Genomic DNA, 60,511 nt, shown 5'->3' with positions numbered 1-60,511 from the left:
AAATTTAACATTGCTCTCCTAACCAGTTTTCAATGAGAGTAAAAGAAAAAAAAACAAAAAAGCGAAAAGAAAAATGCGTTAGTTGGAGTTTTTTGATATTACTAACCAAATATGCGCGTGTTTGTTTTGTGTTTAACAAACATATAGTACATAAATGCATCTGATGTCTGCCCCAAAAGTGAGGGCAGCGATTGCTTGACTCTTGTATCCGTTAGTTTTATTTTTCTTTTCTTTTTCTTTGTGTGAGTATGTACATGTATGTGTATATGTATGTGTTCGTTTTTTTTTTTTTTGTGTTTTGTTATGCGTTTATGATTACGCGCGTATGCATATGTATGGGTAGATATATATATATATAAACGTATGTTTATGTTAGGTAGTGTTTCCTTCCTTATGTCATAAATTCCGCTATAGTAAATCAATTTATTTGCTCCCTTTATTTTTTGTTGTATTGTAACGTTTGGCTCTCAAACTCGCTCTCTATGTCTCCCCGGTTTTTGAAACAAATTAAAGACTTAGTGTTTCACTGTTGTTGTGACTGGTTTTTTTTTTTGTATTTTTTTTTACTTCGTTAGCCTCCGACGGGCATAAAATTGTATTTTGCAATATTAACTAGATTTTATTTTTTTTTTTTATTGTTTCAATTTTTTTTTTTTTTTCTGATATCCATAAACGAAGGATTGGGCATATATTGATTTTAATATTTCGTTCGTAACACTTAATAATATCTATTATTAAGGAATCGAAACCAATTTATCTTTAGATTTTTTTTGATTTCTGATCTGTCCGTCCATTTAGATGAAAATATTGACATTTTTTTCGTAATCCATTTACAAACACAGATCTTATTAATTGAAATTTTGAAAACCGCAATAAGTTTGTCATATAGAGTTTAGAATCGAAAATGCCTCGATTGGGGCGCAGCTGGTGGGAAATCGAGCCTTTGTAATGAATGGGTATTCAAAATTCGCCCAGTGGTGAACATATTATTTATAGTTTTCTTGTTTGATATTTATTTTTCGTTTATTTATTTATATATTTTTTCAACATTTATTTATTCGAGCACATATACACGTAACCGAAACCAATAACTATACACGACCAAATCAAGGTTTATATCTACCGTTCCAACATTGTTGGACCATCTGCTTTTACGTGCTTTGCTTTATATATTTTGTATATATACATACATATATACATATATATATATATATATATATATATATATATATATATATTTATATACATATTTTGTATATATATATATATATATATATATATTTATATACATATATTGTATATATATATATATATATATACATACATATATATATACATATATATATACATATATATACTTATATACAAGTATATATATATATATATATATTTATATTTATATGTTATCATATTGTATTGTGCTGTATTGTGCTGCGTATCATTGTGTGTTTTAATGTTAATTTTATACTGTGAGTGAAATCTTTTGTCATAGTACTCGGATGTTCACATGGTTGTGCGTGCGTTTGTATGCGATTCCATTTGTAAAGCATTCTTTTTTTTCAAACTTTCCGTTAAAGGTTTCGTAACAATTTTCATGGTACGCATTGAATTTTGAAAGCTCGTTTTTTTCATCGTGAACCCTGCTTGTGAAGGTGTAGACGATGAGGTCAGATCACTTCACTTTTATACTCACTGCTATTGTACGATTTAAATATAGTTTAATTCGCAAAACTTATTGTTAAAAATAGGATAAGGCATAAGGCTATCTACAGATGTACATCCCACAATCTAACGGCCAGAGCTTAGGAATCTGTTATGGTTACAACAAAGTTTTCTTTTTCAAAATAATTGACGACAGTTATTAGAGTTTTCCAAATAGTTCACTCTATGCTCAAAATCTATTTAGATCGTAGATAATAGCTAAAAAGACTGTAGATAATGCAATATGTAATCGATAATACGTAGATAATAGGTAAATTGATAGATGATACGTAGAAGATAGTGGATAAAATATCGAAAACAATCGATAGATAATCTTTTTCATTTTACCGCTTCGTACTCGTTACCCATTTTGTCCTTGCTAAAGTACGTGGGTAAGTAAATAATGCGCATCCCCCTTTTTTTACAATTGCACTGCACATACAGCCGAAGCATATAAAAAGCACCGATTTAAATTAAAAATTTAATAAAAATTTCTTGTAATTATATTATATTACGCTCAGTCAGCTAAAGAGATTCTCCACTTCCAATATACAGAAAATGAATGTTCCATATGAAAAGTTCATGTGATCATCTTATTGTTTTTTTTTTTTTTTTAACATGTATTGTAAAAGAAAGAATTTTGTTGTAATGCCTTTTAGAGGAGAGAGAACTATTGCTTCCATTTTCATAGATGTCGTCATTGCCATCGCAAAAGCTAACGATATCGGATAGATATAGACTAACACAAAAGCATAGACTAACCAAGCCACAGTTTGTTGGGGCGAATGAGCAAAACCTGCGTATTCATGAGCCCCTGTCATTTGACAAAGATCAGCATCAGTTCAATTAGATGACAGAACCGTTTTTGCGATCCGTGGGCAAAATGTCAAGTGCACAATGTTAAATATGCTTAGAAATTTATTAAACACGCCGGGGATTATATTATATAAAAGTAAGTTCTCTTTTTTCCTTGTATAGAATATAGTTCACATTAGGCTCCAAATAGTACAGATTTCAAAAAAAAAAAAAAAAAACATATGAAAATTACATCGACGTCTGATTCAATTCCTATGCCTATATCAAATCAACGAAAAGACTTTTGAGTTCAAATTTTAATTCAAATGTTGCATGAATCGCTCCTACCTTCGACGGGCGTTGACTAGGGTGCAATCTTAGATAATGTCTATGTTACCTGAATTATTCCTTTAGTGTTTCATAAGCGAAATTGAAAAAGCATTAACGTTTCAAATTTTTCAACTTTTGAAATTTTGAAAAGTTCTCTTAAATACTCCTTAACGCACACTAGTACTAGTACTTCCTTAGTCAACTCTTGAATTTTCAAATTAATCAATTTCTTTATTGCTTATTAACTTTTTTAATCTATTATTAATAATGCATTAATAATAGTTACTTGCATCCCTGGAATCACCTTTCGTTCTTAACTTAGGCAAAGAAAGTGAATAAAGATAACAATAATTGCTGAATTCTTTCATAACGTGCAATCTGTCCATTGAATTCAAAACAAGTTCAAATAATTCATCTCTCATTATCAAGGCTGATCTCTATTAAATTGAATAAATAACTTAATGTTAAGTTTTTGTAATATTTGGTTTGCGTTTATCATGGACGGAAAGACTGTTGGGCGAGCTGAGAACCCCAATGTTCACGAATTGAATGTAAAAGATAATGAATTTCATATTACTCGGCTTTTTTTCAAACCTTAATACGGCCAGATACACGCATTCATTAGTTATACTTTCCCTTTGAACTACAAAATGCGTTAAACTTTATAAAACCAATCATTCAAAATAATAAAGATTTGAATCGAAATGAAGTGATTTTTTATAAAAAAAAAAAAAATACTTACATAAAAATTCATAAAAATAAAAAAATTATAGGAAGCATGTTAAAACAATAACACACGAATGCCTGCAAATGTACGTATATATATATATATATATATATATATACATATCTATCTACCTACAAATGGACGCAAAAGTGAAACGAGACCAAAACAGCAGCAGTAGCAAAGACACCTAAATCATAAAACGATGTCATGAACAAATGCAACAAATATGAAGAGAAAAATAGCAAAAAAGAAAAAAAAATAAATGAAACCTATGAAACCGCGAGAAAAAGTCAAAAATGAAAACGTCATCATGTGAAGAAAAAAAATTCCTTTAAGAAAAAAAAAAAAAAAAAACAAACAACCAGAAGAATTACAAAACATTTAAAAGAAATCATCAATAATGGTGATAAACCAGAGCATTTACTGAAAGCAAAAAAAAAAAAAAAGTATTACAGAAACTAAGACGATCTACAATATATAGAATAAAACGAATAAGCATAACCTACACAAACGCAATGCTGGGTTAGTAGAGCGCACAGTAATTAAGAAAAACACACAGAGACAGAGAGTGAGAGAGAGTGAGAGTGAATAACAAGAGAACAGATGAGCTCTTTCGTCAAATAATATTGCATAAATTTTTGTTAACTACAAAAGAGAGCTTTACTTTCCCTTTCAATAAAATGCGATTGAAAGAGTGAATAAATTAAAAGAGAAATAAATACACAGAGGGAGCCAGTAAATAAAAGCTTTAACTAGTAAAAATTTTAACGCATACTAAGAATAAATGAAAAAGAGATGCATCTAAGCAAATGTTCTCTCGTTTTTTTTATATAGTGATGAGTAAGCAAGCCATCGTTTCGTTCATGCTTTTGTTATTTATTTTTTTTTTTTTCTTTTCAATGAAAGTGAATTTTCTGTTGTATTTACATGATAACATTAAAAGAGAATCTTTTTGGTTTTTTTTTTTTTTTTAATTTGCTTTTGATTATGTTACGCTAGGTTATGGGAGTCTGACGGTATTGCTTTGCTTCTTCTACTATAGTACTAAAGGTATTATAGTACTTTATAAAATATGTTATCTCAATAACTATACAGTTTGTTAGGTTGACTGACGACGCTAATGTAGACATTAGCTTAAACGCCTCGTGTGTTTGGCTGACTGCTAACTATACACTATTGAACAAAAAAAAAAAAGAAGAAAAAAAATAGAGTAGTAGTGTACTGCGGGTATCCTCGCACACACATTTGTCTTACATTTCAGTCAATCGAGATACGTGGTTGATGTTGGTCGTGTTTTCGGCAGCAACATATATATATATATACATATATATGTATATATATGTATATATGTATATAAATATGTATATACATACACATATTTAATAAAAACAATCAAAAAATATATAAAATACAAACACAAGCGTAAAGCTGAATAACAATAAAATTTGATTATAATTTTTTTCAACACAACAATTATAAGCAAAACTGTTATGATAAAAATTTGTTTAAAAAATAAATAAAAGTATTATACCGAAAATAACTTTTAAAAATTAAGAGACCCAAAAAGAAAACAAAAAATTTTTAAATAAAAAATAAAGTGGCCTTTGTTTATACAATAACAACCCAAGGATTATGTTCATTGTATAAACTTGACACTTTTTCTGTTTTGTTTTTTTTTTTTTTTACCTGTTAAAAGAAATGTATAAATTTTAATAAATAATTTAAAAAAAAATATAAATAAATAAAAAAAAAGATTAAAAATAAAATTTGAAAAATTCTTGTGATTCTCTTAATAAATGAAAAAAAAAAAAAAAATTATTATTAATATTAATAAGCTAAGAATCTATACAGAAAAAACGTTGTGGAATATTATTTAAAGAAATGAACGAGTCTTAATTATTAAAAAAAAAAAAGAAAAAAATAATAATAATAATAATAATAATACTAATAATACTAATAATAATAATAAAAAAGAATACCACCTTATAATTATTTCCCATTTGCGGTTTAGAACATGAACTTAAAGATAAAATTTTAAATGGAATTTATTTTAATTAATAAAAAAATTAGGACATTAATTAAACAAAAAAAAAATTTTTTTCATATATTATAAAATTAATTATAAAACATACAACAAAACCTCATTATAATAAATAAATCGAGATAAAAAATCCAAACAATTTTATTAAATTTCTAACAAAAATCCTTAAACAAGAATTTGTGTTGTTTTGTGGTAAATTTTTACAAAATTTAACTAAATATGAAAAAAAGCTTCCCTGGCAGTTAAATTTTCTTTAATAAATCAATTAAGAATGTATTACAATAATTAATTAATTAATTAATAATAGTAATCAAATATAAAATTTCTTTTGCTTTTAATTTCCAAATAAAATTACAAATAAAATCAAGCTTTGTAAACATAGGAATAATTAAATCGGCGTGACCTAAATCTTCCAATTCCTCAGCTCTAATTTATATGAGAGAATAATCTAAAAAAAATAAATAAAATAATTAAAAAATACCACCCAAGTACCTGCCCGTGTAATACAAATTTTGTTTTTTTTTTATTATAATAAAAATCATTTGAAAAGATGTTCTGTTGATTTTGCGTTAGGACCACCAAAAATGTTTAACAAAAAAAAAAAAAAAACAAAATAATGCGTAAAAATTAATTGCAAACATTTCAAGTAAAAAGATGTTAAACAATATTGTGAAATATTAAAAAAAAAAAAAAAAAAAAGAAAGCGAAAAAAAAATTTGAAAACCGTCCCTCTCCTTTAGTAAACATACACATGCATAAACAAAATCCCACCTCACACAGACAAAGAAAAAATTCTGCAAATCTCTTGAAAGTAAATGATAAAAAAATGAAAAGTTGAAACCAAAAAAAAAAAACAAAAATTAAAAAACAAATAACAACTTTACAAACAACAAAAAAAAAAAAAAAAAAAAAAATTTGTTAATTAATAAATTAAAGTAAAAGTTAACCTAAAAAAATTTTGAAAAAATTCCAAAATTATTTAATTAAAAATGCTTTTAAAAATGGAACAACAGCAAGCGACGGCGTCGTTTATCTCGTCGCTAAATATGTCACCATTTTCTTTGCAATTGGATCAAGAGCAGCAACCTTCAAGTCCGGCATTGGCAACGGCAACGGGCAATTCCAATCAATCGTCAACGAATCAACTGCTGAGCGCTGCTGCCAATGCTGCTAACAATAATGAGAATAATGATAATTTCAATAACGCCGGCGATACCAATGATTATTCGTATACTTTGCATATAACTCCTTCGTCGCAAGCGGCAGTGGCAGGTCATCAGCAGCAACAACAACAGCAACAGCAGCATCAACAACATCAACAACATCAGCAACAACAACAGCAACATTATCAACAGCAACAATCCCATTATCAACAACAACAGCAACAAACTCAACAGCAACAGCAACAACAACAACAACAAAATATTGCCAATAATCCAAATTTTCAATATTCCTATATCTACAATATCGACTCTCAATATATATTTCCCACAGGTTATCAGGACACAACATCCTCGCATTCACAACACAGTAACAATGGCGGTGGCGGCGGCGGTGGTGGTGCACCGCCCGGTCCGAATCCCACCACCTCGCAAACAAATGCCGGCGGGGCTGGTGGCAGCGGTATATCACTTATTAACGGTGTGGTTACATTAAACAATCAAACATCGGCCGGTGGTCCGAGCGGTAACAGTTCCGTGGCCCCTACTGCCACGGGAGCTTCTTATATGTCATTACTGCCACCGGCTGTAGGGGCGACCAGTTCGTCAGGATCACATTTGGCTGTTAATTCTTTGGGTGGCACTAGTGCCACAACTTCCGGTTCAACAGCAGATGTTATTGATTTCAAACATCTCTTCGAAGAATTATGTCCGGTGTGTGGTGATAAAGTTAGTGGTTACCATTACGGTCTATTAACCTGCGAATCGTGTAAAGGTTTCTTTAAACGTACCGTTCAAAATAAAAAGGTATACACCTGCGTTGCGGAACGTTCTTGTCACATAGACAAAACCCAACGGAAACGTTGTCCGTATTGTCGTTTTCAGAAATGTCTCGAAGTTGGCATGAAATTGGAAGGTAAGTCTATTAATTTCCATTTCCATTGTTTTTTCCATAAAAAAAAATTTTTTTCAACGAAAACATAACTATCCGAATCCAGCGTTTGCGCTTTTAATTAATTAAAAAAATGTTTCTCTATCTTTAACGGAATTCTTTGAAAATTTTTATTAAATTATTATTGCATTTTTTCCATTTTAAGTGCAAATCTTTCCTCTCTGCTAGCACGTGGACCAATTTTTGTCGCCTAAGTATAATCGACTTATAATCGACACTTAAATAAATAATATCTGGAATCTTGTACAATTTCTTAAATTCTCGTTCACTTCATTTAGCAGTCAGTCACGCACTCCATTGAATTAATAGGCGATTGTTACAGATTACCTTTTAAGAGAGTATTGCAAAAGAATACCGTTAATTGGCAGCTTACTTTCGGAATTCGGATGCGATTTACTTTTCTTCACAGAATGCACAATAAATTTCAGTTTATTTTTCTAAAGAAAAAAAAAAGAAAATTTCGAAATGATAGGAGAGCGACACATTCTATATTCGATATTTTCCTTGATCTAGATCTATATGAGGTTTTCTTTACCTATTCTTATATATATCTTGTGTTAATGATCTGGCCTAGTCCGCGCAATAGATCATTAATTAATTAATGGCTTGTAATCAATTAACTGTGAATACCTTGGAGTGTACGGTTCCAATTTCACCTTAGACTCACTCATCTTGCGGAATATTGGCGAAATAAACAATTTTACCGTACTATTGTATATCCGATTATCGTTTATTGATTTTACCGTTTTTACTTATCATGACAAAATATTACGGTCTTGCCTGACCAATCATTTTTCGTATGTATCCTCACAACTTGGAATTGTAAAATGAAAAGTTGAAAAGAATAAAACTAAATTTATTAAGTCTGACTATAAATATTCATATATATAGGAGTATAGGGAAACACAAATAAACATAACCCTAAGGAGATCGTTGGATTAGTGGGAGGTCAACATACCCATATGCCGGCCGTAGACAATTAAAGCCTTGATATCATCATTTTCACACTTAGTCTATTTAGTCCAAATTTTGAAAGGAAGATAACAAATATGAAGCTTTTGATCGATCATTGCTTCTTGCCCGATATGTTTTTCAGTTTCACTTGCTGAAAATTGCTTCAATTATTATTCTTCGCTTTTAAAATGCAATTAATTATGTTTCGTATACGCCTGCGTGAACGCGTGCAGAAATTTCAACTTTCAAACGTACTCGCTAACGGAGAGCGATAAAAAAGGGATGAATAAGAAATACTATAACTGGACGATAATTTCTATTATGAAACTGTGAATAGATCCAGACTATGTATGTAGTCTTTACACGTCTTTAATTATGTTTCGCAGAATTTACAAAGCCACAAAAATTAAGATGGAAAAAAAGCTAAAAATCAGTTGCATAAATGTTAATGATCCGTTGCTTACAAAGATTAGGAAAGAGGTCCAATCATTTACTATATGGGTCCCCTTTAGTTAGCGAGTGTTCATTGGAGCGATTTAAACATTTTGAACTGAAATGATTAGTGTACGAAATTTGACTCGAAGGCGAGTATAGAGCTTTCCTTTATGCTTAATAATTTAAATTTGTACCACGATGGGGTTGCTGGATCTTTTGGCATCACTTAATGTCACTTTGAGCACAAAAATGATTTCCGGCCCCATATAATTAAGAAAATTCTTATTTAATTTTTATGCAAATATAAAAATGTATTCACTTTGAACATTTTTCATTTTCTTATTTGGTTTTTTTCGAAAAATTTTTGATTCGAAGCCGATTGCTCCCCAAGAATATTGAAAAATTTAATTCAATTAAAGTAAAAAAAAAATTTGACTAAGGGAATTAATTGAACGTCTAAAATTTCACAAGAAACACTTTAGATCAAAATCTATAACGATTATATTGCAACTTTATTATCCCTTTAAAACACGCCTATATTCCTATCCCGTGCCCTGTTGCCCGACCGGCCTGTGTTGCCTTCTAGCCACTAACTAGGATTATATATTATTGCTCTTACATTTTGTTTTTTTTTTTTTTTTCCTAAGTCCATGCAGGATGCTTGGCACCAGATTATCGGATTATAGTCTCCGTCAAGGAACAGATGCTCAGCATTTTCTGTCATCTTTCAAATACTATAAATATATGTCCAGATTCAAATTTAAACCAAATCGGTGCAAATCTATAAAAATAAATCTCAAGTCTTTATGCTTGGAACTATCCGTGACCAATAAGTAGTTGGGGCACGTAGAAATATGCGTTGCCATAATGCCTATGAATTCATTGGCTTATGTTACGGATGAGCTCGTGCGTCTATCTCCCTCTCACAGGTCGCACTTTGCCAGCCTTGCCCTCTGCCATACCTGCTGCTTCCTTAGCCAATGCATTGGCTAACGTCATGCCTTTAATGATCATAACCGCATCGTTCGAGATATTGTGAAACGCTGCAATTATTCGCACTACGCATGAGCGACATGCTGCTTGCATGCCACTTTTGTATGAGGGGATATTCAACGCTGCCGACAATAGATTTTGTTAAGTTGCCTACTTTTCTCCTTATGCGCCGACTGATGAGCGAAATAAGCGCCCGTTTGCTTACTACTCGAATACAGGTCTTCTTGGTTCATTACGCTGCGCACACAGCTCAGCTATACCATCTATCCATCAACATATTGGCATCTATTTTTTAGCGAGCTTTCACTTTGCCATCGGTCCATCACATGCTTGCTCAATGCGCCTCGTGATTAGGCCGTATCAGCATTATGGTATGGAAAACTATGACACAATTGGAATTTATACCATAATATAAACTTGGGTGTCTTCAATGCGCTCACTATTTAATATAGACTCACCTTTTATTCTACCAATCAATTCGGAATCATTTTCTAATGCTAATTTAGCTTCTCCGTCCGTCTTCCCATTTGATGCCCTCTCCATGTAGCTTTAAATTCAACCATCATGGGTCCGATAATTTTTAGTCCAAAAACCACTAAGCAACAATGTTTAAAATTTTGGAATTTAGATTACCCAAATGTTTGAGCTTTTCCCATATAACCCATACCACACGAAATATCCAGTCATATGGTAAATGTATCTAACCTTTCATATTCTTTTAAGCAAATTGATCGACAACAGTAATCTGATATAAAAATCGACTGTACCGAATCAGGTAGGACCAGATTGATCTATTTTTTCCATTTTATCGCATATAAGGATTATTAAGGATTATTATTGGTCGGCCTTGCTCCCCTTCTCTTCACTTTTTTTTGGAAATAAAATAATTCGAAATTCTTTTAACCTGCATTCTAGGATAAAATTGTTTTAACTACCAATGCCGAGTTTGATTTTTCTATCATAATGCGTGTAACGTCCAAAAGGAAGCTTCATAGACGTTATAAAGAATATGCATTCTTAATCGGCGCGCAAATCTGAATGGATTTAGCCATGTCTGTCCGTGTGATGTTTTTTGATTGGCACCTCTTTTTGGTCACAAAAATGAAGATATTAACCGTCAAATTTGGTAGAAACTTTAGAAGTTTTTATACGTACGTTGGTATTTGAAAATGGGCCAAATTAGTCAGAGCATAAGCCTGCAGTGAAATGCAAACTGAACGCAACTCTCTTTTTCTTAATAAAATTTTTTGGATTTTTTTTTTTTTTTTTTTTGCTCGTTACTCGGAAATTATTAAAGTTATAAGACTGAAATTTTACGCAATTACTTTGCGAAGCCCTCTACTTTTTAAGATATATTATCTGCCTAAAAATGGATTAATTCCAAAATGAATATGATAGACACAGCGAGCTGGTGGATTAATTTTTTCTTAAAAATACCAGCGATATGGGTATCAAATGAAACAACTTGGAGAGTGGAATGCGAAAAGGATAGTGGTCGATATGCGAAATTCGGCCTCTATCGTACATAAATTTTTTACTTGTTCGTATTCTTTCTGTTTTGATTTTTTCAGTTTTTTTTTTTTATTTATTTTTTTTTTTTCTTGTTCGCATTTTGAAAACATTTTTCATATGTTGTTTTTCATGAACATATTTTAATTTTATTAACACTTACCTGCAGATTTCACCCATACTTACAAATGCGCTAAATTGTTGTTTTCTTCTTCTTTTTTTTTTTTTCTCTTTCTATTTTTCTCTTTCTAGTCGATAATTTTATCATCCATCTATTATTTAAAATGAATGGATTTGAAACTGAATTGTCTTAAATTTTTTTATTTTTTAGTTTAATAACATGCATTAATAAAAGAAGCACTTAGAAGGGTAGAAAGACGTAAAGTCGCATTTAAGCATTTGTGTTGAAGCTAAAAATTTGTCCGTTAGCATCTCTAATTTTATGGAGGTGTGAAGTATTTTTTTCCCTTTTTTTTTTCTATTGTGATTTTCAAATTCAAAATTGCGTTCTTCTTAGTTCAGAGAAAAATCATTTCTTTTGTATTAAGGTAACTAACTATACATCGATTCTCATCATTCACAACAGCTATTTGATGCTGTCTTACCTGCTGGCAAATTGTCATCTTAAATATTGTTAATATATATATATATATATATATATATATAGACCCTTAGTTTAGTACAAGTGCTGTACATAAATGTCCTTTCAATTACATACTTGTGTAGCGAGACAATATACGTTACCTACTACCAGCGAGCACCGAGTACAGAACGTACACAAAGTACATAAATATTAAAGCAAACTATTCGTAATTTTTTTTTTTTTTTTTTCCTTTTACTTAGTATTTATCTTGCCTGCCTGTATCGACATTAAAATGAACATTGAGGCGACCTTTACTCTTAATGGTACTTCGTCCAAACCCATACGAAAGATGATGTTCTTTTCGTTAAGAGTCATTGATAATTTGCTGATTGGACACTTCGACTTGTATAAAATAATGATACAACCCCGATTTATGCTCATTTTTAGGCTTCCCATTCTTACTGATCCTCCAGTTCTTGCTTTTTTTTTTATTAGCATTACATCTCACATCCAAAGCACTGATCCATTGATTTTCTTCGTCAATCATTTAGGGAAGTTCTTCTTAAATTCAATCTGCAGGTGAAGTTGTTGTTGTTGTTGTTGTTGTTGTTGTTGTGCGGTTATCGTTTATTCTTAAAATTGCTGTTTTTCAAAGATGGCGAAATCCATGTTGCGTCGCCTTCACGTATTATGTACGTGGATAAATAAGTAACAAAAATCGAGTAAAGTTCAAATTCAAAATTTATAGTAAGCATCCGTTAATACCCTGAAAAGTGGATGACTTGTTAATGTTAATAGTACTATGTTCAATCTTTACAAGTGACAGCAGGCACCGAGATGTAACTTGATTGAAACATTGATTTTATCATATAGACATGGAATTAATATTAGCCAATCTACTGCCTGCAATGCCTTTGTTACGAAGTCGCCTTATTAACATGGATTTGTTTCCTCATCATTACTAACTAGAGTTGTAATTAAGTTTACCTTTATATATATGATCTCGAGAAGAAATCGGTATAGCGATTGCCACAACAGAAATGTGTGTGTTTATACAAGCAATATTTTTTTAATTCCGTAAATATCTACCGAAAGGCATATTGGGTATACATATTGCTTAAAGTATTTCATAACCGTCCGTCTGTCCATCCATCCGTCCATTCGCAAGAAAGCACATAAGATATTCTTTCAAATATTTCATATCCGTCCGTACGTCTGTTCGCACATAAGCACTTAAGATATAAATATTTCTTAGATGATTTCATATCCGTTCGCCCTTTCGTTTGGCAACCTATTATGGAATTTCTGAAAAATTCAAAAAGCAATTGAAAATCAAAGAGTAAATCTTATAAAATGAATGCGCAAAGTACTCTAAATCGAACTTTGGGCAAAAAAGAAAAAAAAAATATATTTCAGAAAAAGTTCTTCTAGAACTCTTCGAATTAGAATTCGAGCTCGAGTTCGAACATTTCTATCACTACATGATGTGACGTGTACGGTGGAACTCTTTCAAAGTAAACCTCCCTCCTTACCTGAGTCAATCTGTTTAACGCAAATGTTAAACAAATGGGATAATATAATTACGGACTACAGACTCTCGCTTCCACTATCACCACCTCATTGTCTATAATACGCTTTCGTTCGTGTTTGTTATAAATTACCTGCGTATATAGTTTTATATGCCGTTATAAACGTGCATAATACACTTACATATTTTTTTCTATGTATTTCGTTTTTGTACGCATTAATATTCTTGTCGAACATAAAATAGGGTCAAGATTTTCTATGCATCTGCTTGTAATAAATTTTATAGATTTTAACGGAGTATTCCAGCGCGTAAAGAATTTCCCCGTAATCGGAACTTTAATTTTCTTAGTAAATTCGAAAGACAAAAAAAAAAAAAAAAAAACAGCAAAATTCTTTCGAGTTTTGAAGGCGCAAAACGCTGAATATGTCAAATTTTTTTGATATTTTTACAACCAGCGTGTTTCTCTGAAAAGCAATCACTGAACGAACCTACACTATATTCAATATTCATTTAACTTATCAAGCATAATGCAGATATATAAAATAAAAATTTCGTTAAAATAATGGGAAGCGAAGAGAAGGGGGAAAAAAATGAAGAATTGTATAGAGGCGTAGTAATTTATTTTATCGAAAGAGTGGGGCGGCGCCAATGCCTAGCTTAAAAAGAGTCGTCATATACATATAATAACCAAACATTTTCAACTTCAATCTTTATGTTGTGATCAACGTATACGAATAATTTTGATTTGATAGGTACTATCAAAAGACCTACTGTGTATAGCATGTGCAAAATTAAATTTGAAAGATCTTGCAAAAAATGAATTTAAACCGCATTAGTTCTAGACCTTTACGAGGTCGATTAGTGTATTGGCTAAATGTCCGCCGCAGATTTTGAAAAGTCGACTATATCCATCAATACTTTTAGTTTAAGTCAGTTAACGAAGTAAGCATGGAGTTGAACTTCGGTTGTGGGAGGGGAAACAGCTGTTATAGCCTAAAAAAATATTTCTTAATTTATTTTTTTCCTCTTTTTTTTTTTTTTTGCATAAATAAGCCAAGCTTAGAACAGGTGCAAATCCGATTAAAAATACAAAAAAAAAAAACTGTTAGAATTAATGTGTGTGCTTAAATAAAAATGTTCAATTTTCAACATTACAAAAAAATGAAATTCTTCGATAATCATAGATTTATTAAAACTGTTAGGCAAACTTTTCCTTGGGGGACTGAAGAATATATTAGAGTTACCTTTCTTCAATGTTCAATTTCGGAATTAATCTCGGAACGACTTGTCGAGCTTATCGTCGCGTTGCTTATCTGACACAAAATGGTCTTGGTCCGCCTTCAGGGCATGTCCATAATACACAAAATCCCCTCTATCGAACAAAATATTCTATTAACCCAATTTCTTAGCTCTTTGAGATTATCGGTCGATATCAAATGTACAGTCCGAAGTGAATCTTGGCAAATTTTTTTTGTTATCACCTTTTCAGCGGAATCCCTTAAGCGTTCCGAATGAAAGTCATTTTTCCTCGAAAAATGCTCAGAGATGCCTGTATCTTCATCTGTATTGATATCTTTGCACATATATATTTGTATCTGTAGCAGAATATCTAGCGGTATCTATATGCTGCGTACCTGCGTATATCTCTTTGTTTCTAATATATGTTTATATATATGTCAGTATATATACATAATAAATATATATAGATACGTCTGTATCTGTATTTGCATTTGAATTTTATAATACATGTGTTGTTTTTTTTTTTTTTTTTTTTTTTGTACCTACATTTTAGGGTCTACTTGTATCAGTATCTGTATCGCTGTTAGTATAATACTTTTATTTGAGCCTATCTATCTGGCGGCATCGACATCTTTATTTGTATTTCAGTTTACATTTCATATTTGTATCTATAACTATATCCGCATGTGTCTATGTATTTATATTTATTTGTTTGTGTCGTTAGTTATATATGTATTTTCTTTTTTTTTTTTTTTTGTATGGGAATAGATCTGTATACGAATTTATATCTATATCTATATTTCTATTTTTATCTCTATCTTGCTATATCCGTCGATATCGGCACCTATATCTGTGTTTCAATTTATACTTATCTTCGCCATATTTGTGACTACGACTGTATCTCTATCTGCATTTACGGATGTACGGTTCTATGTTGTTTTTTTTTTTTTTATTATCATTTTCTCTGTCTGCATTTAAATATGATTCTGGAAGTCTTTATCTGTCTTATTCAGTTTTACCCGACCATTGAAATATCAACGATAATTGGACGAGGGGGAGGACAAACAGATGGAAGTGAGAGATTGAGAGATCATGTCGAACAAAGTATAGTTAAATGAAGAAGCTATCAGTCATATTGGAAGTTGTTGAAATGTGCTCTTGTAACCTCTAAATGCGAAACACTAAAGTTAATGAATCCTACTGGCTTCCACAAGGAAGCATGTTTCTTTCGTTTATCGCCCAAATCTCAAATATCGAAAGGACGACCGAAAGGCAATTCTATTATGTATTTTGCATGAATGCACGGCCGTCTCGAAAATCAAACTCCATGTGATTGGGGAACATTTCATAAATTCAGTTAGCATGAGGAGAGTCAAAGAAAGTATTTAGTTAGTTTTCATAAAAATCGCTAAGCTGAAGTGTTAGAAGCTTCAAAGTTTATAATAAATCTTTCAAAACGCTATACGAATTGCTCATATACAATAATTTCATTACCAAATCTATCGTCATATTCGCGTGGCTATATAAAAAACTTGTACACTTTCGTAGGTAGAAAAGTTGTTTTATATTAAAATTATTCCATGTTTCCATGGTTTCAATTATCAGAAACGAACAAAATTGCTGTTAAACTCTTCACATTTTCTCGTCCCTCCCTTTTACAAAATCGAAGATGAAAAATTGTCTTTCAAGGATAGATAATAATTTTTCTCCTACCCACATATACATATATATTATATATATATATATATATATATATATACATAAATACATACATATATACAAACAAAAGGTTTTAATATCTATATAAAGTATTTTAAGGAAATTGATAAATTTTTTAACCTAACTTGATATCTCATGCTGTTATTTCTTACTTAAACTTCTACGGTTAACTTTTACTGTTAAAAAAATATTTACCTTACCGTTCATTTTTTGTATGTAATCGTTACGTATATATGTTTGTATATACAACACTCGCTTATATTTACATATAAATATTTGTCTACGTACGTGCGTACTATACATATAAAGTGACCTATCCCAAGACTCAGAATATTGGAAAAAAAAAAAAAAAACAAAAAAAACAACAACTTTACTCTTATTTTTATTTCGATTTTCATTTTCTTTGTTCTTTTTTGTTTTTTTTTTGTTTTTATTACATTTATTTTTAAACTGTTTCATTTTTGCTTACTTTGCTTTTTTTAATTGTTGCTATTGTTGTCGTTGTCGCTATAATTGTGTTTATTGTATTTAATATGTGTGTCAATGTGTTTTGGGTTTATTTTGGTTTTGTTTTACTCTGCGCTTAGTGTATAATGTTGCTTTCGGTGTTTTCATTATTGTTGTTGCTGTTTTGTTGGATTAACACAAATACTTATTCTTATAGCGATCAACATATTAAAAAAAAAAGAAAAAAAACGCTTTTTTTGCATATTTAACGACGAGATCTTTGCAAAAACAATTTCGAGATATGAAATGAAGTTTTCATAAACTGCTTGAGCCTAAAATTTTGTCGTTGTTCATCAGCAGCATCCCGCTCTCGTGTATGAGGAATGAAATAATCATGGAATAGAAATCTTGATGAAATTTCAAAACAAATGAAAAACAAGCATAAAAACATAATTGACCAACGTCCACCATTATTAAATGTTCTTCCACTACTTCTTTTAATACAGTTATCTGATCCGATGGAGCGAAACATGGCAGGACAAATGAAAAGAATCGCTTTATGAATCGATCGAAATAATGAAAGATGGACCCATCACAACTTCTTCTGAATATATATATATATATATATATATATATATATATATATATATACGTATATATATTGTACGCATTCGCATTAGCTTAATATACTCTTACGGACTATGAACACTTGTTGGGAGTTGAATAAGCAAAATTTATCCAGGCATTGATTTGCCTTAAAAGTTACGAGACTTTGTAGTGCCAGCGATGAACCAATAGCCCATAATGAATTTATCCAAATCTCAGAATGCGAAAAAGTCCTATTAACCGATTCTATTGCAAGAGGTTTCTTTTCTTTTTTTTTTTTCTTTTGCAAATAATTTGAAGAGATTCATTCGGTCCAGTTTGGACCGCAATCAAAAGATCGGAAACGTATTCAATATTGAAAGTGCTTGCGTTCCGATGTAAAAGTATAAACACATGAGCCGACTTCATAAATTTGTTGGCGAACCGGTCACGCAACGTTTTGCTTGCAGAGAGAGACTAAAATTGTTACTTAAAAATCTATCAATTTTCCTACGCGAGGAACTCGTTTAGTTTTCTTCTGTCATATAAGATCTTTATCAAATTGCCGTTCGTGTACAGTAAAAGTATAGGTAAATATTGGAATTAAAAATATCAGATAAAAAGACACATTGATGCATTGATATCATCTTTTCGTAAACTTTATATTATATATTATTTTTATATATCTAGCAGCATTCTCACCTATGCACCCATATGGGGCAGGCACGTTTGTTCTGAGTTAGAGGTTTGCCTGCCCGGCGGAATGCTGACGATTTCAAAAAACTGAAACCTAAAAGATTAAATTTGATAATCGGGTTTGTCCGTCCACAAAACGAATCAACCAAAAATTGTTAACTGCAACTTAAGCTGATAGGTAAACATTGATCTAAACTTTGAACAAATATTTATCCAAAGTTTGGGAACATGCATGGTCTTGTCCACTTGTAACAACCAGATATTTCAAAAAATATATACATATAATATATATTCATCATCAATCACTTGGACGAATGTCTTTTATTCGTCTTACGCGGTGAAGGTCAAAAAGACGAGAGGAAAGAGAAAGGGCGATAAAGAAATTTCGAATGCATTGCATTGACTGTGCGCCCAATCGGCAAGTGAACTAAACTATCCCCTACGGCTGGAGGCGAAAGTGAACTCCATCGCCCATTGAGATTCGGACCCGTGACCATTGACTTGTTTGGCATGCTTCCTCGGCTACTTATGTTGCCAAAGCAAATGTATAAGCAAGTAGAAATCGTCCAGCTCTTTACATGGACTCATACTCTAATCAGAAATCAGAATTTTGTTCGGAATGTAATCACAAAAGAATTGATTCGAAACGATGAAAACGAAAACGCTTCGAAAGCTTTTAACGAAGAAAGCAATCAATAATTCGTGCGTAAAAAGATTGCTTTAAGCGAAATTATATATATCGCAAGCGATTAATGCAAAATTTATTAAAAGATTCATTCATCTTGAAAATTCTTTTCCATCTGGTTGGCTAGCCATCACCAATGTGTTGTGTATATTCGATAACGCCTGTATGACTCCGCCTTTGCAATTTGCTGAATTTTCTCTACAAACTTACACATAATTATGTAATAAATTGCCTCCGACCCAAGATCAAAGATTAATTTTATAATTCGTGATCGTAATGATGGTGTTTCCGCATTTCCGATATATTTTTGCAGTCGGTCCTTTTTTTTTTTCTCTATTAGTATATTGATTGTTTTGAACCTTTGCGCCGAGAATATAGTGGAAAAAAATTCATTTCCAGAGAAGAAGAAGATTTTCTCCTTCAAATATCTTACTTTCACTCCAAAAAAAAAAGATCTAACTGAATCGTAACTGGATAGTTGCAGCCTACTGACTTCTAACCCTCTAATACACTGACGGATGCGTTTATTTGAAATTAATTCTTAACGAGCATACATTAGTCGGTGTAGTTTGACTTCGACGACCGTTGAATCTATTTATATATGGCTGAGAGGTTTCGAAACCTTTCATTGTATGTGCCACTAAGCGGAAAAATTTGGTGGAATAAAGTTTCTGGAATTATAAATACGACGTGTTTCCTATGCTTTCTATGCGACACACAAAGTTTTAAGTGTGAAATTCTGTTCTCGATATAACGCATCGGGCGGACAAATGCCCTTCGGAGGATAATATATTCAAAGAAAGTGAATGAGGAGGATAAATAAAATTGAATATGCAAGCGAGCTAGTTTTATGTTCGCTCTATCGGGCTACTAAAGGGGGAAAAATGGCAACAACAGCAACAACAACAATCCATTATAGTGAAAAAACATATCTGTAAAGTATATCAAAAGTTGAAAGATGTCTTTCTCGCATCAAACAAGATCTTTGCAAAAGGCAAACAGCGCAGAAGGCAAACTCGAAGAATTTTGATTTCTTTCATCCAAATTGTTTACAATATCTTTGAAGCAACATTCCAGCGAGATATTTTCGATAGCTTAACTCACGATTTCATTTTTATTACTAAAAGAACGACTATATATATATATATATATATTTATTTTTTTTGTTTATTCGAAAATCAAATTTTTTTTTCATTCAAATCATTGCCAATCACACAAATTTCGTAATCTTTGCTTGCACCATTTTTTTCCTTCCGTCTATTTCAAATAATTCAAATTTAGACCCAAAACCCAAGAGCTCTTTAACTGAAAGCACGGTTCTGATGTCACTTTTTTTTCTTTTTGGATAATTTTTCATTGCGTATTTTAATATATACCCACTTAAAATTCCTTCCATTCAAAAAATAAAAAAAAAAAATTTAAAAAAAAAAGGCGAAAAAAATCTTTATTTTATGCGCTCTTACAATGCTTTCCTTTACTTCCTTACAAGTAGATAGACATTGGAACATATGTGAAGGTGAAATGCTCACTTACTTTCGGTCTTATTGCTTACATCGTACGAACGCCGAAGAGCCTTTTTCCAACATCAATATCGTCTCTATTATTTCTATCAGTTCTCCCTTTTGTTCTACTATCGTTAATTCATTACTATCTCGATTCTTGTCTCATTTTCATTTTCATCTTTTTTTTTTTTTTTTTTCTACGATAATTTCTTTTATCAAGTGTTTGTTTGGATTTTTCGGTCTTTTTTATCGAATTTGTTTATACCCATCACTGAAGGGAATGTGAAATGTATTCATTTTATCATAATGTTTGCAACGCCCAAAAGGAAATTTCGAAAATCTTATATTGCGAAATTCTGAATCGATTAAGCTATGTCTGTCCGTCTATGTGGTTTTTGTCACAGCCACCAATCTGGTCGCAATATCACCATCAAATTTGGTAGAAATATTGGAAGTTTTTGTGTGCAAGTTGGTATTGAAAATGGGCCAAATTGGTCAGAGCAGAAGTGCACAGTGAAGTGTAAATTGAACGCAACTCAGGTTATTCTAAGAAATATTTTTGGAATTTGAATTGCTCGTCACTCGGAAATTATTCAAGTTAGAAGGCTGAAATTTTCCACATTTACTCAATGGAACACTCTACTCTTTAGATTCAAAAATTGAAAAAATCGTCCATGCCCAACACAAACTTATAAGTGACTAAGTTTAATTTTTTCATTTTTATGCTTATTTATCGTAGTGCAAACCAGGCAGAATATTTAAAATTATTTTGTATATATATTGTGCCTAAAAATGGGTTAACTTCAAAATGAGTATGGCAGGCACCGCGACAACTGGTGGATTAATTTTTTCTTAAAAATACCAACAATATGGGTATGAAATAAAATATGTTGACGGGTGGAATGCGAAAAGCTACGTATGTCAATTTCTAAATTAATTATGATGGACCATTATGACGTGGCAGGTTCCTTAGGTTTCGTAACAAAGTGAAAAGTGAAAGATAATTTTTATCCCATTCACTGCGGTGTCAAAGATTTCAATGATAGTGGCGGGTATGCGAGATTCGGCTCCAGCGGAATATAACTTTCTTACTTGTTTAGTTATTATTATTTGCTATTATTATTACTATTATTATATTTATATTTTTATATATATATATATATATATATATATTTTATATTCTATATCGTTTGTGGTACAGCGCTTAAGATAGATCTTAAAATTGATCGATTATAACGATCGATTCAGAGTCATTTCCTGAACTGATCTGAGCTTATGTATTCGTCTGTTGTCTGTCCATCCAATTTTATGTTCAGCCTACAGGTCGCAAATTTTTGAAATATTTTGATGAAATTTGTTACACTAACGTGCTTTCACCCAAGGACGAATGCTATTGAAATGATTCGGATCGATTCAATTTTTCCCATTACATGGAAAAAAAACTGCAATTCTCATAATTATTCGCTGAGTAATAGTATTTGGATATGAACAAGTTGATTCCCCTCTCATATATAATAAGCAATCCTATGAAAACTTAATCTTGATTTGGTAAAAAGATCTGATTTCTTATATTTCATGGTCTAAATTGGTTCTTATTAGTAAATTGACAAGAAAATCAATCCTATCGCAGATCTATTTTTTGAACACCACCAGATGTAAGAATCCTTAGAAAATTTAAATCCTTATATGTCACAAAGGCGTCCTGATTATTAATGTGTTATGATGGAAATTTCTTCATGGTAATAATTTGACCAATTTTAAGCCACGTGGATCTATCCTCTTCATATAAGATTTTTCACGAATAGTAAGCTCTCTTTAGGAAAAGGTGTCATTTTTCATATATAACAATTTAGCAAAAAAAAAAAAAAAAAAAAAAATAGTGATGGGAAATTTGGATCGCATAGGTCTAACAGGGGTTATTGTGAACAGCCCGCCTTTATGTGAAGGGGAGAATCTTCTAATTCTTCCAGTTTTTTCAGACGAAAAATGAAAAAATAATAAAATTTGTGAGAAAGAGATGAAGTTGGTTCAATTTGCATTAGGCCGTGTGGGTAGAATAAACGGGCTTAGATGAAAAGTATGCCTTTGCACGAATATAATCAGTAATTTTTTGATGGGCTTATAAACAAAACGAGGGAATAAACGGTACAAGGCGAATTAGTGTATGGTATCTAATAGTCGGTTTTATTCGATTGTAATATCCTTACTTGTTTCTCTCTCTTTTTTTTTTTTTTTTTTTTTTTAGGTTAACCTACTAAACTAAAAACAGCAAGCTAAATGGTGTTCATGTACAACATATATCGATTTTTTTTCTTTTTGTCTTTTTCTGCTTAGCTTTTTGCTATACCTCCGTTAGAATTGTTTCTTGGCGCAATAAGGGAATCGAGGATGGTAGATAGTAGGTGTTACGGTTTTTAATGCGCGTATCAAATATCTTAGCGTATAACAGTAAACGCACAGAAAAGATTTGCAACACAATTACATGAAATGCATTTCATGTATGTAATAATTTTTTTTTTTTTCTTTTTTCTTTTTTTTTATTTTCTATTTTTTTCCATTTTTGTTCATAATTTGAAACAAAAGCCAAGTTCGGTTGGGCTCATACGAAAGAGCGTCAAACTGAACTGAATTTGTTGCTAACGAAACAAATCTTCAACGAATGTTTTATGTAAATTTATATACGCTCGTTATTTAAACTACACGAACTTAAATGACTCATCGATAGATCCATTGCAGCAAATAGCTTAAAAACTAATTTTTTTCAAACATTTTTCAACTTATTATTTATTGATTGTGGTTGCTATTATCCTTATTGCTGTTGTTTTTGTTGTTATTGTTATTATTATTATCATTTTGCGTAGCGGCAAGCCTCATTTACGTTTATTAATTGGCACCAAAATCAGATGGAATCATATCTTACGGCAGATTCAAGTTCAATGCGTTTTATTTATGTTCACTACGATACACACAAATTTTTATTAATCCGTTTGTGACAATGACAAACATATATGCTTGTATAGATATGTAAGTGATTCGCTTATGTATGCAAATCTCTACATTTTCTGGATTGTGTTTTTGTGTTCGTCTCTCCGCCTGCCTAGGGGCACACACACACACACACACATTTATTCGCATTACCCAGGGAATCGAATAAAACTTTCAATATTCAATACATTTTCCTTAAATCATTTTAGGCCTAAACGAAATATCAATCTAGAATTTAGCATAATTGATGATTATCGATGATTTAGCCCCATATCCGTCTTTATGTCCGTATGTTATTTTGAAACGCTCGTGATTGAAAAAATAAAGATAGACAGATGAACTTGCTTGTCGTTGCTTCATCCACAAATACAATCATTGTTTAAGGAACCGCTGCGAAATACTTACTATATTTTCTTTCAAAATTTATCGCCTAGAGGTGTGATGATGTTAATGCGAAAATTGAAGTGATTCCTGCTGCTCTACGGATAATTTATACGACCAACAAAAGCTTTTAGTCGGCAAGACAAAAACTGGACTTTTTTTCTTTTGTTAATTTTTTCAAATTACAAGATATTACTTTTGAAAGAACCAAAGGTTAAGGGAACGTTGAAGAGCATTATCGTTTTGCTTTCACTAGGCGTTAGTAGCACTAGGCTTTATTACAGTTCGACGAATCAACAAATATAGAAACGCCTAAGCAAGATAGCAGACACCCTGATTGACGCACCACCGCTTGATACGGAGAATTTTCGCATCGATAAACAAAATTTGTGGCTCAACACATAGGTCCGAGTAAGTCAACGTAGGCAATATCTTAGGAAATAGTTTTTCAGCTTGATAAATTCTTTATAAAATTAATTAATACACGAAAGTATGTCAAGTTTAAAGTTTGATCTCAAATCAACTTCTACTATCAATAAAAAGATTGAGAAACGCCTATGCTTGTGCGCACATATATTTTACGTGAAATTTATTCAAATCGCAATAATGTTTCAATTTTTCAATTATTCAGTTATTTTTGGATATTTGTTTTCTAAGAATCAAGATATTTAACGCTTTTCACTTGAACCGTTATACAACAAACAATTCCGACAACATCAATCAGGATCAATCAGAATTATGATTAAGCGAATTTTGAAGCAAAATACCTAACTTTAATTTACGTCAATAAAAATGTTAAAGAATTATTTAAAATTTTTTTTTTGCGGCACCAAGCTCTAAGCTTCCAAAAGGCCGAAACTTTTCTCTTTATAGTCACCCTGTTTATATAGACTATATAAAGAATCTCTGTCTTATTATATGCATTGCCCATTGCTTTGTGCCTAAAAAGCCAATAAAATGACGAATCATGAAAAATTTGTTGAGCTTTAAATATAATATAAATAAAATGCATTTAAATGATTTGCTTTAAAAAGTAAGAATAAGCTCTAGTCGGACAAGGCCTGACTCATTACATATCCTACATCGCATTCCACTTTACTAATATACCAAAAATGATGCATTATTTTTATGATGTATGTGCATAATTTTCCTATTGAATCAGTTCTCATATCGAAGGATATTCAAAAGTGGATCGTGGTCGTGTTAAAGTTTTATTATATTACGTCATAACAAACCATAAATTATGGGGCATTATCGTCGTGTGTATCTAAAATATAGATCTATACGATGTAAATTTCCTATGATTCTGATCCTGACGCGGACAATATTTTCATCATAAAATATGAAAAATTACACCTTTATCACATATATATAGTCTTATAGTCCAATTGGAATCCCCTTATAGCGGTTGGGATTCAAAAAATGTAGACATCTTTGAGGCAGACCGGGTAAAATTAATTTTTATATAGCAAATTATTGCGATGAACGAATTTTTTTTATCAAAAAGTATTGAAAATGACGTCCATATAGGAGGAGGGTGTTGAAAAAATTACCTTAACCAATTTAAAGTTTTCATACCAATTTAGGAATGCCGAAATATTTCTCTTACCAAGCATTTATTTTTTGTCATAAAATTCTAAAAATTACAAAAATTTTTCTTATAACTAAATGATCCGATCCGAACCATTTTGAGTAGTGTTGTGTGTGTGTGTTCTTGCGCCAAAATCCATCAGTGTAGCAAATTTCATTAAAGTATCTCAAAAATTGCGACTTGTCGATTGAAGACATGGAAATACATGGACAGGCGGACAGACATATTATGATATATATAAATAGCAAGCCCAAACTTATAATATATCTTGTACCAGAAGTGATGTAGGGTATAATAAAATTTTTACACAAACACAATAAAGTGAAAAACAAAATTAGGTCAATATTTATAATGAATAAAAAAAATAAAAAAAAAAAAAAACTAATGATAATTGATTTTTTTTCTAGTTTTATAAATACGAGAATGAGTAGTCAGTCAGTCGCTCATTCGGTAGTAAAATAAATGTAAATATATATAACTAACGTTGTGTGTGTGTGTGTGTGTGTATGTATGTATGTAATTACTACTAAAAATAATATAAATAACTGAAAATATAAAAGAAAGACTAATGAAAAATGTACCTTTTGCGCGCATTTGTTACAATTGTTAATATTATTATTACTATTACATGTTTTTTATTTTATTTTCATTTTTGTTTTTGGATTTTGTTTTGTTATTTTTGTGTTCTTTCTTTTTTTTTTTTGCAATTGAATGAATTGCAGCAAACTTGAATGCAAGCAAGCAGCAAGTACACAGCAAACAACGTGTCTGTGTGTATGTATGCCTTGTCCTCGTATTTACCTCGTCCTCAACTTGAGGCGAAAACGAACAATGTGTAAAAAAGCGGTTATTTTATAACAAATACAACAGCAACAAAATCGCAAATGCGACGGCATAGAACAGCAACAAAAACAAAAACAACAAAAAGAACAACAACAACAGCAGCAATCAATAAAAATAGTGTCAAAGATAAATGTTTGTTGATTAGGAGATTCGTTGTTATTGCAAACACTGAAAATATATACAAACGTATGCATGCATGTGTTTATGCAACGATTTTGCAATCGCTCGCGCACAAGTATGCATAAAGCAAATACAAAGTCATAGAGGAAGAGATAAACTAAACAAAAAAGCGACAACAGCGCATACGAGAGCGACAAGAGAGTGGGAGAGGGAGAGAGACAAAACCTGATGCTGTAAAGTTACATTTTTTCACCTCCTATTTGCAATTCATAACATATAAAATGTAAAGAGCTTCGGGTTATGTTTAATGTTATATATGTGTCTCTCGCAGAGAAAAAGCTGCCTTTTTTTTTTTACCTCTCTCACTTATTACTACTCTTAATAGAGCAAGTTGTGACTAAATTTATTTAAACTTTAGAAAAAAAGAAGAAAAAAAAATCAATGATTTCGGTATTATTGGTTACTTTTCGTTTGGCTAAAAAAAAAAAAAAAAAACTCATTTTCATAATAAAAGATTTTAAAGAAATTCCTTTTTTTTTTTGGATTTTATCTCAAAGTTACAAAAGAAAAATAAAAAAAAAAAATCGAAAATAAATCTTAAAATTTACTTTCATTTTCATATTTTTACAGATATTATTAAATAAGTCCAACTATGTGCGTGGTTCTGTATACATGTCTGTATATGGATGTGTGTGTGTGTGTGTGTGTGTGTGTGTGTGTGTGTGTGTGTATTTGCTAGCGCACAATTAAACAGCTTTGTTATTATTACATGTTATGTTGCTATCTCATTTCCGCCTTTCCGATCTTGGCCTATACATCCATCTCTTGCGCTCGTGACCTAAATTCTTTGTTTTTTTTTTTGTTTTTTTCTTCAGTTTTGTATGATAGTGTGCGGTGTTGCTGGTTTTATATATATGGTTAAATATATATATATATATATATATATATATATATATATATGTATATATATATATATTCACATATGTGTAATCAATGCAACACGTAGTATATAAATTTGTTTTTTTTTTTTTTTTTTTTTTTTTTTTGTTAATCTTATGGATTTTTATTTAGGCTTCTTATACCAAGTAGTGAACGGTATATTAATGTTTTCATTCCTTGAGTAACATTTTCACTTTGTAATACAAATAGCAAACCTCATAAGATATTTATAATCTAGATTAGCGATTGCATCATAGAAAACACGTTTTCGAATCCCGAACTTTACCAAATGATCGCGAACGTCTAAACTATGAATGTTTTTCAATCAATTTTTTAATCAATTTCCTTATAGAGTTTCTATTCTAGGTTGCTGTGATTGGCATTCGCCTGATAATAAAAATTGCATTTATCATTTTACGCTTGCAATAAAATCTTGAAGGGATTAATCAAGTTTCCCTTTTGTGTTTGCAGTCATCAAACGGTCGAAAAAACGTAGCAATAAAAAGAACGTCTTTTGCCCTTGATATTACGACTCAAGGAAAAATAATTTGAAATTACGCACTGTTTTTTGCACGATAGTTATTATATATGTTACGTCTAGTTATCTTTAAGCAGAAGGATTAAACGATTATTGTTGCGTGTTGCTTCACAAGCACAGATACCCCAGCAAGTTTTACATCTAAAAGATAATTTACAAAATGCATGACATGAGTGACATTATTTAATTATATATTTACTTTTTTATTTTTATTTTTTTTTTTTACCTTTTCCCATGTAGAGAGATAAGAAAAGCTAAATTATGTAATATATAGGTTTGGTTTGCGTAATATTTCGTCGATGCGGACGATTACCGGCTTGAATGTCTTAACTATTTATAATCGCTACAGCGGTAGGCGTGTAGGTGTCCAAGATTCGACTTAAGCCGAATATAATTTTCTTAGTTGCTCAGCAATTTCCGCGATGTAAACTATGTCATAGATTAGATTACGCGCAAGAATTTTCTTCAAATATAAGGTATTGTGGGTGTTGGGTGTCAAATGATTCGATCCATATTGAAAATAATTATTCTATTAATTTTCATTATTATTATTATTAGTCTTACTTTTTTTTGCCCTGGTACGGTGGAGAAAACGCTTCAATTAATTATCAAAATTTCTATCATAAATTAAATAGGCTTTAATTCATAATTCATAAATTACTTGAAATATATCATTTTATTGCTTAATACTTAGTAAATGCCTTTATACATAAATTTTCTTCTTATGATTTTTTTGGAAATTAACAATGATGTCATACGAAATGTATAGGCAGACCGAAAAGTAATGTCGTTCCTGTGAATGGCGTTATTCATTGCGTACTTCAAAGTCATGCCAAAACCTTATTACACTTAGAGTGAGTTGTTGTTTGCGTAAATAATAAAATCGATTGAAAAATGATTTTCCTCGGGAGTTATGGTGAGAGATGGTCAATCAAATATCACAAGATGTCCATATTCGGTATTGCAGGCTTTTTGAGTATCGCAAGAGTAGTAACGTAACGGTTGCTACCAAAAACCTATGCGAATTTCATTCAAGCGCATTAAACTGCCCTAAGTACTAAAGATAGGTTTCTAAAATCACTTTCGGCAATTACGATCTTTCCGACTCGTATCGATTGGTAAGACGTGGAAGCAGACCATCGAGGAATTGTCAAACACTCTAAACCAAACATTTGCAGTATTTTAGTAAACTAAGCAGAACAGATGTTTGAGTTCCGTATAATTTGTCCAGTGCAGTTTATTGCTTTAGCGGCACAATGCCGAAGTGCTTTATGATCGCTTAAAATCATTGCTGATGAAAAATGGATCCTCTATGATAATTCAAAATGGAAAAGGCAGTGCAGCTCTCTCCGAATGTGCCAAGTTTACATCTCAGAAAGGCATTTTTATATGTGTGGTGGGGTGTTCGTGCGATCATTGATTCGAAAGTGACTAAATCTGGACAAAGTGTGGGATTGAAGATCTTTATCTTGATCACAGCAAAAGTATATAATGCAAGACCGGATTGTGCAAGACAAACGCTGAGAGATATTACTTCATACTACATCATATTCGCCCGATATTGAGCCATTGGATTTTCATTTATTCCGATCAATTCACTTTTTTATGGATTCGTCATTGACGAAAGGTTGTTGTTGATGACTTGGATGATTACATTATTGAGTAAAAGTAAAAACTTGGTATAACATTATCGCTTTGAATTTAATGTAGAAAAACGATATTATTTTCCGGTCCCCCAAATATACGCACGCAAAAGCACATTTACGAGCAACGTCTTTTCGCGTATTCGTACTGGTACGACGTGTTCTTTTGGCGGCATCTGCTGTATTTCTCTTTTTTACTTTTCGCCTAATACAGTTCTTCTTCGTCTTTTTCTTAGTCTATCTTTGATGTCCATCCTTATTTGGAAATTTGGGGCGTCTAAAACGAGAATGGACATGGTCGGAATTTGGTGAAATTAGTTTATTTGCCAAAGATCTTACCATTCTTTACCAAATATCAAAAACTAGACTTTATCGCAATGAAAAGATTTAGTTTCGTTGACAATCCTTACATAAGGTAGGGTTTCAAAAATTAATCTTGTTGTAGTCCAGGCTTAGTGCAACCAAGTTTAATATCAAATTTAATAAAATATTAAAAATTATGCCCGCACCTGCGGAAGAGATACGTAAAACTCAGAATTACCCAAGTTAGGCCCAGCTTCCATTATACTGTTCAGAAAAGAATTCTGAATCGTATCGAAGTTCGATCAATCTATCGGTCTGTTTGTCTGTCAAAATACCTCTCAAACATAATTATGACGAATGCTAATAAAAATAAAGTCGATCGGGCTAGTTTTAATATCGTACCTCATAAAACGCCTTATTTTGTAAATAAATTATGTTTAATTGCAAAATTTAAATTTATCTATTAGCATAAGTTCAAGTGTAAATATAAAATATAAATTATTATAATTAAGATAATATGCAAGTATTAATATAAATAAAGAGAATGAGAAAATATGATCCTATAAAATATTAATACATATTGATGTGACTTTTAAACGAAGTGAAAAAGTTGCAAATATTTTATACAAAAAAAAAAAAAAAAAAAAGCCCACAAAATTATAGATTAATCCGAAAAAAATCAATTTCCAAGCATACAAAAACAACAGTGAAAAATAGAAACAACACAAAAAATTATATAACGCCAGACCAAAAAGACCAAAACAACAACAACAATAATAATAATAATAATAACAATAATAATAATAACAGCAATAACAATAGTTGAATTTAATATGAAAACATGAAAAATATATAGCTGTGCATGCGTATGCAGGTAAAGATTTCCGTAAGCCATACAAGCAAACATGTAAAGCGTATAAACTGAGAAAGTGGGAGAAGGTAAGATGGCTCTAAATATAATTTAAGAGAAATATAAAAGAATATAAATAAATAATTACGCTAAGTTTAAGTCGAATCTCTAAGCAACTTTCCTGACGACATCAATAATTAGGCGAAACGCGAAAAACAAAATACGTAGAATAATCTTGCCTATGAGAAAAATCAACTCCTTGCTATAATTCGAGTAATAACATGCTACATACATATATGGAAATTTTTGAAATATTATAATTTTTCCATTCAAACATTAATTGAAATTGATTTAAGTTTCTTTATTAACGTAAGTCCGTAAGTCCTATGACAAATAGTCGGGATCATAGTAACTTGTTGCGTTTGCAACATATATATATATATATATATATATAGGGAAGTGGTAAAAATGTGGCTATCGAAAGCAATAACGATACCCCTGCTTAATAGTTGAGGTCATCAAAATGAAAATGATATTAAATTTGGATTGAGATTAAAGAAGACGTGAGTCCCATAAGAAATATGAATCTTTTATATGGCTCCCGCTCGTCACTATATAATGTTTTCATTTCACAAAGACCATGAAAAAATGAATTTTCCCACCTGCTAATAGAGATGCCGAGCGATAGAAATTTATATCATGAGATATTTGTGTGTTGCGAATTGACTTTGGCATATAAAAAGAAAAGCAAAGGTTTTTTTTTTTTTTTTGCGTATGGGAAGCGCAGGAATGTAAACGCACATATACACATACATAGAGAATTAATATTTGAATAATTTTTGAACTGCTTAAGTATAAAATACAAGAGGGATAAGTTTTAAGTGTTTTCATTTGCGATCTACTTTAGTTTAAGAAAAGTCCGCAGCTAATAATGAAGCAATAATGATAATAATAATAATAATAATAACAAAGTATTACGCAACAATTGCATATTTCATGCATGCGTAATATTTTAAAATGAATTTTCACATTAAAAATTGTCTTGTCTTTGAGAATTTTTTTTTTTTGTTGTTTTTTTTTTTGATTTCTTTTAAATGTCTTTCAATGTCTTTATTGAACTAATCGTTAGCTCCTTAAACGTACGTCTATTATGAATTAATGCTTTTGTTAAATTTTGTATACGATAAACAGTATTTACACCAAAAGAAAAGTTTAAGTTAAATATTAGAAAGAGAGCAAATATTGTAAAAGAGAAAGCGTATGAAGAAATATATGCGCAATTGCATAAATATTTTATATTGCATCAACTAACAATAACAACAGCAATACAACGTAACTATACTTATGATGGTGTTGGTGTCCCACTTTTTCAAACTGTCCTTGACCTACTCCACTCAATAACGACCATACTACAACATACAATTCGAACAATACAAAGTATGTATATATATATATATATATATATATATATATAAATGTACACCTCATATTAAAACAAAACACACAAACAAAAGTTTAATCGCACAAACAGACATATACATGCATACCCAATAACTAAATATAACAAAATAAAAGCAAAAGTCAATTAAATTTATAAAATATATATATATATATATATATATTTGTGTGTGTATACATATATACTATGATGCACATGTATATAACATATAAAAATTATACTTACGCCATACACAAACACCTACACTTAGCCAGATACTAAACACAAACAAAAGCATATTCACTCACTCTCCAAATGCAGAGATGATGAAAAGCTTTCTTTTTATACAAACAAAAATCGACAATAATAATAATAATAATAATAATAATAATAATAATAATAATAACAACAACAACAACAACAGAAGGAATAATAAAAAAAGAAAAACGAGATTAAGAGTAGTAGATATAAAAATCAGTAAATAAGAGAAAGTTCTGTTAGTATTCTCATAAAACTTATTTTAACAGTCGTATACGCGCGTAAGAATAGTATAATATATTCCTTAATCAGACATTCCTTTACAAGATCCCAAAAATCCAATAAATATATCGTCAAATACGTCAAATTAATAAAATTTACTGCAAATAATTGAAATTTGTTACAATTTATTTACAGCACACGTGATGATATGACATTTATTAAACGTTTAACTGATTAATCATTTCTTAGCGCAAACTATTTGACTGCTAAAAAAAAATGAACGAATTATGAGAAAAACCAAACGCTGTGTCTGCTGGCCTTTAAAAAAATTGTAAATTTCCCTCTGCTTGTTAACAGTAAAAATTTCCTTTAGTAACAAAAAATATTATATAAAACTAAAAAATTATGGCAAAATCTACATAACAACAACAAGACATGGTAACATCGGTACCCTTTAATATTCCCACAGACGTGGGCGAATTTTTTCCATTTCTATGCAAATAGATAGCAATTCATGCCAACTTTTTTCTTTGTATCTCCTGTAGTCTATAAGCAAGTAAGACGATCCAATTTTCTATGCTTTAGAAATTGACGTCTTCTCGATTTACGTTGTTCAGCAAGAAAAAAAAAAAAAAAAAAAAAAAAAAAAAAAAAAAAAAAAAAAAAAAATTCCAATTAATTTGTCGTATCAGACTCATTTCCTTAATTGATCTAAACTTATCTGGATGTCTGTCTATTTATGTGATATCTGTTCATATAGTCTTGTGTTCAACCTATAGGTCGCAAGGTTTCGAGATGTTTTGATAAAATTCGTATAATGCCAGCGGCTCAAATCGATTGTATATTGTTGGTAGCGTTCGATATCAATCACTTCAGGCAGCCTTTAACACACAACAGAGGCTGTGTCCAGCAGAGCAAAGATAAACTTTCGTCCTCCTGCCGAAGCAGTTCTCTGACGATCGATGCGTACGGTGCGCTTGGCTTTATACCTAACCTTACTTTGCTTGGGATTACCAAAATTCATTCACTTTTAATATACAGTAACGAACAAAATTCGACATATTTTCGTACGAAATCCGTGAATGTTCCTTATTTGGCACAAATTTGACAGCAAAACAATACTCGGCAAACACTTTCAATTTATCGCTAAGGCGCATGTGACATTTGTTTATAGCGCAGTATGCAATGGTGTTCTTGTCGCAACCGCAATTCGCAATGAAAACACATTTCTATATGGAATGTACCCGTTGTCCTGATTTTCCATTTCAATGCTTGACTGCCGAGTATTATTCGCTTACAAATTTAAAGAATTGCCTCTAAAGAAAGCGACAGTGATTAGAGAGATGCGAATCCTTTCAGTGACCTTAAAACGTAATTCAAATAATATTAAATATAGACAATGTTGGCAAGAATTAAAGTTAAAGTTCCCAGAGATATTCAAAGAAAATTTGTACTATAACTCCTATATAGGTCAACTCAGTACAAATATTCACGCATTAATTACCATCACTGCTCGAAAATAACAATTTCAACCGGGCATTATCTACTTGGTGAGGATAGATACTAAGTGCTATTGACTAAGTAACTTTTAAAGGAACTGCCGTCACCGGAAGGAAGGCAAGCAGACACTTCGCTATTCGTTTTTCCAACGTACCATTGAAGTGGCCAGATTCGTTCCTATTCTTTGGTTCGTGATAATTGCTACTAACTATCAAAAGTTTGTACGCTTCATTTTAAGAACTCGTCGATGAAAAGCCGAGATAATTAAGAGATTTTTGATAACACATTTTCATGTTTGTGTTTGGCTTGAAGAACCTCAGGCCCTATAAAAATGGAAAAATCCGACCGAGATATAACAATATGGCTTACTATCCTCTTCTTTGTAACGTGTACAAATACGTTTCAAAAGTATGCTACTTTTATGTAAAGGTTAGGTATTTGTAAGAATTCTTTCTGCCTGTCTGTCTGTCTGTCTGTCTGAATATAGTAGTGCGGACTGTATTATTTTAGGGGATCGGAGATTTTGGAGACACATGCACGCTAGCTAGTTCGGGTGATATGGAGAATTTTAAATAGTTGCCTCACGAACACTCCACAGATCCGGGTATTCAACAAGAAATACTCGTGCTTCACCGCTTTAATGGGATAAACGCACGTATGATACCTACTTACCGAATTGTCGGATCCCGAAGCCCTGAGCCATTTTGCATCTTATTCTCCTTTAGTCCATGATTTGCAACGAGAGACATAAGTATATCAAGTATGCATACGCTTGATTAACTAAAAGTCTGCCAACTTTTTGCTCATCCCGATGGTACTAAATGACATTTTAATTTAATTAACAGAATCCGACCATATTATCGATAAAATTGCAGTTACTGATCCTAAATTGTGTGCATACGTTCGCCGAAGCTATTTTATTAGATGGATTAGTTAGGTGATATATCCACACATAAATGAATAATCTAAGGGTAGAGTACTCTGCAAGTTTTACTTACATCCACATTGAAGTATTAATCTATACGAGATATATCCTACCGTTTTTAAATTCCATACGAGGGCATTAAAGAACTCGGGCGTATAATGATATAATGATAAAATTCTTATAGTTACAAGGATTGAGATAAAGCTCATCTCGAACATTTATTTGGTTTATGGCACGCAATCGAGTATAAGACAACTCGCGACAACTCTCAACAGACGAAAGCTGTAATCAGATAATTTGAAGCAGACACGTGCGAAGAGCGTTCAAAAGTTCAAAATACAAGGGAGAGCGGCCTGTCTACAAACGCATCCATAATAAGCATATAAGTCATCATTTCAGTTGAAAAGGATTTTAGATAGCGACCAAAGTAATTCGAATGGAAACAAATTACCAATGAACGCACATTGTTTCTAATATATATATATATATATATATATATATATACATACATAAATACATATCTATACATATGTATACATAATACATTGGAATACCGTGGTAAATACGTAGCACTCGGATGTGTTTTCCAATGCTCCGGGGTTTTATGTCGATTACGGTAAGAAAAATATGTACAAAATTGGAAAGCCTTGTGATAAACAAAATCTGTCGTGAAAGTGCGTAATTTTTCTTTAATCCCGGAGTGTGCAGTGGCAACAGACAATAAGAAGAAAATGAGCAAAAACCGAACTAAAGAACATTGAAACGCCATTGCCAACAAGAAAAGCGTCCATGATCAGGTGCTTTTAGTTATAGCAGCTTAGCGCAGTCGCACACACCTTCCCACATACACATGGAATTAAAACAGCTGCTCGACAGAGTTTGTTTGAATCGCAACAACGGTGGGGAAACGGATGCACAAGGACGGTGGACCTACAAGCTCATCCCAAATTTTGAACAATGGACGTGTCGGAAAAGCGATTTTTTTCCTTAATACAAGCTTTGACTGATTATGGTATTATGTCAAGTTATTTCTGTCAAGAAACAAGACAAGGGGAAATGTAAACCATTTTGAACTTTACAGAAAAGCGCGCAAGTCACTCAGAATAGCGACAAAAAACAATAAACTGAAATACTGGAAAAAGCTGTGCAAACACACAAATAACGACCCGTGAGGATTGTCGTAAAAAATAACAACTTAGAAAGTTGGCCGCGTGAAGTCCATACATGCAATTACAAATGCCGCCTAGATATAGACGAAAGTAGAAATCTATTTCTAGCAACGCAGCATCAAACCAAGGGTACAATAGATGTAGCACGAATTTACCCAGGGGATAGGATTACCGCGGAAGGAATTCAGGTGACATGACGAAGCTTGAAGAAGAAGAAAACCGCACGGTCTGACGCGATATCAAACGAGATAATACAACCTTTCCAAAATTGCGAGAAAGACAGCTTCTGGTCTTGTTACATTAGCCTGATAAGCCATTTTGTAACTCGTCCTCTTATAGACCTACCTGTCTTCTGAATAGCATAGGCAAACTCGTAGAAAGATTACTGCTAGTGACATCAGAACAAGAAGCTGTAAAGCCGAGTTGGTTTTTCTAAGCTCCAGTTTGGCTTTATCAGACGACGATGCACACTTTGTGCTATCGAGGAAGTGGCCACTGCAGCATGAAAGAGCAAAGACGTAAAAGGATTCTGCACTGTCATTATCATCCAGACGCCTTCAGCATGCCTGCCCAGGACACCATTCCGACAAGTTTAATAACACGAGCGTTCTCGTAATTAGTGAAGATGGTAAACATCTACTTGACTAATAGAAGTTTACTGTATAATACAGATGACGGCGTTAGAGACCATAGGATGACAGCAGGGGTACTACCAAACTCCATTCTGGGTACCTTCCTTCGGAATCTCATATGCGACGACCTGGTCAACATGGAGCTTCCAATAACAATAAATTGACAGGTTATGCGGATGAGATTGCCTTGATGACAACAAACATCGTCTACGCTAACAGAAATTGCGACATACGATAGCCTATGCCGCATAAATAGGTGACTACATAAGTCCAAAGTAAAACTTGCCGTTGGAAAAAGTGAAACCATACTGACAACGGATAAAATGCTACTCCAAATGCCCAAAAATAGAGGTTGAGAGACATAGTATTGAAGTCTGTTGCAGTTTGAGATATCTTGGAGTAATAACTTCGAATCTACATTTGTGAAGAATATTAAGGAGGTTATGAATAAAGCCCACGCAACTGCAACCACCTTGTGCACTATTATTCCAAACGCAAACGGACCAAGACGGGCTAATTGTAAGCTTAGTACGCATGCCGCACCCATTTGTGCACGGAAAGTACGGTAAAGTAAATGTCTGATACAAAAATTAGGGGCGGTCTAAAGGCTTTGCACATTGAGAGTTATACGAGCCTGCTGCACGGTTTCAACGTCAGCTGCAACGTGCATTCTGGCTTGTATGTTATCTATCGAGCAGCTGCCTGGCGAGAAGATCTGCGCCAAGAAGGAAACAAGAACAGTGGAAAGAGGTAGGACGGACATCCTCAAAGTTACAATATATATCCGGCAGAGTATGCTAACGGAATCGCAGCAACGATGGGAAAACTTCACAAAAGGAACATGCTTCGTTATAAAGTTACACAAAAGTGACATTCGAACTTTTAATCTCATGTGACTACGGACAAGGTAGAATAGTATTGTGAGCATCAGCAACCTACACGACTCCATCTTGAGATAAGACGAAAGCGGTTCCGCAATGGAATGTTTTTTACCGCAGAGTGTGGCCACTGGTTAGCAGTGCACTGCTACTACGTTCAAAAAAAAAAAGGACATACGTACATAGATACAATCGTGCAAACATATATATAAGAATATTCGATTCTTACTTTAATTTATAAATATATATTTGCTACATTGATTGTTAGGGAATCAATTAAATTTTTGGCCCTAAAAAATGGTGGGAGTCTAATAAAACTCTTTTTATGTTACAACGTTCAAACTCTGTCTTTCTCTTTCTCTCCGTCTGTCTTTTCTTGCAATAATCTCTTGTAAAGCCATATATACAACTTTTGTATGTGTTATAAAGATGTATATACTTACGTACTAGTCTTTCCGTGTCTCTCTTTCTTTCTGTCTCTGTCTCTCTCTCTCTCTCTCTCTCTTTCTCTCGCTCTCTTTTTTGCGGCATATGATTCTCTTCATCTTGTTGGCGCGCTTTAAGTTACGCTCCTTGTTTACCATACCCTTGCTTACGTACACAAATGTATTTTCCCTCCAAGTGTGCATTCGTTTTTATTCATTTATTTTTTTTTATTTGCATCCAAACGAGTGCAATAAAATGCATGCATTGAAAAACTTTTTTTTTGCGTTATATGCATATACAACGCATGTTACGTATCAGTATTTGTAGTTAGTATACTATGTGTGTTATTTGTTTGTGTGTGTTTGTGTGTGTTTGTGTAAATGTAACTTACACTATTGCAGATATTTTGTAAACAATACGCTTGACCTAAATTGCATAGCACGTTAGCAGTTTGCGCGTAAGTATGTGTACAGTATATATATATATATATATATATATATATATATATATGCCGATGTATTCATTTGCAGTTTTTATTCTTTAGTTTAAAACGTGAAATATTTATGCATGAGATATATTCCAAATATACACAAATATAATATATATGTATATATATGTAGATGTATGTATGCGATGTTTTATGTAGTTATATATCCTATTATTACTGCTACTGCTGTCGTTATTGTTGTTGTTGCTATTAGAATTGCGTTGCAATTATTTACTCTCAGCAGTCTTTTCTTCCCTCGTCAAAGCAACACAAGGGTTCATACATTTATTGCAAAGCAAAAGAGGAACCATCAACTATGGCGATTGCAAGCTCTAAAAAAATGCTCTCATTTAACTCAACTGAGCTAATTTATATATAAAAACCATGTATCGGTTTTGCCGGCCTTCCCAAATTTAAGTTATTTAATTATTTTTCTTGTTGCCCCCCATTGACTCTGGACACACCTATCGTTCATCTAAACTTAGCCGTTAAGTTCTCTGGTCATCCGCTCATCATGAAATGTATCCAAAACAACGAATACTTTAAGAGAAGTGCATCATAACAAACTGCAGTAGTAGTTAAAAGCGAAATTTTCAAAAAGCGGGCGTGGTTCATTAAATGTTTGAAATCGGGATTTTATATCGCATGGATTGCTATAAAAATTTATTTAAAAATTGCGCTTAACTTTTCAAATTCTTTCTTGGCTAAATCAAATTATAATGCGATGGATTTGTGCATTTTTCGGATAAAGGCAATCATTCCAATAGTCGAAAAGAAAATTTATGAGAGAAAGGATAAAATCGTGGATAAAAAATTCGAAGAAAAACAAGAAGTAAGAACATTATTGTCGATTAAGGCCGACCATTAGATATCCTACACCACTTCGCCGAATATAGTCAATCAGTCATTTTTGTGATAGTACACCAAGAATTATACTTTATTTTTATATAAAGGGACATACCTTCTTGAAAGTCCTCACATTGCACGATACTTAAAAACATTAACTAACATGACAACCGGATTTAGCAAACTTGAAGAGATTTCATTATATTCCAGCTTCTTCCATCATAGGAAAATTGCCTTTCCCCTCTTGCTTTTGATATGATTGATTCTAAAAAATAGATCTGTGTGATCCAAATTCCCTACGATTAATTTTTACAAAAGGCGCTACAAAAGGCGAATATAATTTTCACTGAATATATATTCTTATATGATCGGAACAATTACATACTGACTTAAATGTTATTTTTCCGCTACGAAACCTTGAAATAATTCTAAGTAAAAATATTCTCCAAAACTTCATGAATGTGTCGCAACAGTTGATTAATTAATCTATGTTGAGATTATGTCCGATCTTCGTCGTCACAAAGGGTGGCCGCTTTTTGATTAAGCTTTTTTTTATATATTTATTTCTATGCAGGCGGTATGATTCTTCATCTTATAAAAATATAACGAGAAAATAAAGCGATCTCTATCCTCGTACTGAATGCCAAGAGGATTTCTCTAAAACTCCGTCTATTAAAAGGAGATTAAAACTTAACGATGTCTATCCTTTTATGACTTAACGCCCCCTTTGTCCATTTCAAATAACAGTATGCCTTATAAATTTAGATAGGATATCGTCGACCTTATATCTTGAATAGCGCAGAGCAGTGTACCTAATCGATCCAAAATTTATCATTTGAATCATTTGAAAAGTCACTGCAATTATGTGAATAAATGAATAAAAATTTTAGAATCTTACTTAATTATACAATTCAATTATTATATAAAATAAATTGTAATAGTTTTTCGAAAAATTTTGGTTTTCTTCTTCTATCACTAACATACAAATAATTTAACTTGATTTTTACTTAACTATTTACAGCTGTGAGAGCAGATCGGATGCGTGGCGGTAGGAACAAATTCGGACCGATGTACAAAAGAGATCGAGCGCGAAAACTGCAAGTAATGCGACAACGACAAATAGCCCTGCAAGCATTAAGAACCTCAATGGGTTCAGGAGACATGAAACCGACACCTCTATCGCCAGGCTATCAACAAGCATACACAAACATGAATATCAAACAAGAAATACAAATACCTCAGGTAAATGCAACGATTGATGCCACATCAGTGGCGGCTGACCATCTCATCTCATTATTGCAGCATTGAGAAGTGAGAATTGAAAAGTGAGAAGTCAGATTTTCCGTCCATTAATTCAACATTTTCACAGTAAAAAAAAAAAAATTGTCTCAGAAAATTGATTTATAAAAAGTATAAATTAATTGATTTCTATACTATGCACTTTAGAAAGGGGACTTAATCCGCTTATGTTAATTTTCTTTTCTTATTTTAGCGAGTTGAGTGGAATAGCCAGATCGGCATGGTTGGGGTAATATCAATATCAATAATATCTATCAAGTCAGTAAACTTAACATGCAACGAGTTTATAATCGTGAACTATACATATAAGATATAGGACGGCAACTCTGGCTTCATGTTATATCAGTCAACATGTCTCCGAATTAATTTGACGTTTTTTTGCGCAATTGCGCTTATAACGCTATATAATATTCACGATTGATCCTTTTTCAATGAATATTATACGATGGTCATCTTAAAATCGAAAAATCATTTCGTTGCTATCCATTCGACTGATAGCCGGCTTGACATATCGCATGAAAAAATCCTTTTTATTTCGCCTAAACGATTCGAACACGTTACGGTTTGTGGTCAAAAGTGAGGTAACGCCTCTCACTCACTTCTCATGGATTGGAATGTTCATGCCAACTGGTGGATGGATGGGCTGTCTTTTGACAGCTATTAGCTATTTCCTGCAATTTCATTATTCTGACTTCCAAAGCGATGCTGCGCCTTTTTAGTCATTGACATTGTTTAAAATTAGCAAAGCACCGACCGTCAAAACTCGTCATAACATCATCTTTTAAGTCAACGCTGACGTTAAACGAATGTCACTAAAACAAGCTACTGTAACTTAAAAACTAATTATCATATCTAGAAAGATATATGGGTCGGTTCAGCTGTATTGCTATTTATATAGCGGATCGGACTGATGTGTTTTTTTTTTTTTTGTTTTTTTTTGTTATGATAATGATATTATTTGTGATCCGTAATTTATCCGTTACTTGCTCACATATCATAATTGCATGGGTATACTTTAATTAGTAATGCGTGATACTTTTGTTATTAAATTAAATAAAAAATAATTAAACTAAGTAGAACTCCTAGCAACTGCCAAATTCAACTCCTTATCGACCCGAAATATATCTATATAACTTTTGCAAAATTGCTTAAAAATGTCAAAATTTTGCTTCATGAATAAAAGCATTTATACCGATAATGTAAAAAAAGAAAAAAAAGCGACAATTGAGTGCAAGAAGTAAAATAGTAAATATATTGAAAATAATGTTGAATTTATTCTCCTTTTTTTTTTTTTTTTTTTTTTTTTTTTTTGAATTTTAATAATCCCCTTACCATACCTTGATTAAACATCGCGATCTAATATGCAAAACATTTGCGCTTATGTTTGCGCTTTTGCCTGAGCGTCTATTCCGGTATATTCTTGAATTTACATAAAATTGTTGCATATCTTTTCAAAAAAAAAAAAAAATATATATATATATATATATAAATAAAAAGAATAACTGATTACTTAAATCTTACTTTTTACGACTTATTTCATATTCATATTCCGAACAATAGCGCATTCGATTGGACAATGGTCTTAAATTAATCTCGGGGACAAAACTTTATTTCAGTTATATGAAAATATTTTTTCATACTCTCAACTTTCTGTTAATTCTTTTCAATGAAATTGATTCATATACTCAGAAACGAATCCCTCATTGAATGCCCAGAAATAAAAATTGCACAAAATAACATTAATTACGCTTTAAAGGCGAAATATATTATTTAAAATTATTATTATTATTATTATAAATTTAGCCAGAGAATAAATTCTAAGACTAAAGTCTTAAAGCGCTAGCATCTAAGGCTTTCGGCTTAATTAAAAACTCTACCGCACTTGAGATTTGAACCCACAACCATTGAGTTGCCAGTCGAGATTCCTCACCTTCGGCCACTCAGGCGGATATATTTAAAAGTATATTTTTACTTTTTAACACTTCAATTTTGGTCTAAATTTTTAATTTACTTTTTATACTCATAATCCATTGCTTTTTTTATATCATTTTCCTCGCATGAGATATCTAGGATAACTCTCATGTTTAGGTTCGCAAGCGATAAAAAAACTCATTGCGCAACATTATAACAGCATCGAAGTAAATGCAATCAATAATCAATTATTTCAAAGTTATGTTAAATACGTCAGATATAGATTTTATTAAAATTTCTCTTCTTTAGAAGAAGAAGAGGGACAGACAGATACATCATAAAATGAGTGGTTTAGGGGCATATGTTTGTTGCAGAATAATGCATAAGAATGCTTGTTTCTCTCATTAGAAGACTTCCTTGGGTCTTGGGTCTAACGATATGCTTAAATAGAACAAGTAAGAAAATCATATTCCACTTTGAGGACCAAACATTTCATACACACCCATCACCTTTATTCTATAAAGAAAGACTAAGCAAGTAAGAAAATTATATTGGGTCATGACTGAATGTTTTATACCCATCACCGACCCAAAAAGAAAAGGTAAAGAATCAAATTTTCATACGAACGCCGCTGATTTTTTTCTATTTTTGGAATAAAGGTGGAAATTCATACGGTGTCGTGTATGTGTAACAAGCAAAAAATATGAAAAGCAAACGGGTTTACAGTTTTTGTTGTACAGGCATGTGGATGTGGTGGGCATATCCTTTGACTGGTTTGGACCATTTTCAAATTCTTTTGCAACTTTTTAGGCGAACGGGAGAATGTTTACACACACAGATACTACACGATTGAGCAAATGGACAGAGTAGCAGACGGACATGCTTATGTGCATTGCGAAAGGTATTGAAAAGAAACTGAAATATTGGATAGGCGTAATCAATTTTTCAAACGCATTTTTGTACAAGTACTTCAAAATTTTGTAGATTTCTCTGCTGTAGTTTACAAATACTGAGCAAAAAACCAGTTTCGTATTCCGGAAACGGAAGTAGCGTATCTTTCGACCAATTTAACGCCTGGTTATTACCAATCAGCATGGAAGAATTTTCAATGTTTCTGGTAAATTTGAGGTTGACAGCTTCATTTTTGCGGATAGGAGAGCGCTTACAACAGACATAACGCATATGATGAGACGGACATGGTTAAATCGATTCCGATTTTGATGCTGATCAAGAATATATATACTTTGTATCCCTAGGTGATGGGTATAACAAGATAAAAAAACTAAACTTTCATACTTTGTTGTCTCGGATGGGATCGGTTGATCTTTTTCGTTTGCACAGAATATATATCTGGACAATTTTATCATATTTTGATTGTGTTTTATGGATTACGAGCAAAAAACCCAGAAAACGGAGATATTCTCAGTTAATGTTGCACAATAGGTATGTCCTCTGACACCCGTGAGCCCACTTTCAATATCAACTTGCGTGCAACGACTTTCAGTGTTTTTGCCAAATTTGAACGCAATATCTTCGGAAAAATGTTTACCATAAGACCAAGTCTTGGTAGAAAGAAAGAAAAAAGAAATAAATTTTAAAATGCAAGAGAGCGACTGCACAAATTGAAAATAACACTCGCACCTTACTCATCTTACTTGTATTTTAAAAATTATTTTTCTGAACGAGTTTAAGCTGAATATTGGGTTGAGTGCCAAATCAATCTTTACTAATCTAATCTAATCAAAAACTGGCCTCTGATTATCCAAAAAAATTTGTTAGCACTTGTAAATAAATCGAGAAGAAAAACAGAGCCATTGTAATTCTGACCTTCAAACTAATTGTTAACGATATTGATTTGTAGATGTACAGATTTGTGGATCGTGACAGAAACTTTTCGATGTTTTCTTCGATGTCCTAAACGGACTGACAGACGACGACATTAGGCAGGTATCTCTCTTGCGTTGAACGTCAGTATCTGAATGCAACGTGTGTAACCGCACGATGCCCGCTGAAATTCGGTTTATTTATGAGTGAACCGGCGCTCTCTAGAGAGTTACACAATACCTATAAGTTAGGGGCCTCACCCCCAGCCGGAGTACCAAATTAATTTAATGTGTATAGCCAACTAAGTCCACTGTGGGGAAAGTTGAAGCCTGTCAGCTTAGATTCTTCGCTGTCTAATTAATCGCTTTAGGAGTAATGAAAACCACAGCCATCGCGATACTACGCGAAATGCCGTATCCAGCGGTCAGGACTCATTACCAAACTACAAGATTCCATCAGTAACCACTTCCCCTACTTAGAGACATGCAGCAAGCGGAATCCCGACCCAGTGAAGCTTAAAGTTAGGCTATTAGGGCTTTAGCTTTACCTCACGCGACCGTAGTCACGCTTGCCTTTGGACATACCATACAACTCCGTGCAGCCAAGTCCAAAATATCCTTCCTCGGGATATATATACGTCAGCGGATAAAGCTGATATGGCCTGTTCCATGCTCTGGTCTACGCCTGCATCAACGTACATTACAACCTAACTGGTCCTGCTTCAACTTATTTGCTTTTCCTCCATCTTTTCGCAAAGACTAATGCGTTCTTTTATAAACCGAAGAAAATTTCTTCCAATGCACCCCTAAGCTATCTGTGAGAAAAACTTGTGGCCCAGTTATAAATAGTCATTGATAATGAAGCCTTAAACACTTCTTCGCGAAGGACGCACGTCTACGCCGTCCTCTTTAGGCATAGTTTATCACATACTTTATTCTATGACACTAGACATAAAAAGTATGTCACACATGATTTGTATACCCGCCACAAAGAAATAAATTGTATGTATGCTAATTTTGCCCAAACGCTTGCAACAGTCAAACGGAAGTCTTGATCATTATGAAATTCTAGATTCCTCGCAAATCCAACGACAGAAATTTTCTCGGATACTGTACAGCTGATCGTATAATATCTGAAAGGAAACGAAAAAAAAAGCCACAATCATCCAATGTTATATAACATTCCAAATTTTTTTTTTTTTTTTTTTTTTTTTTATTCATGCTCTACTTTATTTTGTCATTCGTTTTCATTTCAATACAATTGTGCAAAATATTTTATTCAAAGCAGTGTTCAACCTGAACAACAACACATTTTTCCCTATTTTCTGAGAGAGTATGAGTTCTGTGTTGAGAGAACACATCCTCATAGAGAAAGTAATGTGAAAACCCATAACGGCTTCTACTACTCGTACTACACTTTACAATTTTCGTAACTATTTTCTATAGGGGCGTTACGAATAAAAGAGATATTGTTTACAAGCCTCTCGCTCGTCGCTTTTATTACCCGTCCATTGCCGGATGTAAGTGATCAATTATTTCTTTTTATTTATTTTTTGCATTTCATTATATTATTGCGTATTAACTCATATTATTAACCAAATCCCAACAATCTCCTCGACTCCTTGCTGTATGCATGATTTCAACTACGATTCTCAGATCTGTCCAATTTCGAATATTACGCAGCCATGACATTTGCTTTCCGTCCATGTCTCCACGGTTTGCTGCTATTAAGTGCAGGAGTTCCCATTCCTTTCCACGTGACATCCTTACCATGTGACAGTTTTTCGTTGTTTAATAAACTTTAATAGGTCAAGCTGAGTGTTTATTCTTCTCAGGACTTTAAGCATTAGGTACGCGATGCTTTACAATTCTACTGTAACAGCACACCTCAAAGACTTTCAGTCTGTTGATTGTACTGATTTTTAATGACCGTAACTACAGATCCACAATAAGCGCATCGACCACACAAAGCATCTCATGAAACGAAACCGAAGGGACAACCTAATTGCCCGGCTTGCCAGAATTTTCTGGTAATTCTAGCCGTTTTTATTCTTCTTTTTATTTCTACGTCGCTACTGCAGACTGCGTATAATATGGATGCAAGGTATACAAACTTGAAAAGCTTTCCTAGTGGCATTCGCATATGGAGTTTGCGTTCGGCTTATCCTTACTGAAACCCAAAGGTGTTAATTTTAATCATTTACAGCGTGAAGTATTGTCTGTAGATCCAGCACGGTTTTATTGATGAATTGCCCATTGACCTTAATGCCTGTTTCGATTGTTTCAATAGCTTCTTGAAAGATTACCTCAGACAGGACGTTAAGCCGAAGAGAAGTCAAAATGGAGCCCTGATGATGCACTCTTCTGTTGATAGGAATATAATTTGTTCTGACATTATAATCACGCTTTCCGTCTGCTTCTCTCCAATATAAATTTTTGATACCGCGTGTATCTTTTCCGTTAAAAGTAAGACTTTTTAGGATATACATTAATTGATCATGCTGCGCTTTGGCGAACACGTTTTCGTAATCCTCGGAACGAAAGAAGACATCTTTACGCACATCACTACAGTTCTGGACTAGAACTTGAATGCAACATAATAAAACTTCTCTGGTGCTCATGGCTTTCCGCAAGTCACACTGAGTTGCGGCCAAGTGATAATTTGCTGAGTTATTCGTAGAAATATTTTCAGAACATTATTCATTAGGGACAACATTCTCTAATCCTGATATCTCCTGGCATTAATTTTCTTTGGCATTATGACCAACAATGATTGTAACCAGTCATCAGGATAAATGTCTGCATCGTAGAACCCATAAAATAGTTTATGCAGAATATCCAGATTATCATCACTTATCAATTTTATAATTTCTATCGGTATGTCATTGTTACCCATGACCTTGTTATTTTTGGCATTATTTATAGCTCTTCTTACTTCGTTTTTCGTAATGCCACGGGTGGCCACGTAAACTGATGGTAAATCATCATATGGAAAACCTATAGATCTAGTATCATCTGCATATAAGTGATAAACATAATCTTCAGATAGCTGGCTTTTTCCTTCTAACTTGATGACTATGTCGTTACGGTTACTCACCAGATCAGGTGGCATTGTTTTTCTTTGCAAACCTTTTCTTTAGTTCCGTGCGTAAGTTAAAGTTGTCAAGCAATGATTGCAACTTTTCTGTGTCTAATCATTGGTTTTTTATCCATATACGCATCTCATCAGTTATATCCACTGGTTTTTCGGCTTATTTCGTTTAAAACGAAATGTATTCTCAGCTAGATTTCTCAGTATTTCAGTTGTAGTTTCCCATCCGATGTATGTATCTTCAGTGTAAATGCTTGAATGTAGCCTATCGTTTATTTCAGTTACTAGACAGTTTTTCGTTTCACACTCTTTTAGTTTTTCCCCAATGATTTGTTGTCTCGAAAAGGTGGGCTTTTTACCAGGGTTGCCAATTTTATTTTAATCGTTGCCGCTAAAATATTACGATCTGAGGCGGTACATCTGCTCTGGGGAAGGTACTGCCATTTTTAATAGATGTTCCAAATCTTTTATTTATCAGAATGTAATCGATTTGATTTCGGATGACATTTTGACTGATTGCCTACGAGAATTTCCATGTTTATAACTGGCCTGAAGGAAGTTGAGAAAGGCGTTACAAATTTTTAAATCATGTTCAAGGCAGAATTGGACTATGCAATGCTCATCATGCTCATTCCTCAATCCTGACCCCAAATTGCCAACAATTTTAGGTACAGGTTCGTTCTCAATTTTAGCCCTTGAAAACCTCTATTATTAAGTTCAGACCATGTTTCTTTGTTAGCTTTTCAGTATTTCTGTCAACTCTGAATGTTTCAATTTTCTTCCTATCACTAACCGCGAATGCTTGAATAAGCAAGCAATGTTTTTTATAGACTTTGCATCAATTTTCACTAATAGGGCTCAATCGGGCTAGGAAACGAGATGTTCTTCAATGCATTTTTTCGTGTTCCTTAGAAATAATTGTATTGTTACCAGAATAGTACATCTTACAATCTCTAGCTTAAAATTGTCCAGAATTTGATTATCACGTTGCACTTACACCAAGGATATCAATGTTTAGTGGTTTTATATCCTGTGCCGGTATGCGAAATTTTCCTCCTTCATATAAGCTTCAAACTTTCCTCCTTGGCGATATTTAACGTATTTTTTATTTTACCTCCGGGCATTGAGTTTGACGCCCGGGACGTGTAATCATTGTTTTTTGCCTTCTGAAGCGTGTACGTTTACCTTACGCTTATGCCATTGGCCAATTACTTTGGCTCATCCACCTCTTACAAGAACAAAAAGGCGCCCTATGTAAGCTCGTGTGTTGCAGTGACCATTTCATTCTCCATTGTCACCTAATTACTCGAGACGCATTGATATTTGCATACCATTCAGGTTACTTTTCTGGATTGTCCTTAGCTTCAGTCCTTCCCTTCGACCTTATCGGCATGGTTAACCCTAGTAGGAGTTACGCTACCGCCGGGATCGCTCTTGCAGTCCTTACGCTTACTGAGCGTTTTCATCATGACAAAATGACAATCTGTGGTGAACGGACAAAACTTCTATATTGACTTTTAAATAAAATTATAATAATAAGTAATTTGCTAGAGGATCAGAACATTCTTCTTCTGCTAAACATTTTTGCTGCTTTTCTCATTTGGCATCTCGACTTTATAGGTAGGTAAAGGATGTCATCCAGTTACTGTTAATGACTAGAAAACTAAATGATGTTTGAATGACGTCATTCAAATCTTAAATGATTTTGGAATAATAAGGCCTATTTTATAAAAATATATTTACCTGAGTAATTTTCTATTTACAGGTATCCTCACTCACTCATTCGCCCGACTCATCGCCCAGCCCTATAGCCATTGCCTTAGGTCAGGTTAATGCACGCAGTGGTGTGATAGCACCGCCTATAAATGTAAACAGTGCCGCTGCTGGTGGTGGTCGCAGCAGGGGTGGTGGTGGTGGTGGTGGTGGTGGTGGCGGCGGCGGCGGCGGTGGTGGTGGTGGCGGCGGTGGCGGTAGCAGTGGGTGTGGAAGTAATGGCAATAACAACAATACCAGCAACAGTAATAACAGTAGTGACGGTATTAGCCGCTTGGGTAATACAGCCGGTGGTGGTAGTAATTGCCACGAATCAGGCCCGGGATCTCTACAGAACGCCAGCGATTCTAAACTGTGGTATAGTGCGAACATTGTTTTCCGATTTAACAAAAGACAAGTGTATGTTTGCTATAAAGGCTAACGCCTTCTCCGAAGGCAATGCATTTCAAAATTATTTTTCGCTTATCAATTCGTTTAGATAGTTAATACTTTTTCGAAATAATGCCTGCACGGATGAATTGTACACCTTTTAAGTAAGGAATACGTTTAAGTCGACATTGTTTCATTAGAATTATTCTTATCCTAATAAGAGATCGTTTTCGATTTGGTATAGCAATAATTCTTATGTTGAAAAAGAAAAAACGGAATTCCTTGGTTAAATGATGGGCAAACGTCGTGTACCCCATATTGCAAACAATACGCTAAACATATTTCCTAAAACGAATTATTTTTTTTTTTTTTTGTTCTTATCTCGTTCCTTATATGTATTTGGCGCTTTGACTTGATTCTTTACGATGGGTGTTTTAAGCTTTGACTCGGGCACACATCCTTCTAGTACCGCCGATTCCATATTAGAACCATTAAGGTAAACTATAAATTTTAATATATACAAATGAGTTCATTATGATACTTTATACTATATATATATATATATATATATATATATATATATATATATATTTTATTTTATTAAAAAAAAAAAACACAGGGTTTCACCGATGATCAGGGAATTTGTACAGTCAATAGATGACAGGGAATGGCAGTCGCAATTATTTGAGCTGCTAAGAAAACAAACGTACAATCAAGTGGAAGTGGATCTCTTCGAATTAATGTGTAAAGTTTTGGATCAAAATCTTTTCTCTCAAGTCGATTGGGCACGCAACACCGTGTTCTTTAAAGATTTAAAGGTAACTTTCTATATATATAGACAAATAAAAATAAAAATCTATATAAAATTACTCAATGAAATGTAAATAAAAGGGACTCATTAGATATATAATTTTCCTAATCTCGTAATACAAAACATATCAGCCATAATTTTTTTTTTCGATTTCAATTCTAGCTCCGTTTGCAATGCGAACATTCTCTTTCTAATAGCAGCTCAAATATTTCCTAAAAAATTCTTCAAAAAGTTCAGGGAAGAAGATCTTATGACTAATCATAATCATAGAGGGTATCGTCGTACTTGTCTTTAGTTGACTTTATTCTCGCACATCTTCACTATATATCGGGACCATCTGTAATGCGTATCATATGCAATTCTTGTAAAGACTTTAAGATCGCCTTAAAGTCATTGAATGCTTTTTTAATGTCATGGATCCTGGATTGAACCATGGATCCTTCAATAAAATGCTTGAAAGACATAAAATGTGTGTATTGTATGTTGGAAAATGTCTTTAGTAATTGGGCCCAATTTGCCCCAAATGACTGGATCACACAATGCGACAGGCAAAAAGTATGCCTACATATACACGCACACGCGATTTAAGACGTGCTCTAAAACAGTAATTATAATGAAATCCATTTAAAGAAAATCCATTGCACACATTGGTTCTCAAATGCATTCCGGCACTCGGGCCAGATAGAAGTCATTTAAACCCAAACAGCACAAATCCAAACTTTATTTTTAATAAAAATGTCCAATGTCCTCATGACCGTTACATGCGTTTTATATTAGTTTGCCGAAGAGTACTAAATAATAGGAGAGCCTGCGAATGTGATTTCTAGTGTGAAGTTAAGCAAGTTAATGAACATCCATGTATGTGCATCCACTATCCCCGTTGTAACTATGTAAAAATCACTTGATTTTTTCTTAATTGCGTGAGTATATTAGTAAGTAGTTCACTTGGAATCATCACTGCGAGACTTTGCTTACAAGCCCGCTTTTCGGTAGTGGGAATAAAAACTCATAAACTAATACAATATCATCCCTGATAGCATTGCGGCAAGTCTACATCACAGTGCAACTTCGCATTGTGCAATCGTCAACAACATTTACTTCTCAGCAAAGAATTCCTTCAAATTAAAACATATTTGTAATTGTCTCTCAATTCTTCTTCTTGCAATTCGCGGTTTACCTAAATACAACTTGTGACCCACTATAACTATATCAGCCTTGTGAATTGCTTGCAATGCAGAAATATGTACGTGACATCCATATCTAAGGCGTATACGTGGGATAACCATAAAGAACTTTTGGGTACATTTTCCTGCACACCCTTCGCCTATCGACTGATATCGCGACTTATGACCTCAAGAGATTTTGCGTAGAAGAGAAAATTTCCTTTTAATTTTTAGTTTTCAACCTTATTAGACTCAGTTGGAAAATTAGCAAAGTCATCCCTTAAGTCAGTCTATAGTTAATAATTTTACCATTTTTTCGAAATAATGGCTTTGAAAGTGTAGGAGTTTTCAGCACCGCGATCGAAGCTAGTATGTCCAACCACCATTTTGAACGCAACAGTTAAACAATATATCGCTTTCGTCATTCCTAAAGCGAAGAAGAGGTAATGATAGGGTTGAACACTCCGTAGAGTGGGTTTATTCGGCTATAGATAATAAATAATTGTATCTGGTTTCTCCAGTGCAGCTTAGATCCTTTGGTTTTGGTGGATTGCCTAACTCTTTGGCCGGTTACGCAAAATTAACCCGTGCGTCATCGGGCACCGTAGGGTACCCACGTTAGATTCTCAGAGAAATCTGTAAAGTTTTCAGTATGATTTTTAAATTTTTCATTGATAATATATGTGTCTCGTGTTTCGAAACTTATAAAAAGTTGAATAACGATTGCGCCCACAATTATATTAAAACTGTATAGTCTGAAATACATAAGCATTGTTTTTAATTCGAACAATTATCTGTATAGTGCTGGCCAACTCGCGATTTGAATGAAACACATGCGATATATATTGAGAGAATTAATTTTCTTTCCATCTACACAAGCTAATGGTGAGAGGCATTGAAAGATTCGCCTAAGCCCAACTATACCAACGACTTACATGTCTTTTTTTTTTTTTTTTTTTTTTTTTTTTTTTTTTTTTTTTTTTTATTTACCAGTTTTCCTTCCTTCTTAGCTAGTTTGTGCATTTATTTTATAGTATAGTGTGCAATCGGATTGCATAAGAATATGAATGGATCTTCGATCTGTCTTCTTACATTCAAATACTTTGGCCATTTAACATAAACACATAACGTAACATGACGCATATCGTTATAAATAACGTAATAGACGTTGAAAAAAATACTATATTTAAAACATATGTAACTTCTCTCTTGTCTAAACTTGATTTTTTTTTAGTAATTGATCGCAATTTGCAAAAATTTTTTTAACTTTTACGATAAATCAAATTCACAAGTGAAAAAGTCCAGAAAAGGAATAACAAAATCAATAAATAAAATTTTTGAAGGGTTTTTATTTTAGATCTAATGTCATCTACGCGTTGAATTATTCAATGTACAAACGTGTGAACAAACGTACATACATGCATACATGCATATATATGTACATGCATGCATGCATATATGCTTGTTCAATATTAAAGTTCAAAAAAGGCAAGAGAGGAACAACAATTTAGTGTTAAGTTAAAACATGTTTTGGACCCTAGTTAGTGTGGACACCACCCATATATTTATATATTATATATATAGTATATATAGTATATATGCATAGTAGTTAGCCCTATCGTGAATATCACTTTCTCAATTGTTTTATTTTAGTTGTTGTTTTTTTATTGTTTTTCTTGTGTTTTGTTTAGTATCATTTCGCGTTTTTAATTTTGATTTTGTTTGGCGTCTGACCTACTTAGCAACCAAAGCTGAACCAAAGCATATGTACGCAACAACGCGGTCAATACAACGACAACAAAAACAACAACAACAACAACAACACGTTTACAAAGCTGATTCAACGATGACAACAGCAGTCACACATATAAACTGTTTTTTTTTTTTTTTTTCTCTTCTTATGCCCACCATCAGGAAACATATTAGCTTTGTCGTTCCACCTGTGCCGGCTGTTTAAATACCATACGAATATCCTATAATATGCAATACAAGTTTAATTAGTATAAAATTCAATATCCACTTGTCCACATGTCCGTCTGCCATTAGATCTAACGAGAAAGAAAAGTACCTACGAATCGAAAGAAGTATGAATCTATTCTAAATATTCATATGATATATCGGTAGATCGGTAAGCAATTTTTTTTTTTTTTTTTTTTTTTTTTGCTTATAATACCGGGCATCGATACTACTACAATATATCGATTTTTTTTTTTTTTAGCCTTATGCTACTGCACTAATATTACGAACGAAGAAATTCGAGTTCATTCGAAATCTTTACATCTTGAAAAAGTAAATTGAAAAGACTTGACTTTTTCGGACATAGTGAAGTCTTAAGTGAAAAGCATAAAAATATTCGCCTTAAACCGACTGTGAAGCAACTCTTTTGATTTTTATTTTTCCAGTGCACACCATTATGGTTATTGCTATTATATATATATATATATATATATCGTGACGCAACAGTAGCTTTACCTCGGGTAAAGCTGCGATGAGCCAGTCATATTATTATTATTTTTATTTATATTTTTTTTTAAAGTTCGCTGTATATTTTCTATATTTTTAGTTTGAATATACACTACAATTATGTTTGTGCTTGTCCCGAAAAAAAAAAAACTAGTTTTAAAAGCCAAAATATAAGAAAACAAACACACATACACACACACATGCATGCGCGCGCGCACAACCATATAAACTTGTCTTCTCTTTTTCCAAGCATTAAAGAAAAAATTCTCTTTACTTAATTATAAGAAAACATTTAAGAGACAACTAAATTTGTTGCTTCTGTCGACTTACCTCAATTTACTTATACCTAGAGAATTAAGCGTATTAAGTTTATCATTTTGTTTGCATCACATTAATATACAAGCAACGCTCTTAATCATCATCTTTGCAAGCGAAATTATTTCAATCAAATTCGCGATAATTTGTTAACCGTGTCCGTGCATGAAGAAAAGAAATAGTTTAGAAATAGTTTCGATATTTTTCTACCACGAGAAATACTCATCACATTGCCTATCCATGCAGCTTGATTGCATGAAAGCGAATCCTTCAATATCGATCGCATATCGCATACATATGTAAAAAAAATATTTTTATACTAATCGTTAAGAGCAAACCAAATAATTTAGTTAGTAATCCTTTTCTTTAGGTTTCAAAAACAAAGGCTTCATCCAATGTGTGGTTAGTGATTTGAATTCTTAACCTTAAGAAAAATGATATTAAGCAATACATAATATAGTTTGTGCGTGTAGTTGAAGTTTTGGCATATGAGTAATCCGATAAGAAGATATCACTACATTGACTCCACTTATTCATATCTCCTTTGATGAAGATCTCGATTTAACAGATCTAAAAGACCGTTTGTGCGACAAGTATAAAAAAAAAGAAAAAACCCTATCGCGTCTCTTGCCTAAGGAAGTGTTCGCTGCAATTTAAATGTCTTGCACTTACACTTGTCTCAATACTAAATAACTATTTGTCGAAATCCCTGACGATCTGTATGAAATTAATTATTGTCTTGGACATGAGACGTGAAGACGAAAAACATGTAGTCTCAATGCATTGCTTTCTTCTAATTTCGCAAAGGCGAAAAATAAGTCGCGAATTTACAAAAGGATGCAATAAGCGAGAAGGAAAGACAGAGAGAGAGAGAGAGAGAGCGAGAGATAAGGTATAGTAGTCAGCCAATCATTATCAATGACGATCCATACCAGGATTTAATCGCAAAGACGACAAAAGAGTCGCGAATTTACAAAGGGACGTAATTAGCGAGTGAGAGAGAGAGAGAGAGAGAGAGAGAGTGAGAGAGAGTGTCTGACGAAAGTGATTAATGCAATTTCGTTATGAAGATTTCAATATGATTTTCGGCCGGTCGGCCAATCATTAACAATGACGACTCACACCAGGATTTAATCGATTATGACTCACGTTTAATGATACATATTCACCTTTGGACTATTATTAAATATGATGAAAATCGTTGAGTTTTTTTAAAAAAAAAAAAAAAAAAAAAAATGTTTATGTTGTGAAATTACTTGAAGGAACTTTCAAGCTTTCAAAATATTAGAAAACACTCGATAAACTCGATGGATACTTAATATCGACTCGCGCTTAGACATCAAACAAAGAAATCATGAAATGAAGAAAATCTTATGAAATTAAATGAAATTTTCTTATTTATTAAAGTGATTTTAATGAAATTTTAATGACATTAAAACATTTATTTATTATATTAATAATGAAATCAAGTTAGTTTTTAATGCAACTTGATTAGATACGTTTAAATTCAATAGACCGGATGACGTGACTGATCAAATTTCTAGATAAATTCGATATTTTAATTAAATTTATTTCCTTTTATTTTGATTGTTGTGTGACATTTTTCTTCCATCAGGTAGACGATCAAATGAAATTGTTACAACATTCATGGTCTGATATGTTGGTATTGGACCATTTGCATCAGCGTATACACAATAACCTGCCCGACGAAACTCAACTCCAGAATGGGCAATTCTTTAACTTATTGAGTCTAGGATTGTTGGGTGTACCGGAGTTGGGCGACTACTTCAATGAATTACAGAATAAATTGCAAGATTTAAAATTCGATATGGGCGACTACGTGTGTATGAAATTTCTAATATTATTAAATCCAAGTAAGTCATAAAATAAATATTTTACATGAAATATAATAATACGAAGATAAGAAAGAAGAAAGTATAAGCGTAAAAGAAAAAACTTTCATAAATTAATGATAATACGATATTTTCATTTCGTTTTCCAGATGTACGTGGTATTATCAATAAAAAGACCGTTTTGCAGGGACACGAAAATGTACAAGCTGCTTTATTGGATTACACTTTAACGTGTTATCCCTCCGTAACGGTAATTAAATTACAAAGTTTAATTGTTTTGTTACAATTAAAAAATATACATTCGGACTTTGCCATTCCTTGCATAATAACAACAATAGAAACTCCCTAACGATATATCTTTGTATATATATGTATATATATAAAGATAGTCTTGATCAACATAAAAAATCAAAATCGATTTAATTTATCGTTCGTTTCTCTTCTAGATGCTTATTCTGATCTTAATGGCCTATATATGATATAAAAATTTGATATAAAGATTTTTGGTAAAAAAAAAAATTTTCTAAAAAAATTGATAAAAATGATGATGATCTGAAAATATTTAATCTTACTTTTTTATAATATTGAAAATTCTCCGCGGTTTTCTCTCCGGGAGAGTAGTGTTAATGCCTATATATCGAGCAACACTCATCGGATTATCTCAAACGAATATGTGACATTTCTGCTTGTATTTCTTGTGAAGACAGCTTTTTCGAATTCTTCACTCGTGTAAAAAGTTCGCACTAAATGAACATCAAACACATGATAGTTTGCAATCATTTAAAAAGAGCAGTCTACAAAAGAAGCGAGAAAACCCCCGAAGACTTTTCAATATGAACCCTTAAAGTAATGGTTTTGGAAGATTGCCTTCGAAGGTTGTCCAAATGCAAAATTAATATCAATTGAATTGAAATCGATTGGCCTAAGCGAATTAACAATGTGGCTTATATATCCAAATAATTGAATGCGATAATTATTTGCGATATCTATATATATCTAAGTTGTTTGCAAAAGTTTTGATCCCTTTTTCACTTCAAAAACACATTTATTGCGAAAATTTTGGTTCAATTAATATTAAGCAAAACAGTGATAAGCAAGCCCTATCTAGTGAATACGCTGGAGTACTGCAACAGTGTATCTTGAACAACTCTTGCACCAAGTGGCCAAAAAAAATGGCATTTTTAAACCATTCGTGTCACTACTTTTAAGCCGTTGCTAAAAGTAAAGCTGATTTTCTCTCTAAAAAAAGTCAAGTTTCCAGTGACCATTCGTTGCAGCTAGCTTTATAGCATGTCTGATGGCAAATAGTTCAATAAAAGCGGAACAGATTTTCTCAAGCACTCCAACTTTATGTAATGTTTCAGATAGATGCTTCACTACTAAGTAGCTAGATGCCCGACCGATCCATCAGTGGCATGTATATCCATGTAGCCATTGTTATAATAAAGAGCAAAGCGTTTCTTAACTTAAAATCATCATAGAAGAAAGATTTACATTCCGCTTGCGAATGAACGAATTATCTTAACATTAAGAAGATCTATATCCATACGAATAGTATGCAAATCTCGCGTAACATATCTTTTAGCGCATATTTTATGAAAACGATTTAACTTGTAATGAACGCGACTATTACTACAACTACTACTGCTACTACTATTACTACTATTGCTACTGTTACTACTATTACTATTGCTATTACTATTACTGCTACTGCTACTACTATTACTATTACTACTACTGCTACTGCTACTGCTATTACTAGTGCCACTTCTACTGCTTCTATTGCTACTATTACTAGTGCTATTACCACTACTATTACTGCTACTACTAGACAAAGCATTACGACTGAGAGATACAATAAAGATCTCCTAATTTCTTCCGTAAAACCAACTTCCACTGTCTTCTACTTGGGCAATATACTCGTTAATCCATAGCAACTTATGACGAATACAACTTCAGATTGGACAGTATACTTTTTAGGAAACGTTAAATTGCTACATTTGCAGTTATAACTTAACAAACAATCTCGTAATTCATTGAGAAGAGAATAAGAAAAAATGAAATAAAACTTTGAAGTGCAAAAGTGTACAGAGTGGTTAGTTGATGCATCTTAACATTATTCAGATAATTTTAAATAATAAAAATAAAATTTATCTGATTAGCCTTTGGGATAGAGGTATATACATTTAGCAAGACTTTCGCCGAGATGATGACAATCTTTCTTCAATTGCTATAAACGTCGCAATTTCATCCAAGCCATGGTAACTTATGAAAACAAAACTGTTAACTGGATCTTCGCGATGATCATTCATTTACATTATTGCATCCGTTATATCAAAAGTCAATTTTGTGAGGAGATTTTACGATCGTATGCAATCTCCTTCATATCATATCATATCATATCATATAATATCGAATTCAGTTGAGTTTGTCTGCTATCCCAGCTAACAGTTTACATCAATATCTATCAAACGTTGTAAATTGTAAGAAGGAAACGATTTTTTTTTTTCTTTTACTCTATCACGCCCACATTCAAATTTAACCTGTAACCGTCAATCCAAGTTTAGGCATTCCATTAAAATTTCTTGACTCCGTAGCTGTTTGGATTCACATATACTCATAGACCTGTAGTCTTATGTTGATTAAGAATACATATATATATAAGATCAATATTTCATATTTCTATATGTTGCTAATGAAAGGGCAAATTTTAGTAGTATACCGCCATGTTTTGGGTGGTGAGTGCAGTCGATTGATACATCATTACTGAAGTGCAGGGTGCACGTATTTTTAGTGTTTTTGAAAATTCTCACATATATTTTAGTACATATATCAATATTGATATTTACATTTCCTTTATAATATTTTTATTGCGATTTATTTCAGGATAAATTTAGGAGGCTGTTAAACATACTACCTGACATACATGCTATGGCGGAGCGCGGTGAAGAACACTTGTATTCAAAGCATTGCGCTGGTAGTGCACCTACGCAAACGTTACTCATGGAAATGTTACATGCAAAACGGAAAGTGTAAAATATACCAACAATTACATGCACACATACACGAATATACACACACATATACATACATATATACACTATACATACATACAAAAACACAAACATATACATACATACATACACATATACATTTGTAGTGCTTATGGGTAAATATCAACAAAGCAAGGAAAAGAAAAAAACACTCACTCTCTCAGCAAAAATGAACAGGAAATGAAAAAATTGAGGAATGCAAAAAAAAAGAAAAAAAAAAAAAAAGAGGAGGCAAAAAATAAACACACACGTTCACACAACTAACCTACAATCACCACCTATAACAAAGGAAAACATAAGCGAGAAACCATTGAGCAAAACAAATGGAAAATAAAAACAGAACGAAGAAGAAGGAGAAGAAAAAGAGTAACGGAAACACTAGTATAAAAACGAAGCAAACAGCTCTTAGCAAAAATAATAAACAAATAGAAACAAATATATATATATATATATTTTTTGGAAATACATGTTCAAGAAACAAAGAAATAAATAAGAAAAAAGATTAACAAAAAGTTTAAGAAAAAAAAACAAAAAAAAAAAAAAATATATATATATATAAAGAAAAAAGCATATATTTAAGCACTTTTTTAGACTAACCTATCAACAAGGAAAAATGAAGCATACTTACAGGCGTTTTATTATGCTACCAAATAAATGAAACCTTCGGGCGTTACAAACAAAAAGCAAATCAATCGTCTTTTTTTAGTTCTTTTTTTTCTTTGTTGTGCTAAATTATTAAAAATATGAATTTTTTTTTTGTTTTTTTTTTTTAGATATAAACAAAAACAAAAAGTGAAAAAAGCAACACCTCTAAACAAAACAATTTAAAAAAAAAAAAATACATGAAAAAATTCATAAAATATAAATATGTAATAAATTTGTTGTTAATTTCTGTAATTTAAATTAAAAATTTAAAGAAAAAAAAATTTAATAAATAAGAAAAAATACGCAAGCAGAGTCGAAGGCGGAGATAAGGGATTACGCACGAGTTTATTCGCAAAAAATTCTTTATATCTTTATATGTGTGTATCA

The 60,511-nt window shown here is 32.5% G+C and overlaps 1 protein-coding gene across 2 annotated transcripts; it reads left to right on the top strand.

Annotated features, from left to right (window-relative positions):
- Positions 1-6,523: 6,523 nt before the first annotated feature.
- Positions 6,524-59,786, top strand: LOC119644373 (nuclear hormone receptor FTZ-F1-like). Of its 2 annotated transcripts, none has more exons than XM_038043917.1 (8): positions 6,524-7,670; positions 40,577-40,797; positions 49,445-49,809; positions 50,261-50,317; positions 50,441-50,639; positions 56,189-56,447; positions 56,576-56,676; positions 59,313-59,786. In XM_038043917.1, the coding sequence occupies exons 1-8, from the start codon at positions 6,584-6,586 to the stop codon at positions 59,460-59,462; spliced, it is 2,439 nt and encodes an 812-aa protein (XP_037899845.1). In that variant the 5' UTR covers positions 6,524-6,583; the 3' UTR covers positions 59,463-59,786. The 2 variants fall into 2 exon arrangements, with proteins under 2 accessions (XP_037899845.1, XP_037899844.1); XM_038043916.1 differs by having other exon boundaries at positions 49,445-49,851.
- The last annotated feature ends 725 nt before the right edge of the window (positions 59,787-60,511 follow it).

Source organism: Glossina fuscipes, unplaced genomic scaffold (genome assembly GCF_014805625.2).
Source record: "Glossina fuscipes isolate IAEA_lab_2018 unplaced genomic scaffold, Yale_Gfus_2 114345, whole genome shotgun sequence".
Taxonomy (NCBI): domain Eukaryota; kingdom Metazoa; phylum Arthropoda; class Insecta; order Diptera; family Glossinidae; genus Glossina; species Glossina fuscipes.
The sequence above is the reverse complement of the archived record's forward strand: the minus strand, read 5'-3'. Positions and strand labels throughout refer to the sequence as shown.

Bases quoted from the DNA above. Each gene is read 5' to 3' on its own strand.
- LOC119644373 (XM_038043916.1), top strand. From the start codon at position 6,584: ATGCTTTTAAAAATGGAACAACAGCAAGCGACGGCGTCGTTTATCTCG. The intron at 40,798-49,444 runs GTAAATGCAACG...TTCTATTTACAG, and splicing joins AAGAAATACAAATACCTCAG to GTATCCTCACTCACTCATTC. The intron at 50,640-56,188 runs GTAACTTTCTAT...TTCTTCCATCAG, and splicing joins TGTTCTTTAAAGATTTAAAG to GTAGACGATCAAATGAAATT.